General features: G+C 40.4%; 1 protein-coding gene across 1 annotated transcript; it reads left to right on the top strand.

The window, feature by feature from the left end:
- Positions 1-20,001: 20,001 nt before the first annotated feature.
- KIAA0922 (KIAA0922 ortholog) lies at positions 20,002-66,355 on the top strand. Its single transcript, XM_008942700.1, has 33 exons — positions 20,002-20,048; positions 21,000-21,123; positions 22,157-22,273; positions 24,239-24,354; position 25,411; positions 30,388-30,465; positions 32,368-32,521; positions 34,757-34,815; positions 35,185-35,293; positions 36,260-36,368; positions 37,024-37,177; positions 37,819-37,989; positions 38,288-38,357; positions 40,137-40,254; positions 40,999-41,140; positions 42,036-42,145; positions 43,705-43,777; positions 46,611-46,753; positions 47,375-47,517; positions 47,864-48,050; positions 49,071-49,256; positions 50,801-50,950; positions 51,524-52,140; positions 54,315-54,469; positions 55,749-55,873; positions 57,207-57,364; positions 57,846-58,031; positions 59,095-59,173; positions 60,198-60,283; positions 61,479-61,599; positions 63,409-63,497; positions 64,321-64,463; positions 65,939-66,355. Exons 1-33 carry the CDS (start codon positions 20,044-20,046, stop codon positions 66,215-66,217), a joined length of 4,557 nt encoding a protein of 1,518 aa, XP_008940948.1. The 5' UTR covers positions 20,002-20,043; the 3' UTR covers positions 66,218-66,355.
- The last annotated feature ends 5,270 nt before the right edge of the window (positions 66,356-71,625 follow it).

Here is a 71,625-nt window from a genome sequence, read left to right as displayed (position 1 = left end):
TGTGCTCTGGGAAAGCTGCACTCCTGTGCTGACAATGACTCTGAGTGCATGACTTGGCTATGCAGGTGAAGGAGTCTTTGCAGTAATTCTGGCATTTGCCATAGTAACATAAATAAAAACACAGACAGAAAACAAAGTGAATTAGCTCATTCAGTGCAGTCTTGGTTATAAATTCAAGCCCAAGTTTTAAAACTCATCTTAGTTATGTTGTCTTGAACATGTTTTTAATTGACTTTCTTTGGTAGTTGCTTTGAGAAGAGACTCTTTTTGTGGTGGTTATTGCAGAATGATTATAGAGTAGTGATATAGTAATCATAGAATGATTAAATATAGATAGAATAGTCCTGTCCAGGAAGAGGAAAAGTGCATCAAATGTTATACTTGCATGTGGTGACAGTGTTTATTAACTTTTTTGCAGAGTTCCCAGTACTCATTGAAATATTTGCTTTATATTTGTAGAAGAGTTTGCTTTAATCAAATAACCTAATTGCCTAGGAGAAACGTGGTCAGTGTGAACAATGTAAGTGCCTGCTTGGCCTCTCAAGGGTCCACCAGTCTGTGTTATGTCCAGGCTGCCACCTGAGATAAGGAAGATAGAGGGCAAAGTTGAGACTGTGTTAATAGTCACCTTATCTTCCTACTGCTAAAGTGGTGTACAAATAAAGCTGCTTTTTTTTAATGTCTCTTGGTAGCTTTTAGAAAGTGCAATGAATATGTAACTAGACGAGGACAACTTGGGGTGTTTTGTGTGTGTACAAATTGGATTTTGTTTTCTGTAGAACAAATGGACTTTATATAAATTTTAAACACAGGAACTCCTCAGTCAAAACCAATCACTGTGATCTTTTTTTTTGCAGAATTAGAAGGAAAAGGAGGGAGAAGGGAAATTTTTTTCCAAGAGGAGGCTGAGAATCATAGAATCACTATGGTTGGAAAGGACCTCTAGGATCATCAGGTCCAACCTTCCTCCCAACTCTTCCCTAATTACTAGATCACAGCCTCAAGTGCTACATCTGCTCTCCACCACTTCCCTGGGCAGCCCATTCCATTGCCTAACCACTCTCTCTCTCGGTGAAGAAATTCTTCCTAATATCCAATCCCCTGGTGCAACGTAAGGCCGTTTCTTCTTGTCCTATCATCAGTAATCTGGGAGAAGAGACCAACACCAGCCTCACTACAACCTCCTTTTAGGTAGTTGTAGAAGGCAAGGTGGTCACCTCTCAGTCTCCTCTTCTTCAGACTAAACAATCCCATTTCCCTCAGCCAGTCCTCTTAAGGCATGTTTTCCAGCCTTCTTACCAGCCTTGTTGCCCTTCTCTGGACCTGCTCCGGCACCTCCATGTCCTTCTTATTGTGTGGTGCCCAAAACTGGACACAGGACTCAAGGTGAGGTCTCATCAGTGCCAAGTACAGGGGCACGATCACCTCCCTGCTCCTGCTGGTCACACCATTTCTGATAGAGGCCAGGATGCCATTGGCCTTCTTGGCCACCTGGGCACACTGCTGGCTCATGTTCAGTCGACTGTCCACCCACACCCCCAGGTCCTTTTCCACCAGGCAGCTTTCCAGCCACTCCTCCCCAGGCCTGGAGTGTTGCCTGGGGTTCTTGTGTCCCAAGTGCAGGTCCTAGCACTTGGCCTTGTTAAACCTCATACAACTGACCTCGGCCCATTGCTCCAGCCTGTCTGAAGCCTTCCAGCCCTCAAGCAGAAGGGTCCCTCTATTCTTGAAGTTCTGACCACCCCATAAGTCTCTTGTCTGCTTCAAGATACTGTTGCAGCACCTAGTGATCTGTAGTCAGTGGTTTACTGTCTCACCCACCTGATACCACAACTCCACAGGTGTCACAGTTAAGAAATGTGTAGTGCAAAATAATGCTTGTTGCTCTTGCCTGGTAAAAGCCAGCTTCAAAACTTCATGAAGACATATGAAGAAGCTGTAAGGACTTGGCAGTAAAAATGAGAAAGTTAAGAGAATGTATCATGTTCAGGGCTGTTGAAAGCATGTTGACTCTGTTTCATGGTTTTCTTGTGTTTCAGTTAGAAGTTTGGCTTCTTGAGTAAGAAAAGTTTTGTTAAAACATTTGTTCAGAACAGCATGCTCCTTAAGGAAATATGAGAAATGCAGAAAGCACCTCACCATTTTTTAAGTTATTTTTTTTAGCCTAGAAAATGTTTTTTTTTGATGATGGGATGGTGACACTTAAAAGTAAATATAGCTGATCTTGCATTAGAAAAGAGCTGAGTTGCTTTGCAGTCCTAAGACTTGGAACTGGTCTGGCCTTTGGAGACTGTTATGGTTTAACTCCAGACAGCAACTTGTATATCAACAGGATGAAAATTTGACATACTGGGAAGGCTTCCAAGAAACCTGAAGGATATTTATGAAGAAGAAAAAGTGACCTTAAGTCAAAATTATTCTGACATACGTTCTCACTGTTCTTTTTTATATTAAAAAAATTGCTGTTCATTGTTTTTAATGTTCTTCTCTGGGACCTGGTTATTTTCTCTAGGTGACTGAAGCATAATTATGTTGTCACATATCCCTGCATCTCTGTCTCAAAAAAAAAAAAAAGCTAACTTTGAATTAAATAGGCAATTTCAGCTTTACAAAGTAACTAAAGAGATAAACGAGCAGTTTGTAATCTGCTTATTTTAGCTTCTGCTACTATCTGTGTTGGTTGTGTGTATATTTATATCCTGAGTGGGACTTTCCAAACTTTTTTTAATCACGTGTGAATGCTGATACCTGATCTAATGGGAAGTTAATAATCTCTTGTTCTGCTGTTCTTTGTCCTTCTGTGTGCTCCCTGAATGCTGCCATGTTCTTACAGTCCTGTTTCCCCTCCTGAATTACTGGAGGGCTTCTCCTGGTCACCCATGTGGTGAGTATATCTTTGAAAAGCTTTTGCAGGTCCTAAGAGAGAGTCCAAAATGGGATTGTTATACAAACTCAGATTTCCAGAAGCTCTAGGGACTGACTTGGAGTCATTTCAAGTGCTGCCATCAACTCCTGCTCACTTCTTTCAAAGCTGACAGTGTTTGGCAAGCAGTGCATCCAAATGTTAATTTTTTTTGTAAATTTGTTGGCTTACTGAGGTCTTGGCCTTTACTGTGAAGCTGCTTGAGTGATTTCTGTGATTTCTAGTTAATCAAAAATAAGGAGAGGGTAAAAAGAAAAAGCCACCTGGCATCCTGCTTCCTGCTGGTGGTCTTTCACCTGTGAGCACTTCTGAAGATGTCTTCCATGGGCTGCATGTGGGATCAGACAGCTCTTTGCAGTCCTTCAGCTGTAGGTATTTGTTCCTTATCAGTGAGAACAGAAACATGTTCAGCCATCATGTGCCAGTCTGAAATTGGGCCATGTGAATACATGTGGATGTGCAGGAAAGCCATCTCCTGGCATTAGGATACTGGTCCATGTTTGTCAGAGCAGTGTGTTGTGCTGCCATTGGGAATACATGTGGAACAAAGAAGGACTTTGGAGACGACTTTGACTCTAAGCCAGCAGTCTCAGTGTGATGTGTTTAGCACTGGAGGGAGGAAAAACAGATGCATGCTTGGTTTTGTATTATTGGTGAGGAGAATCCTTTGTGTGGTTTCCAGTGTCTTGAGGTTGCTGTGCTGTCTTTCAACTTCATTGCTGTAGTGTGCTCAGGTGAGAGGTGTGGTTTCCACAAAGCAACTGAAAATTCAGGTGTGCTGGTTTTTAAGGCTCTTGGACCCCTTCAGCTGCTCTGAGTAGAGCACCAGGGCAAAGTGCACTCTGTTCTCCAGAGGCTTCTTGGTGGGAATATGTAAAAAGCTGTTAACTGCTCATCTGTTGCGGGCTGGGTGCTTTACAGACAGGTGGGGCCTATGGATACATCTCACTCCATTTGAAACCCATCTTAATGTATGTTGTAATATAGAAGTTGTTGTTGCACAACAGAGCTGAATCCTGAGAGAGCTGTAGGATGAAAAGGAAAACTGGTTGAATTTACCTGAAGTATATGACAATACAGTTGTGTTCTTTTCTTTGAGGTTACGTTGCAGAGATTTGTTAAAAAAAAAATAGGAAAAAAGCTTTCATTTGTAAGTTTAAAGTAAGTGTACTTTCGTGACTGCTGCTTGTGAAACACTGCCTAGAGTATGAAGATGGACATTACGTAAAGTTTCGGAGTTGTAGATACCAGGTGTCATCCTGAAAAATTTGGTTGTTTGCAGGAGTGCTTAGACAGAAATTACTGTGTGAAGTTGCTTGTTCTCTACTTGAAAAGTAGCAATAGTCTAACATGGATTATTATAACCATCTGAAATTGAAATATAAAAAGGTTATGTTTTTACCTTAGAACTCTACCAAAGTTGGTCACAAGTGACTGTCATCAAACCCACAGGGCTGGACACCCAGGGTTTTGGTGTAGTCTTCATGGCTGAGGTAGTGCTGTAGCAGAGAGGCCTATCCTCTCTGCTCAGCTTTTCGTGCAAATTCAGAGACTTGAGACACCCAGCCTCAGTGTGTGGTTTGGGACAGAGGCTGTGGCTGGCAGTTTGCACCTTGGGTACCGCAGGGCTTTCTGCTGCAGAAACAAAGGGCACGTGTGTAACCACCAGATCTTTCCTGGGGAGCTGCTGGCCATGGCTCCCATCTGCTTCTGTGCACAGGGTGTTCCTCTTCAGCCTGCTGCCTCTTACCAAAGCTCTGCACAGCGTGTTGGTTAAGGCAGAACCCTACCAAAACAGGACACCTCCATCCATCCACGTGTGGTCGTCTGGCTGAGGCGAGAGAGGCTGGGGCAGCTGGCAGGTTTCATGTGGTGCTGGTGAGACATCTTGCTTGACGTGGTGCCGGAAACCAGTCAGATGTGATGCTGAACCTGTCTGGGCTAGAATTTGGCAGTGGGGGAAGGACGGGGTCTAATTACCAGAGATGTGGGGGGAAGTATGGTAACAAGAGAAAAAAAGACTGAAGATTGTGAAGGGGAACTAGAAAAAGAAGGGGAAAAAAAGGTACCCTTGATGATAAGAATGTAGAGTGAACAAAGATACTCAAAGGAAGGGAAAGATGGAAGCTTACTTATGTCAAGTAATAGGCACTGATAAGGGACCACAATGGATTGGAACTTCATGATAAGGAAAGATACACAATAGCAAAAGGGAAGTAACCTGAGATAAGGGAGTGACTGATTCATAACTGCTTGCACCTTGTGTAACCACCACCTCTGTTTATGTAAAATGATTTTGAGGGTCCATACAAAATGGAATCAATTCTCCCTACTCTGGCTGGCAGAAGTGTGCAACAGTCCTGCTGCACACTCATTTAATGTCTGCTGTTACACAGGGTGTAAAGCAGTCAGCAAGTCAGACCTCACCGGTGACGTTGTAGGTCACCTCTTAAATTCTGCCTCCATATATATTTTTTTTTTCTGAATTACATTGTCCTGTTAACTGAAATTGTGGGGTTGGCATTTTAAAATGAAGGTCTCTGCAATAAACGCATCAATAAACGTACAAGCGCTGAAAACCTGAGCACAGAGTTGTTGAATATACTAATCATGTAAGTATAAATCATGCAATTCCTGTCTTTTTAAATGAGACTGGAACAAGGAGCCCTGTGCTGCACTCACGAAGTGAGCAGCCATGTAATATTGTAGAATAAGTTCTGCAACTCCTTATCATTTTCTGGGTGTAACGTGCCTGCTTAGTTTTCGTGCTTGCCTCCTAGTGCTGTGTGCCATGTACATCGCTGCTTTGTGTCTAAATCTTGATTCCTGGCAACTGGAGGGAGGGTAGAGAGTTGAAGGGCCTGTACTTGACCGACTCCTTGACCCGTGCTTTACGTGCTTTGTTGCTATTAACTGCCTTTCTTCAATAGCTATTGTCTGATTTCTGTCTTGGTGTGTTCTGTCTTTTATTCAAGCCCTTTGCCGCAAGCCTGCTGCCTGCAACCCACGAGGAGCCTGCTGCCTGCTTAGGTATTTCTGTGGCCTGCTGCTGACCCACTTTCTGCAGCATTTAAACTGCCCTTTTCAAAAGGGGGCATTTCTGGTCTTTGTGAGCATTCCCAGTGTTGCTGGGATAATGTGGCTGATCTTGCAGATGTGAGTAGTGGATTTAAAACAGGCACAGACTCCTGCCCTGGTCCACATGCTTTCAGTCTTTCTTGGGTTTTGTGGTTGGTTGGTTTTGTTGTTTGTTGTTTTTTTTTTTTTTTTTTTTTCCTCCCCTCTCCTTGTAAATAAAACCAATTATTTAATGCTTTCTGGTCATTGAAGCAGTGGGCTACGTTTTCATGGATGGTTTGTTCTTGGAATACTTACTGAAATATTTGCTGTGCAGGGAGGAGAGGGCAGTGCCCAGCTATAAAGAGCATACACTTCCAGATTTTAAGATGGGGACCTTCGCTTTTGTTCCCAAACTGAGGAATTTTGTTTGGGACTTGCATAACTGCACGCTGCCCCGTGTCTTTAGTGGTGTTGTCATGATGTTTGGCTTGGAGGTTAGGTTGTGTTGGATATGAATACTGGATTGAAGAGAGTGACACTGGGGTTGAATACTCTCACCTTTTTATTTTTCTCTCTATCCCCTGAAATTTTACAAGCTGTGGAAAAGTAAGATAAAGTGTCAAAAATGTGATCTTGTGGTAACTGTAAGTCCATGTTACCTACTACTTGCCATGGTTTGGGGCAGCACCTTGTGCTGCCTTACTCCCTGGTTTTGCCACACTTCTGCCAAAAGCCACATCTTTCATTTTGAAACAATTGGAGATCTGCCTTACAAAGCTGCCTTGTTCTTTCTATAGTGTAAAGCATTGCCATGGAGTGACACGAAGAAGCCTCTTCCAAGGTTGAATGCACTTGCAAAGCTTGCTTTCATGCCCTTAGGTCACGCGTGCATCCATTCTAGAGAATGCCTGTAGGAGAGGTCAGACCTCTTCGTGCTAGCAGTGCTTCTAGGCCCACCCCAGCTGCCCCTCTGCCCATGAGGAGCCCCACTGGCTTCAGCAGGGCTTGGTGCATGTCCCTGTAAGCTCCTGTGAGGTACTGTGACATTTATTTGCTTACCTTGCAGAGGAGGGAGCGTCAAGAGGCATATGCCAAGTTTAATTAATTACACCTTTGGGCTGCAGAAGGATCTTTGGCCTGTCCAAAGGAACTTTTCCTCTCATGAGCAGCTTGAGAAACTCCATGCCAAACAGGCTGATGTGTAGAGCGTGCAGAAGCACAGTGCATCCTTTCTTGTGGTGGAAGCACACCTCTGGTTTGAGGCCCGTTAAGAAACTAAAAATAGGATTACTGATTCTTTGCTTTTAGTTTTCACAAGTGAAAATTTCAGGTTGGTGAACTCCTTTTAGCTTCTTAGCTTTGAAATAAAGGAGGAAATGCAAGAATCTAGGGGAGGTGGAGTCTTAATATAGCACATGATTGCAAGTACTTTTTTTAACTGATACAAAATAATCACAAGCTGATTTCCTGCTATTTTTTTTCAGCTCATTTTTCTCCTCTTCCTTCCCCCACCAGCCATCCTGATGAAGGAAACAAATGTTAACTCACTGGCTCAAGGTGCCCCTTGCTGGAAATCAGAGCTCTAGAGTTTAATGTGCCAGACGTAACATACCTGAGGGTTTTTTTTCAGTGGTAGACATTTAGTTAATAAACCTGTGAAACAGGGCGTATTTCATATGGTTCTGCTTTGCTTAATAGCAGAAGGTTGCAGCATTTTGTACGTCAGAAGAAATTGGCTCGGAGCGTATGCTATACATTGGCTTCAACAGATCCCAGATGTTTTGTAAGGACCTGGTAACTTCTGCGTTGAGCAGTGTAACTACTAATCCTGGTAGTGCCAAAACTTTTGCATTTCTGTGAGTTTGAATTTTCTGGTATAAATTTTTTCATATCTATGCTTTCTGTAACAACATAATCTAATAAAATACAAATATATGGTAGTACTTAGGGGTAGGTCACAAATACACTGTGAGGGTGGTTCCTTTTATTAATAGCACTAAATCATGGAGCTGTCTTTCCATTTTGCATACCACGACCCAGAGCACCGAGTGACACAAGACAGACGAGCGCACCAAGCAGCTCTTTTCAAAAGGGACAGCTGGGAAAATTTGGCAGGCTGTCTCCGTGGTGTCCTGCCACTGTGGGGCTTTACTGGCTTTAGGTGAGAAAGTGGAAATGATCTGGTGCTGTTCAGGATTTCCCTTTTCTTTTTCTGCCTGCAGGAGGGGATGTACTTGGCAGTATACCTGGAGTCTTGTATGGGGAGGTGGAAAAGACAAGCTTTTAGTTTGAGAGTAGGTATGTGGGACTGTGCTGTTGATGCATATAAATGAAGATGGAAGTGCACAGTGTAATCAGTTAATAAAAAATGAATGAAAAATAAAAGTAGTCTGCAATTTAAAAAAATTACTATTGTAATTTTAAAAGGTTCTTCATAAGAAAAATATTTCTCCATATTTTTCTGGAGAAAATACGTGTATTGTCTAATAAGTAAGACTATGCATCACATCTGTGAAATGGCATATATCTGATAGGTTACTTCATGAGAACAAAAAGCTTTAAGTGACAACAAAACTTTTGCAGGGAGGCTGACAAGGACAGAGTATGTCCCAACTGGGAGGAGTGGAAAATAAGATAAAGAGCGATGGTCCTGTGAGCTGGAGGTGTTGATTTTGGGCTGAAGCTGCTTTTTTGGCGTTGCCGTTTGGTGAGGGAATTATCTTTAACTTTGTCTGCTTAAGATTCGATAGTGGCCCCTGAGGTGTGGGAGATCAGCTTTTTTCCCCTGCTCTATATGGGATGGATGAATCTGTAACCACAGCTTCACCCTGCAGCATTGTGCTTAAAGTACCTTTAAGAAAAGCGTAGCCCTGATCCATCTCTTTATTTATTCTTTGCATCATATAATCATGGTGATGTCTTAAGGTTTATGGAAATGCTCTTCAATGACTTGAAAAATTTCAGTGACCTGGAAAATCAGGTATTCTTACAAAGCTAGTCTATATGTAGTTTAAATTCTGGGCGTTTTTGCACATGCTTCAGAAAGTCTTGTATGAAGTTTAATTTGTTAGAGTAGAGAATTAAGTTTTTAATATGTCTGGCAATCAATAGTGGCAATAGTTCTTACAAAACTAAAGCAGCAATGGGAAGACTGGTCTTGGTATGTTACTCAAGCAAATTCTTGGTAAAAGTGCTTTGAAAGAGATACATGCATTTGAGTTTTCAAGAGGGACTTCCCCAGTGTCTTATCAGTTTGTCAGGTAATTTACCACCTAATGCACCTAAACTGTTGTGGTGGGTTAACCCTGACTGAGCCAGTGATGCACACCAAGCCACTCTGTTCCCTTCCCCCTTTCCTTCCTTCCTCCACAGAGCAAAAGGGGAAAGGAAAATAAGATGGAGATGCCTTGTGGGTAAAAACAAGGGCAGTTTAATTAGAGAGCAAAAGCCAAGCAATGCCATGGGCAGAAGCAAAGAGGAAAAAAAAAAAACAAACCCAAGACTTATTCTCTACTTCCCACCCCAAGCGATGTCTGGCCCAACGCGTCGCGGTTGCTCCAGAGGACCCAGGAATACCCCCCACACCCCCTTTGTACCAGCTTTCGAATTGAGCTGATGTCATATGATATGGAATATCCCTTTGGCCAGTTCAGCTGTCCTGGTTATGTTCCCCCCAAGCTCCTGCCCCCCATCCCACTGTGGGGGGAATGTTAGAAAGAGCCTTGGTGCTGTGTGAGCACTGCTCTGTGGTAGCCACAACATGGGTGTTATCAACACCCTTCTGACTCCCAACTCAGAAGTGCCGCACCAGGAGGGCTGCTATGGGCAAATCAGCTCAGCCAGTCCTGATACAACTATATATTGTGTTTGCTTCTCCACATTTGCAGCATTTGAAGCCATCTGGTAAAGTACTGTCTAGATAACTTGTACAGTTTTCTATATTGTACCATTATGAAGTTGTATGTGTTCATATGCTGGCTGAAACAAGGAGTGGTGGTGGGTGCCAACAGGCAAATTACTATGCTTAAAGGTTGATGCTCAAAGACTGTACTTAGGTTTTAAAGATCTGGGCTGAAATTCACAAAAAGGAAGAAATGCCAAGTCTAGGAGTGGTATTTTCCACTATTGTGGAAAACTTGGACTCTGCAGCTTTGAGATGTGGACTTACTGACTTCTCCATGGCTTCTTTTTAGGGCAGGTGGTATCAGGTGCATTGTCCAGACTAAATGGAATAAACTAAAAGCAGAAGTCATTATTTTTTTAAGTCCTAGGTCTGAGTTTTCTTGTATTTGCTCAGCTTCTTTTTCAGTTAATGTTCTTTTTTCTCTTTCGGGGGAGGGGATTTTTCGCACTTAATGGATTCCGTGTAGAGGTTTCCAATGGGCCGTTAAGATCTACCGAGCAAATCTGTGCCTTAGCTCTCCTACTGGCCTGTACTCTTTCAGTATTAAAAGAAACTAAAAGGCTTGGATTAATGCAGAAACAGTAAAAGGCAGCTCCTGTAGGAAGATTATCACTCTTAGTTGCTGTAGGAAGATTATCACTCTTAATTACTAAGCAGGTCAAGCTTATCAGTGACCACAGAGCTCTTTCATGCATTTTGCTGAACTTTTCTGACTTAAAATGGTTTCTGTCAAGATGGAAATTTTTGGCTGGCTGTTAGTAGAAAAAGGAAATGGTTGGGTGCAATGATACTCGACAAGAATGTAACTTCCTATTGCCGTGAGCTTTGCAGCCCCATTGAGCTTCCTGCCAGTGCCTCCCCCTTCTCTCAGGGCAGGAGCCGGATCCCCCGAGCTGGAGAAATGCTGTGTTGCTCTGACATGTGAAACGCTTAAAGGAGGCTTGCTGTTGAATTGACAGAAACTTGCCCTTTAGTCTTCAGCTTGGGGAGATTTTTCTTGAGTAAAATTGTGCGTGCTTGATGAAATGAATTTTTATTTTAACTGATCAAACCAGAATTGCAATTGATATGTTAAGAAGGTGAGGTCTGTTTTCACTTGGATCTCTTCCTTCTATACTGCTAGTTGTCCCATAGACACTGCAGGAACAAAAAACAAGTTCATTTTTTTTTTTTAAGGGAATTAATTTAGTTGAGGCAGATGTGATAGACTCGATATTTGTTTCTTCTGGAATATCTTATCTCGTTCTGTGTTAGATTCCTGATTACATTACTACAGGATGATGCTTGGAACAGCTCTTGCCACCAAAATGTGCCATCATTTCTCTGTTGCAAGTGAAGAATTAAATGCTACCTAGTTAGTAAAAATAATTGTGCTTAGGTACAAGGCAGGTGACTTTCTGGTCTATCTTCTGCCTTTAAGGTTCTTTTATCATACTTCTTTCACAGGGCCATGCTGTGAAATTTGACTGCTCTCAGTAAAATGCTTTAAAAATTGGGTAGGGAACAGTCATTTAAGTTTCATGGTATTTCAGCACAAGGCTTGCAGTTAGTGCATGGCTTTTAGCTGGAGAAGGTACTTGCTGACACCACGGAAGACCTTTTCTCTAGGTACTTCTCTGTGCTTTCTTTCTCTAGGGTTCATGCTTTCAGAGTGTCTGAAAAAGGCTATGAGGTGTACATCTCCACTTGAAAATGTTTCATTTTCAGTTTAGAGACTCTCAGCAGGAGCTTGGATAAACAGGGTGATATTTCAAAGAAGTGGAGTCCTGGAGCTCCCCTTAAAGTGATTTGTGTTGGCACCCTTCTTCAAAAGGCAGCCATTTATTGACTTGTATAAAGCAGGCCAGGGTGCTTTCAGGTTTGACTGCCTTTCTTAATGCTTGTTAGTTAAGATAGGCAAAAGTTAACATCACAGAAATTATTTGTGATCTTAGCATCGATTTTTGAAGAAGAAACCTGGGTTATGCAGGCAGTTTAAAGGATATGAGTTGGTTTTGATTTTTTTTTTTTTTTTTAGGATTTGGCAGCTATAGGGTAAACAAGTTACTCGAAAAATGAATTTGGCTAAAAAGCTCTGAGGTTTAAAAAGGGGGAAAAAATAGCATGAGCTGCTTTGTGTGCCTTTGGGATTTGTGTTTTTATTTTGCATACTCATGGACTAGAAGCATTCTTTAAAGAGACATGAAATGCAGTATTTTCTCATAACCCCAGAAGTCCAGGACCTGGTAATTCAAGATACAGCGTCAAGAGTGCCAAGGCTCTTGACAGAGCCAAAAGTGTGTGTTTATATTACACAAGTGACTCTTTTAATTTGTTTTAGGAAGAACCAAAAAAAGAATAAACTTTATCATTTCTGTAATTTTAACAGTATGACAGAAGATTGCTGAATTTTAAAAAAGCTAAATTGTAACAGTGCTTAAAAGAAAGAGGCAAACTAAAGGTTTTCTTTCAGGGCAGTTATTATCTTAAGTATGTAGCGATCAACTTACGAAATATTTCAAAATGAACAGGCAATTGTTAAATTATATGAGGCAGAAAGGAAAATGAAGGTGGATGGTCTGCTTGCCAGGATATTTGGGATTTGCTGACAGTGGTGGAGGTGCTTCAGAGGAGAATGTTTGCTGTGCATTTTGAACTAGTGGGCCCCATATACGCATCCAAACCAAATAACTTCGATATTTCTTAGCCTGGCTGAAACAAGACTCCTTTTTTTTTTGCATCCACAAGTAGCTGCAGGTTCAGCCTAGGCCACATGGGTGCCTGATTTGCATACCCAGTTCACCAACACACTTATTGTTCTCCCAGGCCTGGGCTTGGGGGTTTCTAGAGGTTTAAATATCTTTTGAGTTTTAAAATTTCAGCCTTTTTTTTTTTTTAACCCTGCTCAAGCAGACTAAGATGCCTAAAAAATACAGGATCCTCCTGGGCCATCTCTAGAAAGCATTGCTTGTTACTTGAAATCTGGGTGGCTAAAGGATTTTCAAAGAAGAGGTTTCAGAAAACAATTTCAAATGACCTCAAGTTATTGTGAATGAATTTCTTAATGTAGTGCAGATTTCAGTTATTTCAGAAGTTGAGGGCTGATCTATGGCAGAGAGTAATTTCGTTCTGGTGTTAAACATGCTTTATTGTGCTGCTGCTGCTAACACAACCCATAGGCACATCTGGAGAAGAAAGCCTTTTCTTTTCACCAGGATGCTCCTTATAATGCTTCGTGCCCCAGTGCTTATCTTCCCTGCTAGATTTCTTCCTGAGGCTTCTAATTTTTATCATGGTGTGCACTTATCTTCTTTGAACATTTGTCAGGGAGGCTTTTCGGGTGTGAGAGTAGGGAGAAAAGCCAAGTTGTTTTTGTGGTGTTGTTTTGTGCGTGTGTGTTTTTTTGTGTGTGTTGTTTTTTTTTTTTTATCTGTGTCCTTCCATTTACACTCTGCAGCTTTATGAAGCATGATACTGTGAGTCTATCATTGCAATTTCCTTGAACTTTTGTAATAAATTGAAGCACTGCTGGCTTAGGTAGCTATTCTGCAAAGGGTTTGTATAAACGTTATTAGTTTTATAGGAAGAGGGAGCAGGGGCAGCGATTGGAGAGGAGGTTGCCTGGAGAGCAACTAATGGCAGTGGAAACACCAGGACTAGAGGATAGGGGCAGAGAGGGCTGCTCAGCTTTCTGGAGGAGAGTGATCCACGAGGGGCTGAACGGGAGCAATGGAAAATGGTTTGTTCTTTACACACTGAGCTAGATCTACAAACCTCTTTATCTCAGTGCTTTTTGAAATAACCAAAGTATCACCCATTTGAACTTTGGTGAGTGAGTATTGGCTATATGCCACTTTGCCAATTTTAGAAGCTTAAAAAGAAAGAAAAAACAAGAAAAGCATTGCTAGACCTGGCTGGCCCCTTAAATCATGAGTTTTGCCATAAATAATGGGATTTATTTTTTTTATAATGACTGTCTCATCCATTTCACTGTTTTATTTTGGTTTCGCTCCCCTTTCTTATTTTTCTGTAGCCAAAACATGCAAAATACCAGGCATGTATGCACACCTTACTTTATGGGTCACACCATTTTGGCCTTTCCTGCTTTACACAGTCTAGGATTCAGTCCCTGCTGTACTTAGTGTAGTTCAGAGGAAATAAAGATGACCACCCTTCTTCCAGAAGCAACACAGCTCTCTGGTAAAGCATGTAAGTGAATTCCTAATGATGAATTGCCAATCCCAAGGATTCAGAAGTAGTGAGTCAGTCCTCCCCCTCTTTCCTAAACAATACAGTGCTAAAAATACCCGGGTTTTTTTGCCTTTTAGGTTTCCAATGTATGAAATTCACACTTTTGTTCTTTTCCCTGCTGGACACTTTCTTTCCTTTACAAAATTAAAAATCTGTAAGGACAGAGTGGTTCATGTGTTACCGCCTCAGCCTTAGAGTAGGGTGTTCGTATGTTATCTGAATCTTAAGCTTATATGGCACTTCAGAAGAAGTCCTGTAAGTTCTGAGCCACTGTGGTGAACATTGGAGGTCTGAGGCCACGGGGAGCCGTGCAGGAGCCATGATTCTCCTGGTACCACAGCTCTACAGGGACACACCACCTGTAGCTCACCTGTGAGCTGTACAGAGTTGTTGCAAGGGGAACTTTCTGATTTCTGAGGGCTCTTTCTGCCTCTAGGAAAGAAATTAAATGTGGTTAAAGGAAAAAAAAAATTAACAATATTTCTTTTTTTTTTGGCAGAGTTGCCTTGATTAAAACTCAAGTTTCAATTTTGTATTTCCAAACAACTTTATCTCTGCCAAAGCTGCTGCATGTCTTTCAGGAGGTGCAGTTTTAACCTGGTTAAAGCACTGGTTGGTGCTTTTACTGCCTTTGGTAAGTGGCAGGTTGAGGGATGAGAGGGTCTTGGGGATGTGACAAACCAAAGCTTTATATCAGCTCTTTTGACTTCTATTTAGCTGCTGTTTCCATTTTTATGTAAGTTGCCTCTTAATTAGCTGTTTGCATTTGTTAAACTAATTTCTTAGCATCAGCCATAATCACAAATATTCAGAGTATTTGGATTTGCCTGATTCCATATATGTGACTCTTATCCTCTTAGTCTGCTTCTTTTTTTTAGGTAGTCTGGAGGGATGAATCTAAAATTAGTCAGTAAATGAAGGTGGGGTTTTTTTACTTCATTTCTCTATTTCTGTTTACATATAAAAATTGTGTTTTCCTAAATACATACATGCTTTTGTATCTCAAAACTTCGTCCTGTGGCTTCATTAATATTCCTACACTGAACATATGAAGTACCAAAATGCCACACATAGTCAAATTTTACTTTTATCAACGTACTGAAAAGTAAAACAGTACAGCCTGAGCAGATTCACTCAAAAAGGACTTTTTGTACTTAAAAGAATCCAGTCCTTTTTGCCTGCTGCTTCCAAGAAAACCCTGCAACCATAAAGAAAAAAGACCTAACAATAAAATGCCTGCCCTTAGCTTGCCTTTTTTTTTTTCCATCTACTGTGAACAAAGGACACAAAAAGGAAGGAGGGAGGAAGGGCTCCAGATAGTAATTGCAATTCGTCTCAGCTACAGATGTTGCCATGTGAATTATCAGATAACATGCATCCTAAGATAATCAATTAAAGTAAAGAAATAAAGATACAGGGGAGCTAGCAGAAGAAAACGGGACACTGGTATAAACCTTTTTCCAGGAAAAGTCTTGTTTGCTTTTACTCAGATGCAGCTCAATTCTGTGGGTTGCTCAGTGTTTTATATGTATAATTAGATGAATTCACTCAGTTTTCAAGTTTTATTAACAACAACAAAAGCAGCACAGCAATACCAAAAAAACACCACCATAAACCCCAGCAATTCATTGAGTAGATTTAGTCTTCTGTTTGGGTTTTTAGGAAAAATACTCCTCTTGTGATTTTTGATTGGTAAAGTATGAGTAAATCAGTTAGTTTTCTGTTGGACTTTGAAGGAAATAAAAGTGTCTTTGCGTATTTGGAAAAAATGTTTGTGTATAATATACATTGCATATAAATATTAGATTTTGGGGCTGTGAATAAATATATAAGATCATACTGGCCTGATTGTTTACTTGTTTTTACTAACCACATCAAAGAATAACAGAACTGAAAGAAACAAGATTATAAAACCATTTCAGTTATGCGTTTAACAGTGCTCTTGATATCCCTATACTAGTATCCCCTTTTGTTAGTCCCACATCAAGACTCCAAAATGTCCTTTCCCAGAGCAGGAAATGTAAAAAGGTTGGAACTCTTCCATGTTCTCTTGATGATAAGCACCTCTGGGGCTTCACAGTGAAGGGAATATAATGGTTTAAAATTTTACAGCTCGTGCTCCTTCAGAAAAACACCACCACCAACAACAGAAAACTGCTGCTCTAGAGTGACACATTTCTCTGCTTGCAGAGGTGGTCAGAGGTTCTTGTTTTACTCCATCCTACTCTTCTCCCCTGATGTCTCCCATCTTCCTCACTTTCCCTTCTAGCCCCTTTTTGTTTGCTCCACATCCACCTTTCTCCCTGGCAAGCATCCCTGGTGCTGGGAGTTGTGTGCATGCTCAGGATTTGTCCCTCTCTGATGTTTTTTTTTCTGTGAATTGTGGTGGTGAGCTGGAGCAGGCTGGAGCTGCTGGGTCTCTTGGGCTCATGCTCTCCTTTCCCCCAGAGCTGACCCCCCCTTATCCCCTGTGCTCTGGGTGACCATGTGGAACCCCTTCCCTTACCTCTCCAATGTTTCAGCTGCTCTTATTCTTCTTGCCTGGAGGTAGACCATCTAGAGTGTCAGAGTTTTAAATACCTTGTGAGGATAGAGAGGAGGAAGGGGGTTGAATTTTTGGGTTGGGAGGTGTTAATGGGGCCAGTTAAACTAGGTTTTTTGATAGTGGCAATTACTACAAAGAGTTCAAAGCAGTTGCCAGGAATTCCCTTCCCCTCTTCTATTTTGGTCCAATTTCCTTCCAGTTCTATTCACTTGTGCTTAAAAATGTCCCCTGAAGTGTTGGAACTGTTCCGCTGTATCAAAATTTATCATTCAGAAGTTGGTGTTCAACTGGTGTGCCTGAAAAAACAGAGGCCACTGAGTGTGGAGCCCAGCTTTGTTTGGTGGTGTGATTAATGTGATGTTAACTGATTTTAAAAGCAACTAAAGAGTAGTTGGAAAACCAGACTTCTTCTGTTGTGGAGTAATAGTCCTCTTCATATTTGTTGTTTCAAGACTTCCATTCTTAGGCTGATATTTGTGTGTCTTTCCCAGGCCTATAACATTCTCATGAAACCACCCTCATATACTTTTTTGAACGTATCCTCTGCAGCCAAAAGAGAAATTTTTGGCATAATTTGAGGTGTATCTCTTAGTGAGCTGAGGTTCTTAAATAAATCTGAAAAAGAAAATCCATAAAGTAAATGTTTTCTTTTCAAAAGAGACTTCAGCTTCTAAATGTCAAAGGCGATTTATAAAGACATTTTTTTCTCTGTCAGGTCCCCTGTGGAGATCTGAATGTGTTGAATTGTGTTTGGAGGGTGAGGATACAGAAGAGGGTTCTGCTAGCTTCCAGCTGGCTTTAAGAGACTTGTGGTAACACACTGGAGAAGTAAATTTCTAATGTGGCTGGGCCTGTCTCTTTCTAGAGTGATATGTTTTAAATTGCACCCTAGTTGTTCAGGTGTGGTGGGCAGAACCATCCTCTGCCCATTGCCATTCTTCTAGCCCATCATCTTCTCCCTTTTGTGTGTGGGGGGAAAACCAACCAAACAAACCAAACAGTGGTGGGTTTCTCTTTCTAGTAGTCCTGCCGTTGAATAAACTCAGCTCTCCAGTTAGTTTTTGGCACTGCTGTGGGGCTGCTGGTAAGTGGTGCAGATGCTCTGGAGCTGGCCAGCAGGCAAGGTTACGGGCACAGTGCTGTAGGGATGTGGCTGTTCTGCTTTTGTGGCCAGGCTGGACCTTGGAGCAGTTCATCAGTTTTTTGGGGTGCAGAGCAGAAGCTGGATGTGTTGTAACCATGGTCCTGTTCTGGGGCTGCTGGGGAGCAGTGTGCAGGGGTGCTCCAAAATTACCTTTATGCACAGTTCATTAGCTGAGGCTTCTCATCAGATGTCCCAGGTCCAGGCTGCCTTCTACAGAAGGCATGGGATGGCAGTCCTGAGATCCTGCTCTGGCTCTCAGGGGCTTTTCCCTTTTTCTGACCTAGCAGAGGGCTGGCTGTGATTGCTGACTGAACTGTAATACCATGCATTTTTAGGAACCGGTGCTACTGCATGGTTTGTTCATGCAAACCAAACGAAACACAGTCACTTACCTCCACAGCTGAGTTTGCACCCAGTGCATTTGGTACTTGTTACAGAGAGTGAGGGTTGAGAGGAAAAGAGCTGATGCTGCTAGAGCTTCCCAGAAGGAAGATTAGCAAGTCTTATAGAGCTGCTGCCAATTACACAAATTGGCACGAAGATACATCCAGTTTCTTGCCCTTCTCAGCAAAGGATTCTCTGGGGAAAACGGTGTTCAAGGTGATACTGTAATACATAAACCACTGGCTTAACTGTTATTTTGCTCTATAGGTGTGTGCATATAAAAAAAGGATCTGAGGACTCTTAAAAAATGTGCCTTCCCTCAAATGTCTGGGGCATTTACTGCAGTAGTAATTCTAATTTGTGTGTGTTTACAACAGTACTCAGACTTATGGGTATGTCTCTAAGGCTGACTTTTGGAAGGGGAAGGTGGTGTTTGTTGCTGCAGCGTTTCTAGGAATGGAGTGAGAATTGGCTGGGGCAGACGCAAGGTGTTTGAAAGGAGACTCATTCATTCAGACTTTGTAGTTCTGCATCATCTGTTCTTTTTATCTCTTTCTAGCAGCTCCGCAGAAACGCTGCCTGGGTTTATTGCATCCCTCTTGCTACAGCAGCAAGGGAGTTTGCTGCCTTGTATGAGAAATGTTTTCATGAAAGTTGTGGGTTTTCATAATAATAAACCCGATTTTTCCTGACTGGTTATAAATCATGATGTCTCTGTTGGTTTGGAATATAACAACAGAATTAAGTAGGTGCTTTATTATATTAGAAGTGTAGTGTTACAGAACTGTATTTTTTAATTAGGTATCAATTAACTGTCCTACCACACGTTATGCAAAGCATCTGGATAACAAATGAGCCCACAGTCTGTCCCTCCCTTCACAGACTCTTCCCTGCTAGGATGCTTATTAGCATCAACCAGTAAAGATGAAGCTGGTTCTGACTATGCAGTATGCAGACTGCTTCTGGGGAAGTTTTTTAACAGCATGACACTGGGTATATAGATGTAACAAACAAGTACAGGGCTTGTTTTTTACTGCTGTGGTTGTTGGGACTTGTGAAGGACAAGTTTTAATTGAGAAAGTGGTGAAGATATCCTGGGATTCCTGTCTATGTTATAGGGCATTGACTCATGTTGAAGTAAGCTAAAAATGTGCTAGAACTGGTGAGAACATAGTTGTGAATTTTCCTAGGGCAAAGGAAGGATATGTGTGTATCACGTTATTTCTCACTCTCTTTTGCATGTAATAAATGAGTTGGCTTTTGCATTAAAGCCACAGCCTGGCAAACACTTCTTTTGATTTCAACTTTTGCTCAAGCTGCTCTTTACTCCTCTACCTCTGTATCTCTCAGGTGTTTTCATACTAGTGCTTGTGTGAATGTTGACCTGAGACTAGGAGTCAGCTCCATGCTGATATAATTTTCATTCCCCAGGACTCTTTCAAATTATTTTCTCTCTGTAGTGCATGGTGCAGCTGCATAAAGAGGTATATCAGCATGACTGGGGGCATATGTGCAAGGAAGGGAGGTTGTCCATGTCAGCACTGCCTCTAAAATTGAATACTTCTCAAACTGCAGTTTTATTGGCATGAGTTTTCCAGAGTGTGGTGTTGTGTGGAAACCTTCTTAAGAGGTCAGTCTGATGGCAGCAAGGGGAATGTATGAAAAGATTTGGAAATAGTGTGTGTTTGGAGTACAAAGGATCAGAGCCTGTAACATATTTTCCTTGCAATATGTAGCATCACACTCACTAAATATTAATTGTGGCTTCTTTTCCCTTTGTTTTCAGCTTCTCAGCGAAGATGCCTCCAAATGGGAAGGGCTTATATTTTCACCCATCAGTTCTGCATTTTGGAATGCAGTGAGTATCTTACATTACTGTTACTTTGATTAATAACAAAGCAGGGAGGAACAACTATACTGTGCTACATTTGAGTAAAGAACATTAATTGAGATCATGCCATCCTCTGGAAAAGAGAGAAATAGTAAGTACTTGCCACAGAGCTGGAATAGTTTCTTGCCTTGCAGGACTTCGTAAATGAAAATCAACATAATTCTACAAAGGAGGGAAAGGGAATAGGGAACAATAGCACATTCCTGGTACATTTCAGGTGGCTCTGCATGGATGTGAAGTCAGTTCTTCATGCTGGTTGCTCATTTCTTGGAAAAACTGCCTTCCTAGTGGAGGGGGAGCTTGTTGCTTCATTTAACTTCTGAAAATAAAATCCAGAAAGTCCCAGGCAAAACATACTGGTAGAATACTTGAGTTTAGGGGGTCTGGGTTTCGTGTTTGTTGTTTTTTTAGTTCTGCTTTAAGAAAATCTTAAAAATTATTCTTAAATGATAGTCAGCCTTTGGTCTATCAGTAACGAAAAAGAAACACAATCCTCTTGTGAGTTAAAGGGATGTGTCAGAGGATGCACAGAATCAGTGTGTAGGATGCTGGGTTTTGGGATGTATTAACTAGAGCAAAGCCCTTAAGAGAAGTGTTGCTTTAGCTGATAAAACAGGACTTGGGTTATTTAAAGTTTTGTATAGATAATTTTGTGCCTCATAAAGGTTCAGGATTTTTTCCTAAACTTCTGGGGACTCAAATGAGTTTCAGCTAAGTGCATCTCTCACATCCTAATGTTACTTATTTGTCTTTGTATACTAAAGAGCAAAATTTGTTGGGCATGTTTCCAAAGAATAGATACAACTAGGCAAGTGTTGCATATCAGCGTTTTAGAATGTGTTTGTTGCTTTTTTGCGCGTTCCATGTGCTTATAAAGTGAATAAATTCTTTTTTTTTTTTCTTTTTTCTCCTCTTTAGATTACTGGGGCTACCCAGAGCTAAAATGCTGCATGCCTACAACCCTAGTAGAGATAGAGAAGTTGTAGTGAATTCAGTGTTTACAGCTACTAGACAGTTTCATGTGTCTCCTGCTCATAGCCGGGTGAGTGTTGATGTACTTTTGGAAACTATGTAATGGCCAAGTGCCAAGCCTTCGTGCTTCTTGTGGCCTAAGCTTTTCATTCTGTGTTTTCTCTTCGTGCTTTTTTGTAGGACCTCCAACTTTTTTTTCTGTTTTCCTAGCATTTTTTTGGCTCATTTCTACTTAGACTGGTAAGGAAGAAGACATCCAAAACCTACAGTGGGAAATGTTACAGTAACAGAGAAGGAGAAGAATTTTTCAGTGTTCAAGAGGCTGTTTAAATCTCCTTCTGCTCTGTGCAGCATTATGCAGTAATCCACAGGCATGTGGATGTTGTTCAGCCATGAATTTTAAGTCTTTTGAATGGTCTTGCATATTCCTCAAAAATCTGCAGCGAAATATTTTGTGCATTTTGCATTGCAATTATGAGCATAATTACCTCATGATCTAAGACCATTATTTTAACTCTGATAACAATCTGTAACAATGTAATGCATGTTGAGAATGAATTGCTGTGATCCCAGTTTGATGAAGCCCAGATTTTATCCTCTGCTGATGTGCAAAGCATTTTTATTATGCTTTCATCTGTTCTGTTTTTTTACTATGGCTGAATGGGTATTACTGTGCAGATGTAAACGTCATTATTCTTTTGGTTAGACCTATTTGGTTACTCAGTTCAGCTCTGACTCATTTGACTGTAGGTCACAGGGGGGATTGATTCACTTGGTGATAGGTATCTGTCTGTGGGGAGGTGTTTTTGTGCACGTGGAGGCTGTCGGGGCGGGGTGATTAACTGCCCAAGCAAAAAGGAGTCTTGACTGATGAGACCTGGGCTAGCTGAGGAACGCCAGCCGTAATATAGCGAGTTGCTGTGTGGTCTTAGTTCTTCCATGTAGCCTTGTGGACAGATGAAACTTCTCAGGGCTGGGATTCTGTTTAGTGGGATCTACAGATAGGGTCCTGTGTGTGGAAGTGTCTCTTAGGCCATGAGATGGATTGGTGGGTGTTGTGGTCAGCAGCACTGAGCAAGCAAGCTTCTTTGTGGTCTCTGCAGGTGATTCCAGCGATGGGAAAAATTTGCTTCAGAGTACTCTTCCTGCCAACAGAAGAAGGCAGTATTGAAAGCTCATTATTTATAAATACCTCATCTCATGGAGTACTTTCATATCAGGTACCTACTCTTACCTTTAGCTTGAGGTTTGGATTTACTTGTAATTTAAAAAAGGGAATTTCATGGATTTTGCTCTTAGAGACTTCCAAAGTTCATTCAATTCTTGATTCAAATCAGGTGGGGTGATGTTTGCAATTCATCCCTTCTACAAAATCTTGCTAGTTTCGTGATCCCTCATACATGTGTATGGTTAAAATTACTATTATTAGTGGGGCTACTAAAAGTAGTAGAACTAAATGCATTTGTATGTAAGTACTTGCAGGACTATGATCCTGTTTCTAGTACTTGGTTTCATGTAATACTGCAGTCTAGACTGCACTGTGCCTGGAATGCATTTGTCATGAAAAACCTACTTCAGAAATATTTAAGGTGGTTTTCAGCTACTCTACAGAATTTCAGTAAGCACATTTGGGATGTTACGTGGGGTGAGAGTTTTAGGCCCTTAGAACATGAAAGTTGAAGTAATGGTTGTGCATTAAAGCTGTCTATTGTCTGATTAACTAGTGAATATCCATCAAGTCTTAAGATTATTTTTATAAGACATCATAGACTCCTAACTCTTTGCTTTTATTAATTTGTTAAAGGAAAACATAACTCCGAATTCAGTGATTTAAAAATCACTGTCAGCTTTAATCAACCATCCTCCTATTCCATTCTCATACTTTGATTCTGTGCTGGAAAATAAGGCTCCTTAAACTGAATTGTTGGTAAATTCAATTGACGTGCATGTTTTTTAATACAAATGTTGGATTTGTGTAGTATTTTTTAGAGGTAATGCCACATTTGTCAGGAATTTTTCATCAAGGATGAGGGAAGAGTACATTATAGACTGATTGACCTTTTCTTCTTGACATCTTTCTTCTCTTTGCCCTCATTCATGCCCCCTTGATTTATTGCCCTGTCAGCTCAGCCAGGGCCTTTTATCAACAAGTTGCAAGGATGCAGTTGTCAGTGTCACCAAAAAATCAGCAATAGGCTGGTTTTCATGGACAGTTCCACAAGCCACCAGAAACAGAGGAATTAGCTGCCCGTGGTTCCAGCTTGCATTACATTGAAGAGCTTCAAAATTGGGCATAACTGAGCGCCTGATGCCCAGTTACAGTGCTCTTGAAAGCCCCAAAGCCTTAAAATGTGTTTGGTCTTTCTAATGCATTTATGCCAAAGTATGTACAGAAGAGTCACAAAAATGGAAGAGAGGTACTTTTGTAGTAAATTGTACTTTGTAAATGCCTCCATTAAAAGAAAAAATTCCCTTTGATCTGCTATTTTTTGTTGGTAGTCAGAGATCTTCAGTGAACATAGAACAGAACATGTATTATCTTCTTAATCAAAAATGTGGGGTTTTTTTCTATTAAAAAAAAATAAATCTTGCATACAAGTGAAAAAGCCCAGGGTGTTTTTCTTGACCTCTAATGATGGGCTTTTTTTTCTCGTCGTCAGAAATTAATCTTGATGCAGTGGAATACAGATGCAGTAAAAATATTCAACTTGCAAGTCTTACAGTGCGGGGGAAATGACAAACTTTAAAAAACAAACAAAAAAAAATTATTTTAATTATTTTTTAAGGCAAAGCCATTGAATTCGATATGCAATTGCACTAGGAACATAAGTTTTTCCAGAAATTAGTGCACTGCCAAATGGTGGTATGTGTATTTTAATTGCCCAGAGGCTAGTAAGAGAGTTTAGATATCTCAAAAAGAAAGTAACCTGATGCTCAACTGATGAGTGCTTTGTTTTGTTTTTGTAGCAGAGCCTGAAGGAATGAAGATGCTACAGTGCCTTTTATATGTATAGTTACTTTCCACATTGGAACTTCATAAATTGTCTTTAAAAAGAATCTAATGTGAAAAACTGATCTGTTTATTGGGAAGATTGTTATTACTAGAAAAATGGTTTTGTATATTATTATGTTGACTGAAATACTAGAAGTTGATGTAATGACCTTTTTCTTTTTTTTACCACTAGGTTTTTGGAACAGGAACTCTGATGTCTTCTCCAGAAGAACCTAGAGTGCAGCTAGCAAATGCCTGCTTACTGCTTCCCCACATTCAAAACATCCAGGCATCACACACACTGGTACAGTATACATTTAAAATGGAGAAGAAACATAAATCTTCTTAGACATAAAAGGTTTTTGTCCTTAGGTTTTTGGTATGCTAAGAACGTTAACAAAAAGTCCAAGTCCTAGTGACTGCAGGATAGAGGTCTCTAGATACAGGGCTACTGTAATGAGCTGGTGTTCTGGTTTTATGAGACAGTCCTTGGCATTTAAGCTATTCCCACTTGTTCTCATTCGTGCCTCTGTGGTGTGTTGTCCTCTCAGTTGTGCTGGCAAAACTATTTGTGAGACCCTGCTGTGAACTAAACTGGAGAACTGATCTGTCCTAAACAAAATAAACTTTGTATTGTAAAGCTGGGAGGGGGGCTGGTTTGGTTTTGTTTGTTTTTGTCCTTCAGACCCATTCCTCATGCTGGTTCATGGCAGGGCCACGCCAGCAGTTTGCCACAGTGAAAAAGCTTGGCATACTGTGTGGGGGAGAATGAAAACTGGAGCCAGGCTGGAGTAGCCTCTCCTGCCTGTGTCACTGCTGAAGATAACAGCTTTGCTTCCCTCAGCTTGACTAAAGCAGGGAGCTGTGGAGAATACAGCAGGATAGATTTATAAGGCATAACTATTTCAGTTGAAAGAAGCTTCAACAATTTCTGTCATCTGGTTGCAGTTGCAGGTATTTTCATAGTCTTCCAGGCTACAGAGAACCTTTCAAGTGAATAACTAACTGGAAGAATTGATCTTTCAAATTCCACCTTGTGTACAGATTTAGTTTTTTAAAAAACATATTTAGAACATCTTAACATGTAGAAGAACTTAATCTTTTATTGAAATGTAAGCTTCATTGATTGCCTTCATGTCTTCCTCTGTTCTACCTGAGAAAAATTCTCAGCTCCTTTTCAGCAGCCTGCTACATGTATGTTAGATCAGTCTTGCCTCTACCTGAGGATAATGCACAATTTCCTTCTATTCCTTTCTTTTCCTCTGTACCAGTCTCATTCCTGTAATCACACAGGTGTGGGCATACACAGCCTCACTCTTGCAAAAGAACCAAAAATCTTCCAGTTTTGTAAGTTTGGGGACTAAGGGTAGAAATGAGAAGGGTTTTTTGGATGCTGTTCATGACGTCTCCCTGCATCTTCACATCTAGCTTGATGGGTTGTTGTCATCTCCTGCCTGAAGTTCATATGCAGGCTCTGCTGGTTTGTAATTCTCTCCGAGTTCCTAAGGAGAGAAGTTTTGGGGAGCATCTTACATTTTCCTTACTCTCTAGTGAGGAACATTTTTCAGTTTTATTTCCCTAGAGTACAAGCTTGAAGTCATGTTTGGCAGTGCACCACAGTGTGTCACCTGGCACCAGTCTTGTTGCAGGACATGGGTTGTGAGAGAGAGTTGGCTCAGTTCTCTTAGCTGTGGGTGTAATTGTCCTGTGTCAGGCTATAGTTGAGGAATTACTCTTCTGTCCACTGAATGTTACTGGTTTGGACAGAAATACCACAGCAGTAGGACCTTCAACCTCAGCCGTTGAAGGTAGTGGACAAGATCTAAATACTGAAGAGGAGCTTATGGCTGGAGTTTGGTTTCCTTTTAGAAAAATGTTACTCTGAAGGTAGCTGTCCTGTCCAGAATTGCCTCCTTCAGTTCTCCCTACTAACATATTCATCCAGATCTAATAAAAATTGGTGTTATTCTGTCTAGTGCAGTTTATATTTTAGGCTGAGAAGCTGTGGAAGGAAGAGGTGTATGAGGTTTGACTGAATGATTACACATGTGCAAACTTAAGGGTACAAAACTATTAAAAATACAATGGAGATTTGTAGCAAAAGTCATTCAAAACAGACCAGTCTTACTCACTTAACTGTGCACATCTGCTTTCCCATGTTCAGGACAGCATAAGCCTCCTTTACACATCCCTTGTCATCTTAGGATGAATGAGTTGTCACCTTTGGCAGCAATGTTTAGTTTGATATTATAAAGGTACCCTTCTAAAATCTGCTGCTTCTACTTAGAAACGTGTGAGAAGGCTCACTGGGTGCTGCATGGGTGCATCTTTTTTTTGCCATTGTTGTTTCCTGTTTTAAAGGTGGTTGTGTTTAAACTGTTGATAATACTGACAGCCTTGATTGCTGGGGCCAGAAAGGTAACATCATTTAGTCCTATCATGTGCTTGGTAAAATGGCATCTCAGAACTGCTGCAGGCATCATTACCTTAGCCCCAAATACTTGTTCTTACTCCTTTGATTGCTGGAAATCTGCACCTGACTTGCAATCTGAGTTGCTTTGTGGCCAGTATATATTTGCTTGTTAAGATATGCGTTCAGTTTATATAACTTCTCCTGCTTCTGGTGCTTGTATTCAGCAGCAGTTGTTGGTGGCATCACAAAGATGTTTCAGCATTTGCTTTGCCAAGCTGAATGGTCTGTGCTCTGTAGGATGTTCTTCAGTGATGGGCTGCCCATTCCTTAACCAAGTTGACACCTCCTTTCTGTAGCTTCTCCAATCTCTAAAAATGTCATTTGAAGGTAAATGGCCAGAACTGTATACAAGGATGTGGATGAAATCTTGCCTCTGCAGAGTATTCATGTTGAAAATATGATACATCCCTGGGGATTATGGTGCAAGGTTTACCTGTGCAGTACTGTTCCCATTGGAAATACAATATGCAACAGGTTTGAGTTTTTTTGCATTTTTTGTGGAAAATGAAATTCCATTTCTTTTGTGGTTTGTTTTTATCTTTTAACTGGCCAAGTTACACAGGCCTTTCTTTTTTCTTCATCATTCCCTCAGATTTTTTTTTAGCAGAAACTCTTGTGATTAATAAGAGAAGGGAAAGAAAGACAAAATTGCCTTTTTTGCTGTTGTATTTCAACCTTTTCCTGTTACTCTTTTCAAGGTTTTAGCTTTTGAAGGGTTCAGGATCAGTACATTCTGGCTGTGGTCCTGGATCCAAGGAATTTTGGGCTCCTGCCTCACGCATTGGTAGAAGAGTAGAGCTGTGTCCAACACAGTGAATTCATAGTATGTCCACGTGGCCTTTCAGCAGTGGGTAGTTACCACTAAGCTGTAACAGATGGTGGAGCCCATATAGGTCATCTTTGTTTATCCAGCTTCTGGATGTAGTCTTTGCTCCAGTTGCTTGCAACTACATCACTGCTTTGTTGTGTTCAAAATGCTGTACAAACACCTTGGAAATTTCAGGGGAGGAGTGACCTGCAAGGAAAGAGATCTCATCGTAGCAGACCCAGGTGTGGCTTTGCTGACTTCCCAGAGGAGATTGGAGTTTGAGCCAATGGCATGGGAGGCACTGCAAGTACTAGCAGGAAGCCAAGACTCCTTAAGCTACGTTTTGTGCTGGTGGACAGAGTGTCAGAGAAGCAAATGTGGTGCTTGGGTGTGGAGAAGCGTGGTCAGTGGAGTTTTCTTGATGTACCATCTTGATAACTGCTAGCAAAAAAATGAAACTCCACTGAATCGTTATTGCAGGGGCAGTTTATTAACACCATTCATTATGCAAATACCTTTTTAGGGCTAGAGACTCTCCAGGATAGAAACTTTGAAGTATTCAGCCTGCAGGAGGAAGGGAAGGCTTATTCAATATTTGTTCTTTTTGAATTATATTGCAGCTAGACTCCAGGAGGTGGTTTGAACTCTACAGTCCTGATACTGATGCAGGAAAATCCCTGTGAAAATCTTCTATAGAGCCACATCTGACTGACAGGGCACCTGAGGCAGGCTAAGGAATTCTTCCCCTAAAAGTGACCTTAGGTCTGTGGTTGCTTGGTGGCTGTTGAGCTGACCAGCCATCCTGTTGATGGATTAATTATTTCCTAAGTAACTGCCTACTGTACTGTCTCCATTGAGAACCTTAGAACTTTGCTAGGAGAGCAGGGCTCCTTGTGGATAAAGATGGTTCAGGTTTTTTAGGGTTTGTTTGAAAGAGGTTTCTGCTTCTTTAAAATGTATATGTTAAGAACTTAGCAAAACCAATAAGAATTTCATTCATGTGGCTTCTATCAGACTGTATTCAGTTCATGTAGGATTTGTGGGTGCTGTGTGTGTACATGCAAGTGTGTATGCATACATACCCAATGCAAAATAGAGGCACCAGGTAATGAAGTGAAAAGTACTGCTCTGCAACACTCTTTCTGACTTTTCCCCTTGTGCTGTGCCTCTCCTTTTCAGCTCGGCTCTGGTGCACACAAACACTGCATAGCTCAGCTCTCTGCTCTGATTCACAGGCAGTGATATTTACACTGTAAACAGAGTGCCTGCATTGCTGAGAGATGTGGACGTGGCCCTGGGTTTGTCTTCTTGGAAGATCTGCTTCTGACAGTGTTTTCTTCTCAGATGCTTTATCTTCTCTTTATGGTTAACACAGCCATCCTACCAGTGTTGTGAGATGGTAAGGATGACAGTTATGCATCTATTGTCTGCCTGAGAGAATGAAAACCCTTTTCCTTTTATGCAAATAGCTTCACAAAGAGAGGTAAAAAATTCACATAAAACCAGATTAACATCAAATCCATCCCAATGATGTTTTTCCCCCCTCTGTGCGTGTTATATTAACAGCTTCAATTTTAAAGTGGTAGCACTTTCCCATGTAGACCTATGTCGTGTCCAGAAAAGAAGTTTAAAAAAAAGGAATTGGAAAAATACAGTTTAGCTGATTTTCTTTTTTATAGGGCTGTGGGGTCTTAAGCTACTTTAAACTACAGTGGCATTGGGTAAGGGCTAACAGCACCTTATTTAGGACCCTGAAAGCCACGGTGATCTCCTAAGAACCACTGAGAAGGGAAGTCTAAGCATCTAGGTTTATCTGACCAGAAAAGCAACCCTCAAAGTTGTTCTTTATATATATGGTCTTACTGCCACGTTAAAGCTCTGCTAGCAATCAGGGCCGTGAGAGATCAGTAATTGGTGCATGCTTTGGAACTGAAAGGTGATGTTTTTTTCTTTCTGCTCTCAAAATTTGATGAGGACAAGAGTGTTCATAAAAAAGAAAGGAGGTGGCAGAGGTTTGCATCCCCTTCTGAGAGCCATGCTGGGAATAGGGTTTGCTTTGCTGCTGAGCACCTTTGTAGAGGTTACGTCGCCCTCTTGTGTGAAGCCCCAGTCATTTTGGTACGAAATCCATTAGAATCAGGAATGCAGATGTATGTAAGCTGCCTTTTGGCTGTGCTTTTATAAACTTGGACAGTTTTGCTTTTCAGCATAAAATCATTGAAATTCTTTAAAGTCAATTGCCTCAACACCTTCAGAAAGTAGAACCTGCAGAAACCCCACTCGGATATTTAGTTCAGTATTGCAAGAGAAACTGAGGGGGGCTCCACATCAAAATCACCAGATTCTTTTGCTTTAATTAAGGTGCTGATAGACTGACAGGTCTGTCATTCTGATTGTATGTATGTATTTATTTAATTTATAATCAAGATACACTGGCTGGGTGGTGTATGCAAGTAATTTGGCAGTTGAGATTTCTGGATAGCTTTCCTGAGCTATGAACTGTGCTTGGCTTTGTTGGCACTGTTGCCCCATTAGATTTGAGTGCTTTAAAAGCTGGCACATTCAGTGTCATCTTTTCCAATCAATAAAAGGTGAAACAAGTATTTTCTCTCTGTCCATTTTGGCATGAAGCCATGTCCAAGAAGCTTTATGGTCTTGAACCACAGCTGCATTTCAGTATCCAACTGGCAAAGAAAACACACGGAAACAAGGAAAGAAGCGTTTGTAATATGCAAAAAAGACTATTGAATACAATTTCTTACATGTGAAAATTTATAGGGGTTGCTCTTGCTGATGCTGTATAAATATTTCATAATAATGCTTAGTAAGAGTTTGGTAAAGTAGGTATTGATGGAGTTTCTGAGAATTGGTGACTGACTGCTGACCTACTGTACAGGGTAATAGTATTTATTTTTTTTTTAAGTTTCCTTTCATCACTGTGTCATGTGTATGCAGAAGTAGCCCTGTTATATTTAGAAATTGTGGTGTGTGAATCAGTTTTACATGATAACATGTTTTGAAGCAATGTACTTGATGTTTTCTTCACTTTGCTTTCTTACAGGCAGAAACTATGAATGCCAGTCTCTTACGGGTTCACCTTGAATGCAGTTTACCTAACGACGCGTATCAGCAAGTTAAGGTACATTTTATTATCATTTTACATCTATTTAAGTCTTCTTATTTTAACCCAGGTTTAAAGGAGTACTTTCCAGACCTCTAGAAGTTTTAACAACAGTGCAAATTCCAGTGTTGCAGTTGAAAGGGGAATTCTGCTTTTAGATGTGCTTGTACAAAACAGTACTCTGTGGTATAAGTTAAATGCCATACACATCACACTTTAGGAGAGGGGTAGATGGAAAAAGACACCTAACCTGCCCCCCCAAAAAAACCCAAACCAACCAAACAGGCTAAGCACTTCAACATGTAGATGTTGTATTACTTAATGGAGTACAGAAGTGAGAAGATTTCTGTAATTTCCTTTCTCCAGAAATGTTTCACAAGTTTCTGGTTCACGCTGACGAGAGCAGTGAGTTAAGAGGCTGATGTCTGGGCTGCCTGGCCTGTGTGCTCAGGAGGGTTTGAAGGTGGCTTTGGCATTGGGCAGAGCTGAGGAGGTGCCAAACTTGTTAGCAGAAAAGCCCCCTCCAAAAGCTCTGAGCATTCAGGACAATAGGTCTCCTCTTGTTCCTGGACAGTGCCATCTGAATCTCCTTCTGCCCTTTCTCCTGAAATGTCCTTACCCAGGAAATGGGTGTTGGTTCACAGGGATGGTAGTGCTCAGTGGGGTATTTTGTTGGCTCAGATATATAGGTCCACACAGTGGTTTCTGGCACCTTTCTTTCATCAAGTGTGATGAGGCCCAGATTCCATAGCTAGTTTTTTTGTACATTACACATCACAATGGTCCTGTGCTGTTTTATTCCCATCTTTGATTCTTGCATTGCATTGGTGAATAAGGCTAGGCTGGAGGTTCACCTGAACATTTGAAGTTGCATGTAGTGCAGCTGCATGCTCTTTGAAGCAGGCTTCCAAAGGACACACCATTCCTGTGCTCCAGTCTCCACAGTGGCCTCCACGTGTGCTCCTGCCAGCCATTTCAAGGGCTGAGGCTTTCTTGGATGCTGTGTGAACAGCAAACTGGCATTCCCAGAGATGTTTCCTCACTCCCATTGTACCTCCTTGTGGCACGTCAGATTAGCTGAAAGTGTTTTGCTGCTTCTTCACAAGAGTGCTTCATGTGCTATGGGTAGAGATCATCTCCTCCTCCTCCTGAGCAAATTCAGTCCTCTTGGTGTAGGGCATCAGAGCCTGAGTTTAGCAACCTTCATGGTGTGATGCAGGACAAATTTAAACTACTCATTGTTAACTGTCTAGTTTTGTTTTGCTTTGTTGGCTTTAATTTTTTGTGAAATGGTGTCTGTGTCTTTGTAGTTGCTAAGACTCAGCTGTCTGAACAGCCGCCACTACTTAGAGAAGGAAGTAAGATCCTATTTGTATTTATCTGAAGTATTCTAGCCAGACTACAGTGTTTCCTATTAAGAATTGTACATGTATGTTTGTTTTTTTAAAATTACTTCGGTGAGAAATGGAGACAAAAAGCACAGGATTTGGAAAAATTAACTATAAACAGACCAGTGAACATGAACTGTGTTCCTACCATTAAGACACATGCATCAGTCTGTTTATGGCACATTTTATTGAAGGCAGAGGATTTAACAAAGGAAACTGTTTTACAGTCCTTGAGGTGAGACTAAGACAGTTTATAAATTTGCATTCTTTCAAGGTTCAGTGTCCTTTTTAGTTGTTTTTTGTCTTTTTTTTTTGCTGTGTGCTGTCTGTATGTGCACTGTCTTTGCTTTCTGCTAAGGTTTTAGCAGAGGTTCTAATTACACCTTGTTTGCCCGCATTTTGGTGCTGGAAACCTTGTCTGTTAGATAATACCTTTGATTAACTTCTCAAGATAGGTTACTGGTATGAATTTTTTCCATGCCTTGCCCCACCAACGCACACACACACACTGTATCCCCTTGTCTTGCTGCAGAGTTGCTGTTTTATGTCTGATGACCCAATGCTGCTAGAAATGAGCTTAACGGTAAGAATGGAAAAGGCCCAACAAGACTTTGTGGAGCACAGACAATACTTACTGGAGAATCTTTTTGTAGTTTATGTAGCAATGGAAAAACCGAAGACCTCAGGTAAGTCCTGCGTGTGAGTGTTAATTGTAATAGAACTCTGTTTTATACATAAGCTGTAATCTGATGTGCAAAATTTAATCAAATTTAGTGACATTTCAAATTTGTGAAAGGGAAAACAAATCAGCTTAGTTAAATGCAGTTTGTTAGCCACTTGATTTAGGGCAGAGTTACTGTAAGCACAATTCTCTTTGTAAAGATAATGATTGTAAAGTTGCAAATGACATTTGTTTCATTCTTTAGTCCCCCATGCTTATGCATCTGCTTAAATAGTATGGAAATATGTCATGGAATGGCCCTTTGATTTCTACAACTGAATTTATTGTTTTCTCATTAATTAAATTAAGCATAATGGGACTGTGAAGGCAGAATGGTGTGTATGTTAGTGGGTCTAGTGGCCATTGTGGAAAGTGGGGTAATGAGGTAGTACAGATGTTTGCATCATTTGTTCTTGTAAGCTGGAACTGCACAGACAAAGCAATCAGCTCCTTGCAGTTTTTCTGCTACATCTATTGGGTGAACAAATCCTCTAAACCCAGAGGATTTAAAATTATTTATAGAGCTTTGCAGTCTGTTTGAATTGCTTTTTTTTAGACATTTCTGCCAGTTTTACTTTCTGATTAAAGAAGGAGGAACTGCTGAAGAATCCAGATTAAAATAATATTTATTTTTTTTTAGCACACTAGTAAAAATAGAGCATGATCTTTTTGTCTTTTGAGAAGCTCTTTTCAAGATCTAGTCACAAACCAACATGAACTGTTCCCCTGTGCTGTCTGTGATGTGATATTTGCATAGAGCTGTAACTAAAATACCCACTGTAAACGTAGTTTCCCTCCCGGTGGGATGCCACTGCTTCATTCTGTTGAGTGGTGGACGTACATTTATTCTGATGCTGGTAGGGAATTGTTCATGTCCCTTGTGTCATGGGTGCTTGCTGCTAACACTTTCAACAGTTAGAATACTAGAAGGATGCTTCTAAGGTTGTCTTCGATTACATATAATGCAATTACAAGTCCTCGCTGCAGTAGAGGTTGGTCTTATAAACCCTTTGGACTTGCTGTTGGTGGGAAGTTCCATCTCTACTGGTGGTGGCTTTACCATATGAAGCAGCAATGCTTGCTTGCCTTCTTTGTATAATTGAATGAGAGGTGTGGTCTTGAGGGAAAGATCTAACAAAAGGGGGTACAGTGCTGTGTTAGTCTCAATATACAGCACATGTGTTGGCAACTAGAATGGGACACCTGGGTCCCCCTGCACAGCAGGACTAGCCTGCTGGAAAGGTTGAAGAGTATGGACTTTAAACAACCGTGTGTGTGGAGCATCTGCTCGCTCAGAATCAGCATTTGGTACCCTCTTTTGGAAGCTGGCACCTGTAGTCTTGCTTTCAAACAGCTGAGCAAAGGACATTTATTATTTGAAATCGTGCCTGGTGAATTGGCAGTGTCCTTTTATGTCAGCCTGCATCTACTGATGTAATTCAGTTACAAGCAAGGGCAAGAACACAGGTCATCTTCTTCACAGAAGTGTGATGACCACCCTAGTATACCAGTCATCTCTTTTTCTGTCCTGATGCTTTCCTTTTGGTCCTCTGCATCTTCATAGTGTCCTGTGGATGGGAGGGTAGCTTTGCCAGTGGCAAAGGGTGGTTACCCACTATATCTGTACCACCTTATCAGCAGATCAAAGCTGAGTGATACCCATCTCGTGTTGCTCTAGTCAGTAGGTTACTGCCCTGCCAGGTGAGAGGACCATTCCTGTTTTAAGTGCCAGAGGTGTTAAGCATTGAATACAGCTCTGCATTTTCTCCTGAGAGCGCGTGCTCTACAAAGCAGACAAGCCAGAACAGTTTTTACTGGACTCTTTCAAATTATTGCTAGGTTAGCCCTTAGATTTAAGAAGTTATGGCAGTATCAGCTGTCTTTCTTTCCTTCAGCTATACTTCCTGTTTCCCTGCCTGTAGGAAAGGGGGCAGTTGTGCTCCAACTTTAGTTTAGGAGATAATGAAGGAAGATTCCTTGTTGATGCTTGCCTTTGTGTTTGTGGCCATAAATCTTGAGTGGATTTTTACTCCTTTATAAAACAATTGCCAGCTCAAGATGTGAATAGTTCCACCTTTTCACAAGGGTAGCTGTCACACACAGATTTCTAAATCAGGTTTTCTTCTAATATGAGTATCTTAAAAAGCAAGAGTGCTTCCATCCTTGGTGAACTTACCTCAGTCTTTATTCTTTTGGACAGGTGATTCCTCTATAGACGTGTACGTTATGCATTCTGGGAACAGCATTGTGTATATACAGGTAATGATGGGCTTCAGGAAGTCATATTTTAGGGTGTTAAATTTGACTGGGGAATTAATTAGCCCGTTGGCTTACTCTTTAATAGCAGATTAATTTTGCTAGTGGCAATTGTCAGGCTTCTCTATTTTTAAAATATGCCCAAATGTTTAATAGATCTTTTATATGACGAGTTGTGGTTTCAGTGATGGGGTTGTTTTAAGGCATAATAGCTGTAAACTTGAATAAAAATCCATGAGTTGATTTAGAATATGTGAGAGAATGGCAGATATTGGCTTGCAAATTTGACAAGAAGATAGACTAGTAGAGGAGCTACAGTAGTAGTGGTAGTACTGCTACAAGGATCATTGTGTCTCTCTTGTCTTCATGCAGGAAATGCAGCAGCTGTCACAGACACACACATCAGCTGTGGAGTTCCAGCCAGTACTGCTGTCTTCATCCTCTACTAGCTTTACAAAAGTTGCTTCTATTTCTTGTAAAGGTATTGGTATACTTAGAGAAAAGGTATTTGTATATTTATAGAAAATATGATTAAACAGTGTTTAATCATAAAAGGGCAGGTTTTTCTCAGCAGATAGAGACCCTGAAAGTTCTCAAAATAAACTGGTCTGGATTTTTTGAGGAGGAGGATGAATTCCTTCTGCTAATTGCTTCCACTATTTTTTTGTATATATGCTTCCTCTTATGTCAGTTGAAGGCTCTAAGCTATACATATTTCAAAAAGGGGAAGAAAGGATTTGCTAAAATGTTAGCTGATTTTACAGTAAGTATAATTATTGAATATGCTTCTTCAACATCTTTTTATAATTTGTGGTTATTTTTCTGTTTCCAGTATATTTTCTAAAAAGCTATTGTGCTTGGGTGGTCATTTTCTATGACATTTCTTGGCAGGATCATTGAAGAGGCTTGCCTGAGACCAGGCGTGTTTGTTGAAGAGCAAAGATTAACATTTAAGCATTCCTGACTCCAGCCTGTTTCCTGTTCTGACCACTAGACTGCAGTGCATAGGCTTTAAACATCCATGAAGCAGGCTGCTTTCATAACGACACAGGGACTTGTCTTTCCTAGCAAGAAAGAAGGGACTATGTGTTAAGTGATTTCTTTTCAGAACAGTTTTTCAGTTATTAAAAGCGGGCAATGTGCACTGCTAAGTAAGAATGCTGTGCCAGTGATAACGTGGTTAAAACTGGTCAGGTTGCTCTTCACAGCCTTGTTATACCTGCTTTTTTAAAAGTGTGTAGCATACATAAATTCTTCTTAAAGCAGAGTTTGGAACCTCTGAAAATTAGGACTTAAGCAGTTAGATACTTTGCTCACCTGTGGGAGAATTGGACCAGCGAATGTTCCCCTTTGTAGTATTCTTCCAAGTCCTTGCATGAAAATCACTGTGGATGTCCTTCTGTTTTGGCTGATGACACATTCTCCTGTATGTCTGTTCTTTGCCCAGCTGCATCCTGTGACAGTGAAAGTCCTTATGCTGACAGAAAGGGGAATAATAATCTATTGGAAGGCACTACAACACTGAAAGCCTGTCTTTCCTGTCCTCTGATTGAAGGGTAGGTTGACAGTGGTTTTTTTTTGTTTGTTTGTTAATGTTTGCTGTTATTATAATAAGAATATTGTACCCTACTTCTTTAATGTTAGTGTGCTTCATTACTGAATGATTCCAAGGTCAGTGAAGAGGCTTCTTCCTATTGTTACTGTGTCATTTGCCAAAACAGACCTATGACATTTCAAGCAATAGTTCTGTATATTTTATCCAGGAAGAATTTCAAGAGCCAGTGAAAAGTTATGCCTTAGCAGCTCACATCATATAAACATTGCTTAGAGTCTGTGGTAAAATTTCCATCATCCTTGTTAATCCAATGCTGAAACAGGGTAGTTACAGAAAAAAGGTAGTCTTTTCTTTAGTCTTCCTTTGCCAATTTCATCCAGGCTATCATATCACAAAGCAGTAGGCAATACTATAGCACAGCAAGAATGATTAGTAGAGTGATTACCTGCCTACCTATTTTACATTGTTCTTGTCAGTTTTTACTCTGATACTATATCTAAATATTCCGAATGAAAGAATTTTGTTCTTTTTCTGTATAACCTTAAAAGACCCTCATTATGCAAGAATACTACAGTCACCTTTTCTTAGGTGGACCTCTTACCTGTGCTCAAGGGTAATTGCAGGTGTATTTATTTTTCTTCTGTATTTACTTACAGGTATTTTGACATAGATCCTTCTGCAGCATTGTTTCATATAGAACCACATCATAATACTTCAGGAGTTTGGTCCATATGGTTTACAAACAATTTTGACTTCAGCATTGAACTGAATGAAGTCTTCATAGCCAGAGAAACAAAGAATGTTTTAAAGGTAAGCTTTATTTCTCCTTCATACAATGTTTTGTCCTTGATTTAAAGATATGGTCCTTTGGCATACAAAGTATATTCTTCAAAGGACTCTGTGTTCTCAGAGATGGTTGAAATTGGTTAAAAACAAAGGTATATGTACACCTGTAGCTGTTAGGTCCTGGAGAGCTCACTTTTTCAGTAGGTGTTATTCACTGTCCAGCTTGTTTTTATCTTGTTTTATTAGCAACTTTTCTTTCATTTGAGTTGCAGCTACAGATGCATCAAATTATAGACCACTGCTCTGTTCTCAGAATTGAGAATTGCAGTGTTTGTGCTCTATAGGATTGAGCATTTCTTCATAGGCTGTAATGAAAGCCTTTAGTACATAGATGAGCTTTGAAGTTTAGAAGGCGAAGCCAATAATTTACTTGCACAATTGGTTGATTCAAACCAGACAAATCTGGTGTATGAATAAGCACATGATGTAGGCATCTAATTGGCTTGTAGTGTATTTAGATAGGAGATTTACATATGTGCACTGTATGGATCAGTTGTGGGCACATATGTGCATGTAATGAAGAGAAAGTTTACATTCTTCAAGGTACCACTTGCACCAAAAATACTGTGCCAATTTTAATTCAGTTGTTGTTTGATTCTTTCTAGATTCTGAACTTTGCTGAACCTTTGACATTACCTCCTGGCTGCTGGAATGTATTTTCTTTGAAGCTCAGTGTGAAAGACACTGTAACAAATGTGCTTTCTAGTATTTGTTTGGCCACAAATGTGGGAGTAATGTTTGAAATACCTCTGCAGGTATATTCGACTGTGTCCAAGGTATTGTATTCAGTTGTGTTGAGTGATTATTATGCACTGCAAACCAAACTGCAGAAGCCTCCTTGTTAGGCCAGAAATCTGTCCCTTACTCCTGAAAGAAAAATTCAGTACCAGACCACTCTGTGGCGTTCTGTATCTTGAGAAGTTAAGCCCCCAGAATTGATCAGCAATGGAACAACACTTCCTTAGGCAGCCTTAATTCTCTTCTTTGACTCATCCAGATTACACCCTGAGAAACTGGAGTTTGTCCTGCTGTTTTGTCTTATGGTCAGTTGAGGTTTTTGTTTTCTTTTTCCAGCAGGGAGATCTTCATTTTGAAGCAGTTGCCCACTGTGATATTCAGTGTTACTTGGGAAAGTCTGATTCAGGTAGGCTCGTTTTGGGGATTTTTAGGCATCTGACAGTAGTTTTATTGCAGAAAATTAATTTTAATGCAGCAGAATTTGTAATGAGAATATTGAGACTATTTATATTATTTAAATATTTTTTAAATAAAAACTTCCACTTGTCTGAGAGTAGCTCAAAGTGCTTAAAAAATGTGCATAATCCGATTCCAAATAATGGGAAGTCTTTAATTAAAAAAAACAAAAAATAAATATGGACCAATATTCTGCCTTTAGCCAGAGTTAAATTTGAAGGCCTTCTCTGTTTCTCGCAGCAATAACTTCATAGAGCCCTGCAAAAGACCAGGTGTATAAAACAGCATCCTCAACACTGTATCATGTAAAACAGAGAGAAGGGGTAGCGTTCTTTCTGAAACTGAGGAATCTATCTCTAGTTACTGTAATACTGGGAGCTGTTTTAAGTGTCTGGATGACATTTACCAAAATACAGTGTAAGGTATTACCTGGACATGATACTACCTAAATAAGGTTGAATCTGATGAAAGCTGATTCAGAATAGTGTTTTGTTTTTTTTAAAAGCTCAGCTCAGTAAGAAATTTCAGTAGGTGGCTGGGTACCATAGGCTTTAAAAGTTTTAAGTAAGTGCTCTCCTGAATGTATTTTCAAGGTGTTGCTTTCCTGAAATGTATTTTCATATGAGGATATGAAGAAGGCAATAGTAGTCACTCAAATGTAAAAACAATAGTTGAGATGATGTGTGGAAACACATGGTTTGAAGAATTACTGATCATAGAATCACAGAATCCTAGCCCACTTAGGCACATATCTTAGAAGCAAGTGTTTGGGATTCTTTTTTTTAAAAAAAAGAAATCTGTATAAAGGAATATTGCATTAACAAGTGAGTCCTCATTGCTTGCTTGCTTTCCATTCCAATAATACACATAATCAGATCTCTACGTACAGGTATTCTGTATTCTGCCTTCTAGTTTAGGTTTACTAATATTTGTTAAATAGAGAAGTCTAATGCACAAGCCTGGAAATACTGACTAAAGAACTTGTAGCTGGTTTATTCCAGTCATCCTCAAACTCAGTTGGTTACTTGAAACACTAAGGATTCTAAAATGAAGTACATGTACTTTCAGAGTAAGCCAGTTTTGTTTTCTTTCAAAAGATATTTGCTTTTCTAGCTCCTTTCTGCTATGTGAAAATGCTTGGATCAATATGAATCTAACTTTCCAAAAGCCATTAACCTTCAGATTGATGTAATGCCTTGCAATTTTATCTGAAGAATTTGAGAAAATTACCAGCACCTTGAAAAGAGAAGTAAAATAAAAACACTATTTTTACCAAACTGTGGGATTTGTTTTGCTCTGTGCTGTACTGTGATATTATAATTTTTTACTACTAGGTAGAGAGTAGTATCTGATCTTGATGCTTTATTGGCATCAGTGGAGAACTCTTTGTGAAGGCTACTGATAACATAATGACTTTTCAATGGCATCCATTAGAAACAGCAACAGCAAAAAGTGCTCACTAGAGCATATGAAGCCTGTGCAATAACCATACTCTTGTTTGCATGTAAAATTACTATGGGTTTGCAGGTGTTTTTCTTTAAGCAAATCAGATCTGGACAGTAATATATATACCCTCACATACGCTTGCTTTGAAGGGGAAAATTGGGTTGCCTTTTTTGTTTCTGTGTCAGGACCCGTTGCAGATACTGTTAACTCATGTTCAGAAGTAGATTGATGGAAGGAGTGAGTGTTATCTCTGTAAAATGTGAACAATCTGTTATCATTTTAGCAAATCTGCTTTGGCAAAAGAGTCTCTCTCTGGACCGTTCTGCCTGGGATGTGGACTCTGAGCTTGCAAGTGAACTTTATGAAAGATGGCAACAAATAAGACGTGGGGAAGCCTGCAGGTCTGTACAAAATCTGCTGAGGTTCTTAATTCAAGCCAGCATAGTGTTGTAAGAAAGACTATTTGTTCTGAAATACTCTTAATTAGAACAAACATTTTTGACCTTCCTGCACGTGTTAGTTATCTTGAAGCACCAGGCGTTTCAGAGCACCCCAAACACCTCCAGCTTCCATTTTAAGGCACTGCCAGCCATAAGTAAACATTTCAAATGCCCAAACTACAGAATGTAAATAATGTTTTGACTATAAGAACCCCACCACAGGTAGCCAATGTGAAAGCAGGCAAAGCGTGGTTTGCGAGAGCATTTAATGCAGTTGTGCGAGTCCTTCATCAACAGATTGCATAGCAGTCTTTTAGGATCAGGATTTTTAAATAGCTTTTGAGGTTTTTAGTCCCTGGCCTAGTGGATACTGCACGCTGGAAATGTTGGGAAGGAAGCAGTCCCTGGGACTGAGCGATTCTCAGAGAGGTGGTGCAGCAGTGATATCAGCTCCTTTCCAGAATTAAAAAAGGTAGAGCTGTGAAAACCACAGTTGTGATGCAGGTGGAAAAGTGGAGACTGAAGGGGTACACAGAATTTACTCTCTTCTACTAGTCTACAGCTTTATGGACTTTATTTTGTGAAGAATATTTCAAGGCGAGATTGGTGGATGTAGGTATAGGTCCTGGCAGATCACATTTGATTTTGTTCCTTGTTTGGAAATGATAAGAAAATTAACAAAGCTTTCTGGTTTTGCCAATAAAGCAGGAGAAGTATTTTAGGATTGGCTCGCTTCATTCACCAGAAGAAACCTGAGGAGGAGTCCTTTGCCTTTTTCTTGCCAAGGTTGACTACAGAGCCTGGCCTTACACTCAACTTCAGTGCCACAGCCGTTAAAAGTAGTATGGTGAGGATGGGGGGTTGTTATGCTTTTTCTGAGTGGATGTATGCTGGGCTTGTTTAAGTAACAAATTCTGCAGTTGATATTTGGTGATGCTTAGCATTTGGGTACTGCTTGTAGATCAGCATTTTGAAATCTAATTTAGGACCCCATATTTGTATCCCTTTAACTTGTTGGTGAGTTCTCTAGCTAACTAGTTGTAATGTTTTAATACAGGAGAGGAGTAAAGCAGTGTAGGTCGTAACTAAGAGCTGTTGGTGGTTGTGAAAGCTTTCCTTCTGGCAGTGTGCAAGTTACATGCCTCTGGTAAAATAAGGGAACAAGGAACTAGGGTTACGATGTACTGTCATTAATGATGCACATGGTTATGGGATGGCCTTCCTCGTGCCACTGCCTTAGGTAACAAGAGTGTAAAACATTGGCGAGAGGTACAACACTTGAGAGATCAGCAGAGCAGTGTGTCTCTCAACCACTGTTGCAATTTAATTTGTGCCATTTAATTGTCGGTCATTAATGTGTATAACCTGATTGCAGTCAGCCTTCTGTAAGAGAGCATGGCACCTCTCAAACTTCGCCACCTTCTGTGGAAGAGCTTTGCTCATGTCTGCCTGCATAAATCAAAATCCAAATAAAAGGATTATTTGGAAGGTGGAGGAGATCCGTATTTTTGCACATGTGGTTCTCCATGCACTTTTAGCTGTTTTTGCAAATGATGACATTGTGGTGACATGACCTGTTGTTCCAGGCAGTTTGGTGCTCATATGATTGTATTGAGTTAAGACAGAAGCCAGGTTGAAGCCCCTTGAAAATGCAGATCATATTACCAGTGCTGAATTATTTTACCTTCCAGTTCTCAAGTATGTAGTTTGTAACTTTTTCTTTTCCCCTCTGAACTATTTAGGTAAAGTATTTCATACTAAGAAACCCATCATCCTTCCCAGTTACATTGCAGCTTCTGCCTCTTTCTTACTACCCTGATCCCCAAGCTTCACTGGGTCTGCTCAACAAATGGTAATAACTGTTTCAGGCTATCGATTAATTTTTAAAAGATCTGTCTGCTATGCCTTATGATTGTTGCTCATTTTGATTTTTCAAAGTGGTGACTTGGATGGGGACAATGTTCTGACCCGGTTTGGAAGACAAAATCATGTTCAGAGCAGATCCCTGTATAATGCATGACTCTGTTGTGTACCTGGTCGTTGATAAACCCAAACTGATGGTGTTTTCAGAAAGCCAGCCATAAACTATAATTGGTCATCTTCTAAGATCTCAGGCTGCCCAGGTGAGAGGAGCAACTTGCAGAATGAGGGATGTGTGTCTCCCTGCAAGGCTGGTTGTCGAGTATTCAAAGTCTGTAGACTGATCAGTGAGGAGGAAAGTAACTGAACCTTCCTACCAGGAATGCTTTTTCTAGTTGAAGAAGAGGAAGCAAGAGCCAGGAAAAAAAAATCCGTGCCAGAGCCAGTAACCCCACCGTGAATATTTACAACCAGCTAAGCAGATGTTTCAACATTGTTTTGAACTTCCTGGTTTAGAAGTGAGAAGATCTAATGAGAAATCCAAATCCGAGTTAGATCAGTAGTATAAAGAAGCATGTCAAGGTGGGCTGAAGTTCATTAAATGAGCCCTGGCTGTCACACTGAACTTTGAAAACCTGTGGGGTCGGTAGAACTGTTTGCTTGGTGGGAACCAGTGGGACTACTCACATGCTTAAGTGTAACTTGCTTATTTGGACTCCAGATCCCTTTGTAATTATGTCCATAACCTCATTTCTTTACATATGTGTGTGTGTATATATACATGTGTGTATATATCCACATTAGTAACTACATCTGTTTGCATACAAAATATATTCCACATAGACTCTTTCTAGTGGATTGAAATTACATTTGCTCTGCATTTGCACGCTTTTGTTTCCGTGGACCTTCTAGGTTTACCAGAAATCACCTTCAGTAACTGGTTCTTTTTTAAGCTGATGTCACAAAAGTTGTGACAAGTTAATTTCTGGTTCAGTGACTGGAGGTCCATTCATCTATAATTTAAATTTTACCTATTGCTTTTCTTAAGCCTGCTTTTGAGATCTTAATGTCAAATGCTTATAATCTCCTCACAGGAAAATAATCAGCTGCTGTAAGTGAATTCAGTTTTGTGTGAAAGAAAATACAAATTTATCTCAGACAAATCATGAGCAAAAAATAGTTGAGTAAATTAATGAGATTTGATGATTATTTCTTAACAGTTATGTGGGCAGTAAAAGCTTTTGGGTATTTGTGTTTGTGTGGCGTAGAAATTGTATTTCTTGATTATGATCTTTTGCAATATTATATGCTGAGAGAGCTGAGATGCCCAGTTATTTGTCTGTTTTCCAAGTGTGTGGAATCCACATAAAACTGATTTGTAATGTATTATGCAAAATGCAGTACCACATTTCCACCATATTTTATATCTGCCAAAATGCAATTGTTAAAGTATTCTTTATTTAAATATAAATGCCAGCATGTAAAAATAAGTCAATGTAGATCTGACAAGCTAGGTTTGAAGTGTTTAATTTTTTGTTTTGGTTTATTTAGGTTTGGCATAAATGTGCAGGCTATTAATTTCACAACCACTGAGTTCAGGCTCATGGATGAATGTTCTTACAGGGTAAGATGTCTCATTTTGATAAAAGTGGTCTGACACACTAGAAAAAGCTTTTTCTAGCTACGCTACATCTGGGTTGTTCCCAAGTGCTATTTAAAACAATTTAATAGTGTTTTCTTGATTCTCTGTCAGGATTGTATCTTTTCAAAGTCTGAGTCTGTTGTGAAAGCAGCTGTAGGGAGGGAGTGGAGTGCATTCAGACCTGCATGAGTGTGTGTATGTGTTGAGGAGCCTAGTGTTTGCATTCTGTGTTGGGACTTACATTTAGCCCCAGGGTGACCATGAAGTATCAGGTTTTTGAATCGGTGAGGTCAGAAGCTACCAAATAATCTTTCCAGTAGAGGGAAATACTGTCCGATAGTTCAAGGGAGGAGAAGGCAGGTTTTCTACACTTCACCTCATTCTCGTTGCAACTTTTGGATTCAGACTGGAATGTCACAGCTCCCTCTGGTTCCCATTGGCTCATTTTTAACACCAGTGGATAACAGTTGACTGCTCACACCAGTGCTGAGCTGTGGTTATACTCTGAGGTGTGGTGTCACAGATGAGAGGAGTAGAGGACATGCTGTGTGAGGGATGACGGCATATTCTAGCAACCAGAGTACTGTCCAGGGTTCCCAAAGAATTTCTTCTTAGGCTTTTAATTTGTGCAAAAGCCTGGAATTGACATATTTTCCTTGCTGTTTGGGCATGCTGCAACCACATCTTTAATGTCCTATGTAAATACATGTAGCACATATGCTTAAAGACCTTAATGAAAGATTAGTACTTTGTAAAAAGAAAATATTATGTTTGCTACACTAATCAGAGCTGACCTTTCCTTTCTGGCAACAGTTGTAAGAGTTGTCGTAAAAGAGGGGAGACAGCAGTTCATAAATCCTAGTCTGCAGGCACATGCTGAAAAAGAAAAGGTGGTTCCACTAGTACATAGATAGGACTGAGTTTCCACAGTCCCATACTTGACCAAATGGAAAAATAGTGGTAGATTGTTACATCAGTGTGTGTAATACCTGTTTTTCATTAGAGACTTGAAGAGCTAGGCATTACATGTATGGTTAGATTGGTATTCAGCACGTATGACATTGGATCTTGGCTTGTTAACCAAATCACTAGCTGTTAATATTTCCTTTTTTGAATTTGTCATCATTTCCCTAGTCACTTTATATACCAAGGTAATGGATTGTTAGGCTGGCGTTTGAGTGCATGCACATCTTTGTGGAGAGTGACAGGATGAAGTTTGCAAATGCCATACGTGGTTTACTTTAAATAAATATTGACTGTTAAATGCAGGTCTGAAACTTTTTTGTATGCTACTTTTTCATATAATGGAATCATAGAACGTTTGGGTTGGAAGGGACCTAGTCCACCCCCCCCTGTTATAAGCAGGGACATCTCCAGCTAGATCAAACTACTCAGAGCCTCATCAAGCCTGACCTTGAGTGTCAGAGAGGCCGCCACCACCTCTATGGGCAACTTATTCCAGGGATCTATCACCCTCATATTGAAGAACTTTTTCCTAATGTCTAACCTAAATCTACACTTTTCTAGCTTAAAGGCATTAAGCCATTACCCCTTGTCCTGTCACTACACACCCTTGTGAATAGTCCCTCTCCTGCTTTCTTGTAGGCCCCTCTCAGGTATTGGAAGGTTGCTATAGGGTCCCCCTGGAGCCTCCTTTTCTCCAGGCTGAACAACCCCAGCTCCCTCAGCCTGTCCTCACAGCAGAGGTGCTCCAGCCCTCTGATCATTTTTGTGGCTGTGCCCCTGGTCCAACAGGTCCACAACTTTCTCGTGCTGGAGGCTCCAGAGCTGGACACAGGACTCCCGGTGAGGTCTCACCAGGGCTGAGTAGAGCAGCAAGATCACCTCTCTCCATCTGCTGGCCACACTTCTTTTGATGTGGCCCAGGATTTGATTTGCCTTCTGGGCTGCCTCTGCACATTGGTGGCTCATGTCCAGCTTCTCATTTACTAGTACCCTCAAGACTTTTTCCAAAGGACTGCTCTCTAGCATGTCTTCTCCCAGCCATGGGCTAAGAATAAAATCATTTTGGACTGGAAAAGATCAGAAAAGCCATTAGCATGACAACCATGAGCTGAAAAACAACCAAGCAAGAGCCCATTTTGTAATGTTTATGTATTTATGATTGTTTTCACTCCTATACGTGTGTGATCACCTCTCTCTAAGAGGAGACCACCAGTTCTGGAATAGAATGTTTTAGGGCTATTTTCTTTTTTTTAAAGGGAAATGGAATAAGCAGCAATATGTTTTTTTTTTTTTTAAAAAAAAAGTCACAACAAAAAGATTTGCATTATTTCCAGACTCAGTAAACTTCTGGTAGTTCTCATCTTCAATTAATACGGTGTGGAGATCACTTTGGCTTGTTTCCAATGACTCAAACTGTCAACGTATTTGCCAGCAGTCCCTTTCTCACTTAAATCAAGTTGCAAGTTATCCTGAGGATGTAATGGTTGCCACATTTCCCTGTGCAATCAGTATGCTGTCAGTTCTTTTTGTGATGTGAAGTGTTTCAAGATTCCTTGAATATGAGAGACACTGTATAATTTCTTTTCCATCTGAGCAAATAAATGTTTTAAAAAATGAAGTAATACATTCCTCATAATAAGTGCAGTAAGATGAACTTTTGCTCAAATAAACAACCTTATCTGATGTTTTATAGTGTCAAAGTGAAAGACTATTGTGAAAGAAGTTAGTGTCAGCCATTATTGCACCTTGCCAAAAATATCTTAGTGGTGCTAAGTAAAGATGTTTTACTTTATCGATATCTTTAATCACACTTTTTCTGTGAATCAGAAGTGGGTTTTTTGTTTTTCAGAATGCACATCAGGAGGATCTCATCAACAAGAAATGCAGTGCTGAGCTGCTTTGGTTAAATTTACAGCCACTGGAAACCAGAAGAGTAGGTGTGATTTTTACACCGATTGACTACAAAAGAGTAGCTTCCCTTATTTTAATCAGGTAAGTCAGATTTCAATTGTAAGTGATAATCAAACAACCCAATGTAAAAATGAATTTGCCAAATCTTAGAGCAAAGATAAATGCTCAAAATTCGAAAGGTAGAATACTTCCAGTTTCTAAAAAATTCTTACAAGGTCTTTGTGCCTCAGTCATTAAAAAATAGTCTTTTTTTCGTGCCAGGTGATCAGTGGGTTATGAAATGCATATGAATGTACTGAGACAATTTTGAGTTGAGAGAGCAACACATTGGGTAGCTTTGCTATTTTCAAATTAACTTCATAATGACAGGATTGAGTTGTCCAGTGAGTCTCATGTGCAGCCACCCGTTGCTTATCTCTGGAGGAAAAGAGAGTTTATGGATGAAGCAGCATTTTTACTGGGTGGCACTGTTGCTGTTTCGTGACGTTGGTCACAAGGGTTTTTCCTTCATTGTGTAAAATTCACTGGTGACTGGCTCCAGAATGATCCTATGTGTATTTAGGGGAAACCTATCCAAGCATGGGCAGTGATTCTGTTTTTGAACCACTGTTGCCTTGGATTGGCACCTAGATAGCAAGGCATGATTTTTCAAACGTCATTTGTGTTTTAGTGGCTGATGGCTTATTTTTTATATTATGGCAGAAACAACTTGACTGTTCTGGATGTGGTCAACGTAGAAGGATTTGGAGCCAAAGAATTGCTTAAAGTAGGGGGAAGACTACCTGGTGCAGGAGGATCTCTTCGATTCAAGGTGCCAGAAGCTACGCTAATGGACTGCAGACGACGTGAGTAAGAAGAAGCAGGTCTCTGATTTTGTAGTTGGATGCTTTTCCCCATAGTGGTACTGATATGCTGATATTACTTAACAGTAATGTTAAGTAAACAGAATGTTGAAACAGAAAAAGCTGGAGAGCTTGGTCATGAGAGGTGTAGATTTTTTTTTTTTTTCAAAACAGTGACTGAGGTTAGTTACAAATTCTAGAAATTCACTGCTGCAAAAATAGTCTGTATTAAAATGTTGGTCTCTTCTGAATTTTTTTTTGTTTGATTGAAAGTAAAAATGTAAGCTATTTATAAACATAAGAACATTTTTAAGCACTGTAAAATAATTATTTTTTTTTTTTCTTTAAGAACTGAAAGACAGCAAGCAAATTCTATCCATTACGAAGAACTTCAAAGTAGAGAATATTGGACCTCTTCCTATAACAATTTCATCAATGAAAATCAATGGTTACAGTTGTCAAGGATATGGATTTGAAGTGTTAGACTGTCAGGAATTTTTCCTGGCTCAGAACTCATCACGAGAGATCAGTATTGTGTAAGTAGTGACAGATTTGCTGACAAATTAACTTAATGGTAAAATCTGAAATAATTTCAGTAACAGACACTCCAGTAACACACATGCACACAAAATCTGGTGAACACAGAATATAAATTTCATAAGCATTTCCCCTTTTCAGTAAGTGTAATTCTAACAAATTAATAATATAATAATACTTCTTTATAAGACTCCACTATTTGAAACACTTTTATCAGTACATTATGAGTAATGAATTAAAGCAAGAGTTGTCACAACAAGAGAGTAAGAAATTCTTTGCCACTTGCTTTTTTTTTTCCATTTGATTGTTATCTTCTAGCTTGTTCCAAGTGGCCTGACCACAATCTAGTAATGATTTCCCAACATCACACATAGTCTGAAATGGATTCTTTTTAAAATACTGTTGAGTGAAAGTCATGACTTAAACATAAGCAAATATGACTGTACTAGAGTAACTGTGGTTTCATATACAACAAGTATCACCGCTACTGAGTGGAAAGGTAGATCATACCTCTAGCAGAACCCATGGCAGTCAAGTACAATAATGGTATGGGTCAGGGAAATCAGTAGAAAAATATACAAATCTGATGTTTTCTTCTGCTTTCCCTATCTTTTCAGCCTTGTTCTAAACTTACCCTAGTACCTGACCATTTCTGAAGTCATTCTGCCTGTACGCTTGCCAATTGTGGTTTTGGTAAAGAGTATTTTGGTTAGCATGAGTTGATCATGTGCACCTCCTTGGGAAAGGAAAGTGAGTCACAGTAAAGAGAGTATGGTGAGGAGTCACAATAAATTACATATTCTAATGCTTGATGAAGACCTCCAAGTCTAATCTAAAGCCTTAGGTGCTCATGCCATCTACATAGTCTAAGCAGACAGTGGTCATTTATTTCATTGGGGTTTTTTTCATTTTATTTAATCAGAAGTTACTTTGTATTTTTTTTTGTATCTGTGTGACTCCATAAAATGAAATTCAGCCCAACAGTGGAAAAATAACACCAAGGCTGCTTTTCCTGACAGATTCACTCCTGACTTTACGTCCTCGTGGGTGATCCGGGAGCTGACGCTGGTGACTGCCGGAGATCTGGAGTTCCACTTCACCCTCAATGTGACTCTTCCTCACCACCTGCTTCCGCTGTGTGCCGACGTGGTGCCCGGACCCAGCTGGGAAGAGTCCTTCTGGAGGCTCACCGTCCTCTTCGTAAGGTAATGCTTTCAGGTCCCCCGTGCCAGTTGGAATGGGAAGTGCCAGTGAAAGATGAGCAAGCCCTTTTGGCTTGTGTTAGAATTTTAGTGGTGATAGGGCCTAAATCTGCACCGCATCTGTCTCCTGAGGGTCGTGCCAGCTGGCTGTGACAGCTTAGGTATAGTGCAGTAGCTGGTGATGGAGTTGTCAAGCATTTCTTGCTGCTCTTCCTGATAAACTTCCATGTTAAAGCTGCAAAGATAAAGGGCTAGGATACCTCCACAGGAATACCCAGTGGATACTTCCCTTGCTACACCCCCCACAGGAGAAACACACTTGTGAGATACTAATATCTGAACATTGTAAATAGGATCAAGCATATTGGTAGATATTCTTTGGGTATTTCTGGAAAACTAACACATTTTCTTTCTGCTTTTTTCCTTCTTTCGCTTGATAAAAAAATATTTATGTTCATTGTTAGCTTTTGCTAACCACTGCTAAACAGGCTACCCTAGAAGGATGATTTGGCTTGTGTTAGTTGACTCATTGTTTGTACATGGTAAACTGCTTTTAAGAGGGATGTACCTTTGTACAACAATTAAGAGTTCAGCTCCTACACTTTTTTTTTTGTCTTCTTTTACTAACCTTTCACACTGTGTAGTGTGAACTGGATGTTGTGTTTGTCATAGAAGATGGTCAGTGCTTTCAGCACATCACCCCTGAATTCCTACAGTCAGTACTAACAAGCAGTGAACGTGAATGTCATGGTGGTACATGTGCCAGTGCATACCTAACTGAGATCCTGATGCACACAGTGGTTCTGCTTGCATTGTTGTTTTGCCACTGAAAACAGAGCACAAAAGAAACAATAATGACCACATTACGTCATTCTAGGTGCAACAGAAGGAGACTATAGGCATCTGAAAAATCAGGAATTTCTTATTCTGTTTTCCTGCTGACTAAATTTATACTGCGTGATTGAGAAGGTGGTTGAATGAATGACAAAGATTTGTTCTGATCAGTTTGTATTTGGTGAAATTAATACACCAGAAAGAGGATATTCTGTAGCTTCAGTTTTAGTTCAGAAGTATGGTGGCATTTGTAGCCCATTTTATGCCAGCATTTCTTCTATGGAAAGAAAGGGACAGTAGTAAATAAATATCATAATAATGATGTCACTAGCGTGAATTAATGAAGGTACTCAGAAGACCGGTAATGTATCATACTATGATATTTTGCCATTGTATTGCACTGAAACTTCTAACTGATCTTCAAATCAAGTATTAGCTTTTTTTAGAATAGAGTTTTTTTATTGTTAGATTTCTTGCTTTGTAAAGCTCATGGCTGAGTAATTTTATTGAGAGAATAACTAGCGAGGGTTATAAGGAAAGATGGTTACAACTGTTGTTTTTTTTAAACTGTATTTTGAGTTTTCTCATCTGTCTTTAGTTAAAATTTACTAACATGATATTTGAAAAGTGCACCTTGTTAGAAGCTTTTTAACTCTTTAGTTGAATATTCCTGAAAATTGTGGACACCAATATCTGTTTTTTGTCTTTGGCAGTTTGTCCCTGCTCGGAGTGATTCTAATAGCCTTCCAGCAAGCCCAGTATATTCTAGCAGAGTTCATGAAATCAAGACAGAGGCCAAATCCTAGTTCTTCTCCGCAGCAGAACAGCAACTCTGTTGACGTAATCAGCTCTGATTCCTACAAGTAAAAATAATTTTTTCTTCTTTTGAATTGCCTTTTTTTGTACGCCGTTAATTGTGGAGTGACGCTTTCTGTCTGTCTGTATTTTGATATTGCTCTTGGGCTGGTTTAAAGGAGAGAGTAGTCCAAGCAACCTCCTGCAGAGAGCTTTCAGTGTTGTAGTGTATATTCATCTCCACAAAAGAGAAGTGCAAGAGCTCAAGGTTTTATTAATTTTGTATATTGTCAATAGTACACAGGTAAAAATTGTGTGGTGGAAGTAAAAGATACACCATGTGCAGCAGCCATGGAAAGAATGGAAACTCCATTAAGGATCCTTAAATTGGACCCTCTTGGGTAGTCAGTCAGGCACTTACTGAAGCGTGCAAGTGTGTTTGAAGTCTGAGCACATACTTGGAGTCTTGCTCAACTCCCACTGAAGTCAGAGTATGCTTAGCTGGTATGTTAAATTGAAGACCAAATGCAGTTTCAGGGCTTGTGAATATGCCCCCCTTTCTTTTCTTGCAAAATTATCTCATAAAGCAATTCATGATAGCTGCTTAGATAAAAACAAATCTCAATTTCTTTTCTCTCCAGGGGAAGCTGCAAGACATTTATGGATTCCTATAGTTCCTCAGATAAAGGTAAAGGGAAGGGCTTCCTGTCTGTAGGCACTACTTCCAGCCGAAGTCAGAATGCAGCAAAGAGAAGTCCTGCAACCTACAGCCACTCTCAGAAGAAACACAAATGTTCAGTTTACTACAGTAAGCAGAAACCAAACACAGCAGTTGGCAGTGCCATGGCAGCTGCTGATGAGAGGCAAAATCAGATTGCGGAGAACCAAATCTCAGCACCAAAAGAGGACGTTTGCACTGATGTTGTCAGTGATAACTGGGTAACTCTAAAATATGCAAATGGCATAAATGTTAACAAGAATTTAACTCTTCCAGAAAACTTTCTGGGTAAAGAAGAAAGTGCACTGAAAAATACAGTTCTCATTAAAAATACTTCTTCAGAGTGTGATCTGAAGGAAGATCTTCAAACATGTATGTTTCCTAAGGAAACTAACCTTAAAACTTCAGAAAATCTAGTTGAGCTCAAGGAACAGGAGTTCTGTCCTGTGAAGATGTCCAAGAAGCTACCTGAAAGTCACTTGTCCAGAAATTCACCTCAGCAACAGCCGGAACTGCAAGAAATTTCTAGGAAAAATAGTGGTAATTTTTTTCAGTTTCTGTCAATCAAATTGATTGGGTGAAATATTCTGTTGAATTCACTGGGATCAGGATTCTGTCTTTTGCATGGGACAAGGAGATGTAGTATTTCTTATGTGTTCACTCTGATTTATCTGTTTACATTCCTAAGGAAACAGCTTGCATTAGAAGTTTCATAAATCATGAAATTTGCCTTGGTTTACAAATTTCAAGCTTGTGCTGTAGCATTTTAATGGTTAAAATAATGGATGTCATAAATCTGCTTATAAGACACAAAGTGCCCTTGTCAAATATTCAGGAACATCCCTGTTTGCTGTTTTCAGCTCTGCTGAAAATCTGATGCCTGCTTTTCAGAGTCACCAAGCAAGCATTTTTAGTACTGGGTATTCAGAACTCCTTTGATAAAACCACCAAATAACAAGAGCTGAGAGTATTGTGAAGTTAGATTTTGTAGGAATCAGCAGGTCAAAGTTTCTTTTAGTAGCTGTATAGCTGTTTTTTCTTTCCTTATTTTTTTTTTTTTTTTTTTTTAATTGTGGAACTACTCTCACTGAGAAGTCTTACCTTTCAGCTTCACAACTCAAGATTTTTAAGAGCAGCCCAAAAGCACCTGGTGGAAATCTAAAGCAGAGTAGGAGAATGTGTCCCCTGGAAGCTTGGCTTTACTTAGGCACTTGGCAAAGTAGTTGGAACACTGAACTCTGCCATTTGCTGTAGCTGCAGCAGGGTTTTGTTCAGTGAGTGAGCCATCACAGGAGGATTTCAGGCCCTGCTGCAGTGTGTAGTTCTTACCCAGGGCCCGTTTCTTCATGTGGTGTCATCATCCATGAGATGCACCGAGTCCAAGTGTGCTGTCTGAGGTGGATGCAGAATAATTCCACTCATACTTACAAAGTACTTGGACATTCTTCATGTGCTCCTGAACTGCAGTGTTGAGTTGTGTTTTTTTTTGCTTCGAATTAGGAAATCAGGCGGGAGAAAATCAATCAGTAATTGTGTCTTAACTGTATGTACACAGGAAAGTAACTCTGAGGACAGGTAACCTGTCTCATTGTTGGTTAGCAGCTGTGCTTTTCTGCACTGTCAGGGATGTGAGTATTTCTGTGTTCTAGGAAGTCTGGTAGGATAAATGAAGTCTAAATGTACCATGTTGTGGTGTTTGTATCTTGATTATAGTTACCGATGTGGTTTTGTGCAAACAGGGAATCTTCAAGACCTCAAGTACTTTCACATTTGGATGCTGGAAGAGCAATGGAACATTTTTGTAGTGCTCTGGTAGCCTCCCTTGCCTGGTACCTTGGGTTCCTTTTGCAGTAATCCTGACTGCGTGCTCCAAAGGGGAGCGTGGGGCTGACTCAGAGCCAAGGCGTTGTAGTTGGTTGGTGACAGGAAACCATAGAAATGTTTGGGTGTGCCTTTCTTCAGTTCAGTGTGATAAGCAATGGCAGAGCAGCCGAGCCCTCGGGAGCAGATTGCTGTGGGTGTGTTGAGGGTATCTGAGATAGCTGGAAGTGACCAGAGCTGAAGTTAATTCTGTCCTGTCCAGCACTGGCAGGGCCCAGGCGGAGGACTGGGACTTGACCAGGCAACTCAGCTGCTTGTTAGCACGAGCTTCAGCTCGTTTTCTTAATCTCTTTGGTTTTGTTACACAATAATAGTTTTTATTCCTCACGATCTTCTCAAGAGAATTAATTTTTCTTGCAGAACCCATCCTAAATAAAGAACAACTTCCCTTTGTCTTCATAGTGAACGTGCTTCAGAGATGTAAAGCACAAAATAAAGGCTGTCCTTAGTTTGATCTACTCATTTTTTAAGAAGTGTCCTCACTCAGCTTGTAGGTTTTTTTCTGATTTTTAGCCCAGTATTCTCTGGTGTCATATTCTACCTTACCTTATGACCCAAACATCTCAAATTCAGAGGGCATGAGCAGGATTTGGGTAATTTATACATCTGCTAGGACTGATGTGCCCATGAGCATGAGTCAATAGAGGGCTACCCTTTCCAACTGCTATAAGAATTTGTATACACCATTAGCTTTTGGTTTTGAAATTTCCTTAGTCTCTTGCTATTTTGGAAAGCAACACAAGTCTGTTTTTAAAGAAAGACAGAAGATACTGTGGTTATGACTAGAACCCCATTCTCTTCCTGAGCAAACTGATGTTACTGTTTAATTGCAGGGAACAGCCAGCAAGTGCCTCTCAGGAATGAAACAGAAAACTGTGAGACTTTAAAAAAGCAGGTCAACCTAAAGCCTTCCACAGAGAAAAAGATTAATAAAGGACCTAAGGAAGAGACTCCATGCTGCACAAAAGAGGAGAGTATATCTTCTGAGGTTTGTATTTTGATCTTTCTGTTTTTCAAATTTAAAATGATCTTTTTGATGTCTGTTTAGATGTTTACACACATAGGTATGGATGTGTATGTAGAGACCATTATGTATGGTCACAGACCTGAACTACTGTAAATCAGATGAATGAGGAAGTGTGCAGACATTCTGTCCCACATCCACTGCATGCTAATGCTGTTTTATAGAATGATGAACTGTTTGGGTAAAAATTAAAACAGCCCCAGGACTGTAGTATTTGCCCTATTGCAATCAGAGATATTCTTTGTTATTGTTGGAGCAGGCACAAACATACCGGAATCTAATGCCAGCTGTCAGCCACAGTAATGATGTGAGAACATGGTCCAGAGGGGAGGTGTCCTAAGTGGGCACATCAGCCTTCTTGTGCAGACCTGACCTCCAGATACAGGGCTTTGCAGCAGCAGTTTGCATTTGAGCATACAGTAGGCAGAAGCTTCTTAATAGATTGTGAAGCTGCTGAGAAGAATCGTTCTTTACCCCTGGTTTATTTGTTGCAGGCAGCATAAAACACTTAAACAACTTCATCAGGTAGTTAGTAAACCCAAGAGTTTATATTGCTTGTGTCCTGTCTACCAGATGAGAATCCCATGGCAAAAAGGTGTAAAGATTTATTTCCCATGCTTGGTGAATATGTGTCAGAAAAGATAGCGTCTAGTGGTGTTTTGGGAACTGTTGTTACAAACTTCTGTCCAGGTGTGGCTGATGGTGTTCAGCTTGTTTCTTGCATTTTTTAAAATGACTCTTATTTGTTGGTTAATGTACCCCATAAGTTCCTCATTCAAATGAATGCTTCCCCACACACCCCCAGCTGCTGAGGAAAGGGAGGATTTATTACTGCTGAACTTGCACACAAACTGATCATAAATCTGGCAGATGTTTTTTGTTTTTAGCACATTGGGAATTTTATTGACTACTTTCCTTTTCTCCCCCTATTTTTTTTTATTTCCCTGGAAGTCAGAGCTAAATGCTGTGAGGGGGGAAAATGCTAACATTGGGAATTCAAAAATTTCTGTCTCATCATCTGTTGGTGTCCTGATGGACAGAGTCTTGGAAAGGATGGTCAAATTGATGGTGCTGGAAAGAGGATGTGCTGTGGAAAGACACTAAATCATGAAGTAATTATGCATTTGGGTCAGGTCATTTTGTCCAGAGAAATTTAGTTAGACAAATCCAATGGAGCTCATTTACTGAGTTAACTTCATTTTATAATGTATGTATTGTCTCAGCTCATAATTTTTACCTTTAGCAAGAAGATGTGTATAGGAAGAAGAAACCTCAGGAGAAGAAGGAAGGAAATGTACCAAATATGAATTGGAATAGAAATAGAACATCTAGAAAAAATAAGAAGAAGAACATTAATCTCTCTACAAGGTATGTATTGCCTCACCACAGCAGGAAGAAATCAAAATTGCTGTAATGTTTCTGCAGGTTTTGCATAGTACATCAGGCAGGATTGCTTTATCTCTCTGAATAAACACACTTTAATCCTGGCCTGAGCCTTTAATTTAAAGAATGTGCAGTACTAAATACCACCAGGAAAAGAAAAAAATTCCATAATAAGTGTGTATGTATATAGACACACCCCATTCTGCATAGCATAGCAGTGGTCGCTCTCTCTTGCCATCTGGAAATCACTGTTCCTGAAATTGGGAGGGTTAGCTTCCTTTCCATTGTGTGGGTAAAATTTAGTCAGCTATTCTCCTCTGTAAAAAGAGGAAAACAAAATTGTTGAAGTCATTCCACTTTCAGGGGAGTCATCTGCTGTATTAACTGAGAGAAATTTGTCTTCTAGTAGTCTTGGAAGAGGAAGAGAAATATGTAGAAAAGAGACAATGGTTTGCATTTTTGCTGTATGATTAAAAAGATTAGAGCAACACTAGGCTCAAAAGAATTTGAGACCATATTGGGAAGTTACTTTCCCTTATGACCCTCCCCCCCAGGTTTATTTAGATGCATTTCTGAAGTCAGCTGTAAACTACTAAATTAGTTTTTCATTTATTTTAAATCAAAGTTATTTGGATTGTTAAAAAATACCAGTTATAAACTGCTACGAGAATAGAAACACTCATAAGGAGAAAATCCCCCTTTTTCTCCCCCAGCCCTTTGAATTAAGGTCACAATCCTACAAAGCCTTCACAGTTTTAGTTTTATTGCAAGTGGTCCTATTGAGGTTAGTGGCCTTAACAAGGAGACTGTAAATCTGAAGGGGCTGTTATAACTCATTATAAAAAAAATCAGTATTCATTGTGTGAGAATCAGCACATGTGTAAATCTTTGCAGGAAGTGCACCATTGTAGGTAGGAAGGATTAAAAAATGGAAATGAAATACTGAAGTTTGGTGTCTGTTCTTTGAACTGATAATTATGCCAGTCATAATGCACATTTTTCTGTGTGTCTAGATCTTTGTACAGTGCTAGGCTGTGCTTGTCGCTGTAACGTGTGATTGCCTTCTGCAAGTGCATTAGAGAATGGAGTCAAGCATGCACATGGTTTTTTTTGCTTCTCCACCTGAGAAGCAGTAGTCTGTGGTGGGGTTTTGCATCTTGGGAAAGACTTCTTATGTTTCTGTAAAGTTGAGGAATAAGACTCCTGAACCTATTCCTTGCCTCACATCCTGCCTTGATAGCCACATGATTTGAAGTGCCTGAAGAGTGCAGCTGAAATATAAAATGCAAACATGTTTCTCTGTGTGTGTTTGTATTAGGGTCCCTGAGCAGAGCGAGTTGAAGCATATGTGCAGTGAATTTGAAAGGCCAGATCTGAGAGCAAATATTGGAATAAGAGCCTGGTGTCCTCAGGGTAATGGAGAAAATTGTAAAGCAGACCAAAAAGCTGGGAATTTGTCTATACAAGGAGAAACAGGTATGCAATCTTAATTGTTTTAAATAGAGGAAGGAATATAATGTGGGTTTTGTGGCAGTAGAGCTGTATTCCCTCCTTGAGAGACTTGTGCTTCTCTCCCTTTCGAGCCCTGACATGAAGACAGCAGGACTGGCATGATGCAGTGCCTGAAATGATACCTGATCACTTCTGAAGGGCTCCATGTGCTTTCTTCATGGGATTGCTTGGTGATACAAATCACCAGATGTGTCTTTCTGATCCATCAGCCCAGGGTGAAGCACTGACAGTCTGCTTGTGTACTCAGATTGAAGCTGGTATTATATGCCCCTTATTGTAGGGGCTGCTTCATTTACCTTCAGGCTATCAGTAAATATTAATTATATTAATTTCAGCCCTTATGCCAGTAAATCCAGAGAATCTATGTAAATTCATGTTTCAGATGACTTTTCACTGAACCTTCAGCTGATGTTTTGTGTTGGGATTTTTTTAAAAAATTATTTAGAAAGCTTTTATCAACGGTCCAAAAAGAAGTGTTTGGAGAAGTTCTGTTCTGATTCGAGCTCAGATTGTGGAAGTTCGTCGGGAAGCGTTCGTGCCAGTCGTGGAAGCTGGGGTAGCTGGAGCAGTACCAGCAGTTCAGATGGAGACAAAAAGCCCATGATTACTGCCAGGCATTTTCTTCCATCCAGTAAGTTCTGCAAATACCATCTCTGCACAGCAGTGGGCAGAGTTTCAGCCTGGCTTCTGAATGGAAAGGGCTATCGTGGTATGGGGCATGTATCTTGCCTTTTATAGGGCACCTCTCAGGAACATGAGGGGAGATTTAAAGAACTTGGTGGTTGGAAATTTAAAAAAAAAAAAAATACTGCAAATTTTGTGGAGATGAAGATGAGCTGTGAGGCTACAGAGTGTCAGACTCCTCACTGAGGAAGCTGCAGAATTAGTTTTCATAGAAAGATGAAAGAACTGATAATCACCAGTTAAAGCAATTTCTTTTGAATTTGTCACAACACATCATTCTCTTAAAAATATCATAACTATTTAAGAGATGCACAAATGAGGAATGTGTGAAAGCAGTTCAGATTTGAGGATTCTGGGATTGGATAGCTGTACTTTAGGCCTAAGTATCTAGGAGACTTGAGCCACTTGACTGATATGAAAAAGGGGAACTGTGGTTCATTACTGTGTTGTTTTTTTTTAATACTGTTAAAATAGTTGAAAGCCTGAAGCCTGTTGCTGCCATCACTATCCAGATGGATGTAGCACTAGAAGCAAATTTTAAAGAAAGTGCTGAAGTGACATGAGTAAACCTAGCTTTCAGTATGTGAAAAAAGCTGATCTGAATAATTTAAAAATATGCAAGTACTTAATGTGTATTTGTGTATGTATAAAACTTGGCATTACCAATAGGTAGTATGTGATGTATCTGAACCTGCCATCTAATAGATAATGAATTGTGTGTACATGACTTTTCTACTTGTTCAAATTGTAATACCTCTTAAAAATCCAAATGCAAAATTAGTAACAAGGTGCCTCTCCATTAAGAGTGTGGTAAATCACTTGTAAGTCATAAAACACATTTAAGACCATGTGGACATGGATAGCACCCTTTGAAATTAATTAATGCAGTTAGTGATACTCTGGCCTGAGAGAGAACTTGATTCATTGATGATTCTATTTGTGTGTATGTGTATTCTGTGCATACTTCCTTTTTTAGGATCTTTGATTTTCACAGTCATTCTTTTCTTTAGGAGAGAATATTTCACAAAATGATTTTCCATCTGAAACGCCTATCACTTTAAATCTGTCTCATAACATCTGCAATACCAGGTAAAAAATTTGAAATCTACACCTGTAAAGCATTAAAGAAACACCACCAACTTGAAATTTTGTCTCATTTTGATAAATTAGGCCTGTTGTCTTGGAAGAAGTATCTTCTTCTGTACATGAGAAGATACAGGCAAAACAGATTATGCTGGAAAAAAAACAATAAATGCTTCTAAACATAAAAGAAAATGAGGGAAAAAATGAAATCTCTTTTCTTCCAGATCTTAGCAACTTACTACATTTCCATTACCACTTAGTTATATTAAAGTAATAACCATTTGAAAAAAAAGGTGGGAGTGAGACTTTCAAGTTGATGTTACTCTTTTAATGGGAGTAATGTTCTTCTGGGATATACAGCATGAAAACTGATTTCCCCCCTCCCTCACATTCTGTTCTACCTCCTTACTAGAGATAGCATCTCCAATTTTTATTACTACAGGTCCTCATTTCACTTCTCATTCATGACTCTCTGTTTTCATTAGCAGAAGTAATTTAATCTTTTTTCCCTCTCAGATTCTGGTGCTTGAAAACGTTTTCTTTCTACTCATATTGACTAGTTTCTTTGATTTTGATTTGATTAATATGAAATGGATGTTCATTTGTGCCTATGTGTCTTCATGCACATAAAAATAAACTTTCCTGAAAGCTGTTGGAAGCATTGAAACACTGTGAGAGATCCTACTCATCTTAATGGACTATAGCTCAGTTTTCAATTTTAGAGAGCTGTTGAATTAATTTGCAATACATTGATAGTTTGATGATAGAAGTTGAAGTAAAGATCTATTAATTTTATGCATTTTTCATGTGTAGTAAGTAGTTGGCTTTTAATTGGAAAAAAAAAAGCCTTTTAAAAATTGCACAGCAGTTAAGTCAAAATAAGAAAAATCAGGAAAGAGTGGAAAAGTAATTGCAATCATTATGTTTATTAGAATATTTTTTTACATCTCTGTATGTTTCCTTTGCATACTTTGGACTATGGAATGTAACAGTGTCTAGACTTAAGAAATTAAATTTTCTTTTCATTCAGCAGAGACATGAACAGCATCCCCCAATATCCTGAAACTTTATGTCCCAATTTCACTGACATAGCTGCAGATCCTGACAAAAATAAAGGTCAGTTACTTTCAAACAGCTGAAGCCTTTTTTTTGTTTTTTTTTTCTTTTTTCACTTTCAGTGATGTTGCTGATAACACATATACCAACTTCACAGACATGTTATTAGAACTTGACTTACTTCTAAACAAGTTAAGAGCAAATTTAGCAGGTGAAAGCTTACAACCTTGACATTTTTTTTCTGCATCTTCTCTGTGTGAAAACAGCATTTAGCTTTCAACTCAGATTTTAGGTATTCTTTGGGTTTTTTTCTTCCTCTTGGTTTGCACCAATTTATGTTCAAAAGTAGTGCAATTAGGAGAGCAAGAGCACTGGTTGCTGTGGCAAAATGAAACTTGGCATTAAATCAGATATGACCATTTTCCCCTCTAAAATTTCCACAACTGGCACTTGTTCTTTTTGAAAGCAATAGTAAATGAGATGGAGTTGGGCTGTTAAAACTCATTGTTTGTATCTCAAAGGGAAGTAACATTAACTTGTTGAGTGGGATTCATAGATGCAATGGGCTACATGATGAGGTGTAGTTGGAAAGCTGATTTAGGACACATGGTTCTTAGGGCAGCAGAGCTGCCAGCCTGTGGCTCTCCCTTCTGCTGTAACTTTAAGCTCTGTCTGGTAGGATAGAAGTGCTTATTAAACTTGTTCTGCAACAGCAATATTCATAACTGTCATGTAAAATAATGAAATATCTGCCCTGGGAGCTAAATACAGCCATGAAAAGTTCATGTATTGTTTGGCCATGGATTGCATTTGTCAATTAAAAACCTAATCCTGTTCCCACTGCATTAGTGCAGTTGGACTTGAGAGATTTTCTGACTGATGGGTGAGGGGGTGGCTGGTGGGGATCCACCTCCCTGCCATCCCTCCTGGCATGAGGAAGGGTACCACATTGGTGCTGGCACCTGATGACTTGAGGACTCTGTAGGGATTTCTTGCCCTGTTTTGTTGAATTTCAGCTTCTCAATTTAAGTCTTTTTATATATATTTTTTAACAAATAGAAAGTTTGAGAATATTTTAAAGATGGACATCGATCACAAAAAAAAAAAAAAAGATTGGTTAGTAATTCTGGATTTTTTTTATCTAGCTTAGAGGGTTTTTTGGTGTATCTGAGAATAAAGTGTCATTGTGATATTAAGAGTTTGTGGAGCTTCCTTCATGTTGTTCTGTTTTTCATTCCCCTTTTTTTCTTTTTAGGTCTTTACCCAGCAGGTGACTTGTGGCCTGCCCAGCCAGTCTGCCTGACAAACAGTTTAAACTACAACCTTGAGAATAATATTCCATGCATGATCCAAGAAACCCCCTCTGTCCACAACAGGCAAGTTACGTTTTATTTGAACAGTATGGATAATACTTTGTTCAAGTTTCTCTGATGCAGAGGACTGTACTAGAACTTAATCTGATCATACTTGTAAGGCAGGTGGTAATTAAAGTAAAATTCTTTCTGTGACTTCAATCTTAGTTCCTTTTGTTTGTACTCTTCCATTAGTACATCATGATGAATTTTGCTAAGACAAATTCACCAATGTGAATTATACACAGATATTACTTATACAATGCAGAGGACTGTACTAGAACTTAATCTGATCATACTTGTAAGGCAGGTGGTAATTAAAGTAAAATTCTTTCTGTGACTTCAATCTTAGTTCTGTTTGTTTGTACTCTTCCATTAGTACATCATGATAAATTTTGCTAAGACAAATTCACCAATGTTCTCACTTATACACAGATATTCTAGAACTTCTTCCAGATCTAATTACTTTTTGGAAAGCTTTTAATTTCTTCCACTTCTTTCGCATGGCGAGGCAGAGGGCTTGGCTTTTAGGTGTGTTGCCCTCTTGCTAAATACAAACCTTCTGTATATCATGGGCTGTGTTATGCAGTGTGTACTCACATGAAGTGGTGTGAAAAGACATTGTTAAATAAAGGCAAATAGACCTGTTTGAAGATGGTGTAAGGATACAAATTGGTCTGTTTCAGGCTCTGTGTAGATTCATCTGCCTGTAGTAAGGAACTCGAGTAATTCTTGTACTTTAGACTCTCCACACTGCAAATTTTACTAATGAAAGACATACCACAAACCAGTGAGAAGAAATAACTCTGCCACCACGTAGCAGTGAAATACGGCCAGTTCTTCAGGTCATATCCTGTCATCCAAAATGGCAGAGTGGTAAAAAAGAAATCCCCATGTGATGGTCTTGTGATCCCAACCAGCCTGCTAACCTCAGCTCTGACTGTCATGTCAACAAACTGCAGCCCTGATGATTGGGAGCAATGGCCAGTGGTCAGTCCAGCTCTTAAGTCAGATGAAATAAATGGTGATTTGTGGCAGATTCTGTTATGCTGCTTTACTTTCATACACCAAATTTGGTCTTCATATGCAAAACTACATGTAATTATTTGTTCATATATAGTAGTGATAACTTCTTGCCTGAATGGTAAAATTCAGTTAGCATAAGGTGAAATGCTTTTATATATAAGTCTGCCTTGCCCAGTCTAGGTCCAGACTTTGACTTCTTCAGGCTCACTGCATAACAGAGATTGTTTCACTGCTGACATGCCTTTAAGAATTACTTTTGAAAAGCCTTTAAGTTCTGGAATTATTTTAATTAAAACAAGTATAATCTCTATAAATTAATGTGTAGCTTAGCAAACATAATTGTTGAAGAGGACTTCAGTGCATATGGTATGGGAAGTAGGAATCCCTGTTTTAATTGCTATTCTCAAGCATTCAAATGCTTGAGGAATGCATTACATTTTCTTCTATTTCAAATCACATGATTTCACTTTATATCTACCATTGCTATGATTGTGGGAAAGAGGTACCAATATTTCCTTTTTACAGAGGAAGAAGTTGAACCCAGTTAGCTGTTGCAGGAGTTTGGTAGCTGTCATTACAAGTTGTTCATCATCCCAGAGGAAAGAGAGCTCAGTAAGAGAATCACTGTGATTATCTAGTGGCACAGAGTAGATACTGGTGGAATTGAGAAGCAGAACATGAAAAGCCTCATCATCAGTTACAGGCGTTTTGCATCCAACAGCTTTATATTAAATAAGTATTTCTAAATAATTCTCAGAAGTTCTGTGAATTGCTTCTGACAGCAGATTTTTCTTTTTCTTTGGACAGCTTCATTGACTGGAATGCAGCTTGTGACAGCCAGTTTTCCAACATGTATTGTCCACTAGAGATGAACGAGTATGGTGCTTTCCCAGAAGGTAGGATGAAGTAAAGCTTATGAGTTATCACTGAGCATGTTTTTCTTCTCTCACCTTTTGTAGTACAAAAGGCTGAGCTTGTCTGTAAACATCTGGGCATTCATTGCTTAGGCAGACTTCACAGTTTCCAACTGACTGGGTGCTCTGTCAGTAATAAACAATGTCTGCATGTGGCGGACGAGAAGACTAATCTCCGTATGGAGTTATTAAGCCTGAAAAGCTAGTGTACAGGATGCTGTCTGAGAGGGAATAGAAACGCTCGTGACCACAGTATTACACAAATCTTTCTGCACAATTTTCTTTGTTTCCCCTCTGGCAGACTTCTGCCTTCCAGTGTGTGAAACAGAACGCCTCTTGTGACCAATTACTTTTCCAGGCTAGAGTTTCCTGGCTTGGGAAGCGCACTGGCAGCAACTTAGAATTCTTTAGCATTACCTAAGCAATAACTAAAGGTCAGGCTACAGTATCACAGGCAGCACGGTGATCCCTTGGGTGCTTAGAGCTGAGGCATGTTGGCAGTGAAAGCCGGGTAAACTCTGCCATGCACATTCTGTGGCTAATAAAGACTCTGTTCTCCGTTCGAGAAATTGCCAGCTCTTTATGCTGATGGCAATTTGTTAGTGGGTCTCTAATACAGAGTGGTAGTCTTGTTAACAGAAATAGTTATGCTTTGCTGATCTGCTGCCCTGAAGCTGCCTGAAGAAGGCTTTGGTTGGTTCCAGCCTGGCTCACTCTCAGAAGGTTCACTGTTCCTCCACAGAAATGTTGGTAGCGTTTGCGTCGCAAAAGCCTTATTTTGTCTTCCTGCTTTTATAAACTGCAGAAAACATGAACTACCCCAGTGGCTTCCCAGGTACTGCAGCTGTGCAGAATACAGCCTTTATTGACCAGAACTGTCCCTCCACCTGGAGCGCGCCTCCCAACATGCCACCTACCTGGGAGCAAGCCAGTTATGTCAACTCCACAGTGAGTATTGCCCCGGGAAGGGGCTGCTTTTGTGTGCCTTCTCAGAGCCTTCCCACTGCATTCCTGTCTGTCCCCTACCTCTTGCTCACACGTTCTTCATGAGTCCTTTAAGCAGCCTGATGTATATCTTTGATGCTGGCATTTGTAGCATTGGCTTTTTCCCAGCTGTTGGTCAAGGTTGTTACTGGACCTTGTCTGTGAAATTTTAAGACATCTTTTGCCTGAAAGTTGGCTAAAATTATCTTACATATGGAAAAACATTTTGGACTTACATAATCTACTGAGATTTTCCTATCAAAATCAACCTTTTCAGATGCGGGTAAAACACAAAAAGTGCTGACAGCAAAACCCAGAGAGTTTTGGAAATTGTATAGCTGAATGGACAGCTGCTCTCAGTGACTTTGACAGGTTTTTATGCTCGGAAATCCAAGTGATTTAAACTGGATTTGTGCAGATTTCTGAATGCTGACTTTGACCTGTTATGCTCCAGACTGGCCATGTTTATGTCATCCCATAGTGCAGTGTAGTGACTTCAGTTCAAGGTGGCCTTTAAATGTGTAGCAACCTTCTCTTCTGCTCATAGTTCAAAGTCTTCTTTTCAGAGTTTTGGGGTTTCTTAAAATTATTTACAGTATGTTTATTTAATGAAAATAACCAAATAAAGAAAGAAATATTTCCAACTGCAAAAGTGAAAATTCTACTGTGTTAGAAAGTGGCAAAATGGATAGAAGACTGTTTCCTAAAACAAACGTAGCTTTATTTTGTATTTTATTCAGGAATGCTAGGAAACACAGAAGGTAGACATTGGAAAATACATTAGATAATTCAGTTCATTTCCCAGGAGAGCTTTTCCCCAAATACATTTCAGTGTTTCATTCAGTTTTAAAAGTCCCAAGACTTCCATGACCTTCTCAGAGAGACTTCCTTGCAGTCTAACACATCTTGCCCTCTAGGAGATTCTTTATAAGCTCTTGAAATTTTCTAACTAAATTCCCTAGCTCCCAATTACAGTGTCTTTTCCATACTGAATATCCCTCTCCGCTCCCAGCATGCAGAGTCTTTCAGTACTGACACATACTTCACCCTATTTCTTAGACACCCTTTTCCTTTAATTTTAACTCTCAGAACATGAATGATGCCCTTCACATGTCTTCCATTTCTCCCTTATTTTTCTTAATAACCTGACCAGAACTGAATATTGTATTCCTGTTACTGTAATATTGATGCCATGCAGGGAGGAGCTCATATGGCTTCATTTACCACAGTACCTCTACACAGACACACTAGTGCTGCTGTGTGTAATATTTCCAGCAACTCGTATTGCTTTGTGGACTTGTGTGCAGTTTTCTGCCTGCGTGTTTCCAAAGTCCTCTGCATAAATGCTGCTTCCTGCCATTTAGTACTACGTTTCCACATTTTCTTTGGCAAGTGGTTCGTTTTGCAGTTCACCATGCTGATTTTATCTTGCCCTGCAGCCCTACCTCTCAAGCACCCGGAGCTTGTCGCCAATGTCTGGACTTTTTGGTTCCATCTGGGCACCTCAGAGTGATGTTTATGAAAGCTGCTGCCCCATCAGTGCCACGACCCAACACTCGACCCATGTGGAGAACCAGGCAGTTATGTGTAAGCAGGAATACTATCCAAGGTTTAATCCCTTCCGTGCCTACATGAACTTGGACATATGGACTACGGCAGCCAATCGAAATGCAAACTACCCGCTTTCGAGGGACTCGGGTTACTGTGGAAACGTGTGAAAGGAATTTGATTTAAAAATGTGAATAAAGATGCTTGCAGTTTTGATTACTAGAGTAAGCTGGTTGTTGAATAGATAACAATGTTGGTGGATATTTTGGCACTTTTATATTGAAAATAAATTTTTTTTTTTTACAGAAGTCTGAGCATTCAGTGCATTTTAAAAACAAAGCTCATTCAGGATGCTGTTATTGTCAGGTGAAGGCTATAAATTTAAAATTCTTTTTTTTTTTCCAGAGTAAGGGCAGTATTAGGTTCTTTAAAGCATCCATGAGCCTGTACTGTGTGTTGCTTCTGAAGTTCACATTCTGCTCTATAAACTAGGAGTGGTTTAGCATTTGTAGGTACAGATTTACACCCGTAAGTAATGGCATCTTTCCATGGATGGCTGGAATGCATCTCATTCAAAAGAGAGAAGCAGCAATATGTTTCATTGAGGTAAAATAATCATTTGACAAGAGTTCAGTAAATTTTATGGAATTGAATAAAGTTTAATGGTGGTTTACCAAGGCTCAGTAAGCTTGATGGCAAGGTTCACCTTTTAATTACTGCATGGAAAAAACATAGGAAGGAAAATGGAGTTAGAGTCAAGTTAGAATGATTCACACAGAGGCCAGAGACACAAAGGGTGAGGAAGACCACCCTGTTGAGTCACCAGGTTCAGAGTAAACTCCCTTGCTTTCTAAACTCCTTATGGAGCTTAGGTGTGGCCAGGCCCAGTCTTAGTCTGACGTTGACAACAGTTTGTGTCTCATGGAATTATCTATACAAAGTTTATAGTAATTAATAGCGAGTTAACTACATGGATTAGTAATGTTTCATTAGTATTAATTCAGCATGCCATCAGGCAGTTACTGAGGGTCTGTTATGAGTAAGGGATCTTTCCACCTTGGGCAAGGAAGGATCTTACAGTCTCAGGTAAGGGATCTCAAACCTTGAGAAGCTTCCCTGATCAAGGGGAGAGTCACCTGGCATACAGTCCAGTCAGCTGAAGTTCAGGGAGAGCTCAAATTTGGCTTGTCCTGATGGTAGTATTTATAGAGTGAAGCAGTTGGCTGCTAGACAGTAGTAGAGACAAGGTGTCTTCGTTTTAGCTCTGGTATCTTGTTCTGTACTTTGGTTATCTTGCATTTTTGGGCTTTGAAACCACCCTTCAAAATGTTTTTCCAAGGCACCTTCCCTCCCTTGTACACAAAGCAGGAGCTTTCCAGCTGACAGGTTCACCACAGAGTCAGCCTGTGGTTCAGGCTGCCTGAAGTCAGAATGACTGAAGTACAGCTAGGGGTCACGAGCACCCATCACACATCTCTGCCTGCCTACCTGTTCATGCAGATCAGTGATTTTCCAAGTGGTGCCACTTCTGCTGCTGGCATAGTTATTTGTGGGTGTAAACTTCTGGCAATAGAAAAAAGGCTGAATTGTGGCTTGTTTATCTGGCTTCAAAATGCAAGCTGTCACTTGGGCGTTGTTACGCTTGTGCAGGTGTGGGTGAGCAGGCATTTCTTCCGGGAGCTTTTCTTGCAAGTCACTCCTGATGTTTTGTGTTTTGTATTTTTAGCCTTCATGTTACAATAGCGTTTTCAGTGCATTTAGTTGCCCTTGTTTAAAATGCCAAAGCTTGAACTGGAACAAATATTTTTTTGACAGCAGAGTTCGCACCGCACTCCAAAACAGAGCAGCATGATGTTAACCTGGGTCGTGAGGCTGAGGCTGTGTAGTAGGAGAGGCAACCAGGGAAGTGCTGCCACCCAGTTCAGGACTGAATCTTTCCATTGTGCAAGCTGTCTCTGCTTGACCATTCCTGTAGAGCCCTTTCTTCTGGCATGGCACAGCGTGTCTGGGCATCTTCACTGTCAGGTGGCAGAAAAAGGGGAAGGCATCCCACAGATTCAAGAGATGTCCTCAACAAGGAGACTTGCTAAGCCTGGAGAGAGTGAATGGGGATCCATTAGCATCCTTTCTGAGCTGCTCGAAGGACAGCCATAGAGATGGTAGAACCAGAGCCTGTGTGGTGGCTGCAGGCATTCAGGATAATGGCAGTGGTCACAGGTTGTGGAGGGGGAGGCTTAGGTTGAACATGAGGGACTTTGCCTCAAAGGGTGGTGCTGCAGGAGGATGGTTTGTCCCAAGGAGAGGGCAGTTCTCTGGGCTTGGAGGTGTGCATGACACAGCTGAATGAAGCTGCATGTGAAACACTGTGGTGGTGGTGGGAGTCCTGCTCCTTGTGGGAGGTCAGACTGGAGACCACCAGGGTCCAGGTCACCACTCTGAGGTCTCCATGAACTTGAGGAAGTGCCCTACTTTTTGCTACTAGTTTTTTTCCTCTGGCCCTTTGACTGGAAGACAAGAACTGTTTGACAACAAAATGTTGGGGTTTTCATGTTCGATTTTGCTCGAAGGCAGAGCAGAATAGGCACTGCAGAACAGCCTGCGTGCAATGCTGCTCAGTAGCTGGAGCTCCCAGACCTAACTAAATTCTGGCCCTGCCACTCTCACCACATGGCTGAAATATCAAACCAGCTCCACTGACGTCCTGCTTTCAGCCAGAAGTGCCATCACGGGTCTTGAAATGTTTCACCAGAAACAGCAAATTTAAAAAACACTTGCACAGAAGGGTTTGTTGAAAGAGAGCCTGTGAGCTATGCCTTCCCCTGCGTTTCAGTTAGCTCAGAAGGAGATGGTGACTGGGTGGGATGGTCAAAGGCTGCTACATTTACTTGCTTTAGCTGGTCATGCAGAAGGTGCTCCTAAACCTTCCTTCGGTTTTGATGTCAGAAAAATGAGTTTGTCACAGAATGCTTCTCAAAACCCTGGTGTTTTACTGGCTCGCTCAGAAAGCAGTGCCTGGAGTCTTTGGCTGCTTTCCATGATGCGTCGTGCTGGGTGGGAATCTGTTTGACTCCGGAGTTTAATCATAATTGCTTGTGATTCTGAAGGAAAGTTCACATGGTCATATGAACTTGGATGCTCCTGAAATCAGTACTAAGAAATGAGAAGTAGTCATAACCTTGACATGCTTTCTGTGCACCTCTTGCCAATGGCAGGGGAATTCAGGAGGAATAAAGTGGGAGTGCAAACACAATAAATATGGAGAAAAAAAAAAAAAACAAACAAGCGACCATTGGTTTGAAATACAGTGAAGTTCTTTATTCTCTGGATAATGTTCTTTTTGAATAGCATGTTCACTGAAATTTTGGACCTGCAAAAGCACAGGAGAGAAGACGGGATGTGCAAAGGTGTGCTCAGTTTGCCCAGCTCATTCTGTTAATGGTTTTAAGGAGACCTCTGTTTTTCATGCACTGAAGTGAAGCTTTTCCTCAAGTACCAGTGTCTAACACCACCACCCCACAGAGTTCTGACCAGCACCGTGTCCCTGTTGCAAGTAATGCATCTGCTACAGACAAATTACTGAAAAAGTGAGGAAAACCCCATGCAATAAACCAAAAAAAGATACTGGAGAGTTGGGGGGGGGGGAAGGGGGGCAGGGATAAAAATTTAGAAATGTTTGGAAAAGAAGACTTAAGTGAAAAAGTTGGTCAAGACTTGTTAGTGCCAGCAAAAGACAAGAAAGACAAGGGAAATGAGCCACAGACAACTTGAGATATATTACTAAGAAAGAAAACAATCATTGTCTTTAATCAAAGCAGAACAGATCAAGAAGTAATTCCCCCAGGAGCAGTGTAATATTAGGCAAAATATTTCATATAACTTTAAATAACAATAACTAAGGAATGTAACAAGCTCATTAAGGTTACCAGGAATAATTGCTGCCATCAGGAGACATCTGTAGCTTAATTAGCAATCCACTGAATGCAAGTGGATTTGGGTTTAGCTAAAAATCATTCCTCTTACAGTAAAGGAGAAGGTTAAATAACTAATTCCACTACAAATTTCTTTGTACCAGAATGAGTATAATCATGGAGTGAAACTGGAGAAGTTACTCTAAAATCATCTCATTGTCATGGGCAAAATAATTCCTAATTTCTTGCCGTATGCCAGGAATTCCTTATAGCAGGATTGGGATCTTCACTGATGTCTTGGAAACTGGTACCCTTTATTTTGGAAGAAACTTCAGCAAAAGAAGTTCTTGGTTGACTGCAAAGGGAAAAACAGGAATACCAATATAAAAGCTGAATAACTTGCATAGTTCACTAGTAGGGCTGGTGATGGGGGCGGGGGGGAAGTATCATAGGCAGTTCCAAGTGTTCAGCATTGATTTATACCCCCGTTCAAACACTAAATAAACTCACAGCATTCAGTGTTTTCCCAGGAAGAGATCTGGGAGAAGCAACAGCCACCTTTGCTCCCTGTGGTGTTTGCTCCCCCAGTGGGTTTGTCGCTTCTTGGATGTGTGTTGGGAACTGAGGGTACCAAGTTATCCTTGTCCTTGATTTCAGTAGGGCACCTTGACCAAGCCTGTGCCGTTGGTTTATAGGTATTATGAGAGACAGCATTTGGACACAGCCAGCATCTACTGCAAGGGTGTCAGCTGCCCTCACCTCACCAGGGTGCAGCAAGCTCCTCCTGCAGCTGAGACTTGTAAGCCCCTCACAGCACTAAAATGGAGAGCTAAGGGAAGAGGAGCAGCCAGTGAAGCTTCCCTGTAGGAGAGGGCAGTGCTCCACTGGGACCCAGTGCCTTGGCAAGTGCACCTGGGATGCTGTTGAGCTTGTTTCTGGAGGGAGAGATTTGGACTGCCCATCAGCCTGTCTGCAACTCGTCTGGCTTGGGGGCTGTGTTTGAACTGCTCGGAAGCCACAGTCTGGCCAAAGCGAGCTGCAGATATCCCTGTGGGGTTCAGGGCACGTCGGGGATGGTACAAATCCCTGAAGGCAAGCTCAGCCAGGGAATACAGCTGCTGCTTGCTCTTGTCTTCAATCCAAGCACAGTGGCAACTGTGGGGTCTGTCCTACAGCTGGATCTGGGTTTGCAGAACCATCAAGTGCATGAAGGAGCAGTGACCAGCCAGCAGCTTGCTGTCGGCCTTGCAGAAAGTCAGCCTGAGACCTGGGAGCGCTGCTTGCCGGGGGGCAAATGAGCTCACAAGAGAGCTTTTAACTATCTTAATCCGTTGAAGAGGGCGGAGGGAGAGGAGGCAGGGCAGGTGCTCCCCGGCACGGCCAGCGCTGGGGCTGGCAGTACCTTCAGCTCCAGCACCCACCTGCTTCCTGCCTCGGGAGAAGCCCTGGTACTGCCTAGGAAGCTGTGGCCCTGGCAGCACTGCAGCTTCCCACGGAGCTGGCTCCTCAGTACTGCCAGGTGAGCTTTTGGCCGGCCTTTATGGTGGTAGGTTGGGTGCTGCTTTCCAGCTTTTATTTTCTTTCCTTCCAGCCTCAGGAAGCAGCTGCTGTTTATTTTTCTTGGTCATCAAGTCACTTCCATCTTCTTTTGCCCTCTCCACTTGCTTTGC

This window comes from Merops nubicus, unplaced genomic scaffold (genome assembly GCF_000691845.1).
Source record: "Merops nubicus isolate BGI_N331 unplaced genomic scaffold, ASM69184v1 scaffold25400, whole genome shotgun sequence".
Classification (NCBI taxonomy): Eukaryota; Metazoa; Chordata; class Aves; order Coraciiformes; family Meropidae; genus Merops; species Merops nubicus.
Note: the sequence above shows the minus strand (reverse complement) of the source record. Positions and strands in the feature narration are given on the sequence as shown.

Excerpts from the sequence above, each read along its gene's own strand:
- KIAA0922 (XM_008942700.1), top strand. Across the intron at positions 21,124-22,156 it reads TGTCTCCTGCTCATAGCCGG|GTGATTCCAGCGATGGGAAA; the intron begins GTGAGTGTTGAT and ends TGGTCTCTGCAG. Across the intron at positions 49,257-50,800 it reads CTCACCGTCCTCTTCGTAAG|TTTGTCCCTGCTCGGAGTGA; the intron begins GTAATGCTTTCA and ends TGTCTTTGGCAG.